The sequence below is a fragment of the Nelumbo nucifera genome, chromosome 1 (assembly GCF_055504915.1).
Source record: "Nelumbo nucifera cultivar China Antique chromosome 1, China Antique-T2T, whole genome shotgun sequence".
NCBI lineage: Eukaryota > Viridiplantae > Streptophyta > Magnoliopsida > Proteales > Nelumbonaceae > Nelumbo > Nelumbo nucifera.
Genome location: NC_142649.1, coordinates 182,549,341 through 182,604,392, shown reverse-complemented (window position 1 = coordinate 182,604,392; position 55,052 = coordinate 182,549,341). Strand labels below are relative to the sequence as shown.

Here is a 55,052-nt window from a genome sequence, read left to right as displayed (position 1 = left end):
TGGGTTGAATCCAACCCATTTAATTTTATACAATTGGGTCATTAATGGGTTGGTGGGTTAAATGGGTTGGGTTGAAGCTCAACCCAAACCAAACCCAACTCAACCACCCAATTGCCACCACTACATGGGAGTGCAAGTAGACTAAAAGCGTAAAATTTTGATTCAAATTTACTTTATACTTGATTTTGTCTCGTAGGAAGTAAATTAATGGGATTGCATATATTCTGAGCTAGTTGCGTTTGAGAGTGCTTCTCAAACGGGTATTCACTATTTTTGTACCATTTGCTTTGGAAAATCCAAAGGTGGGTTAAAACCATTGGGGTGAAAAGTAGGGGTGATCATGGGTCGGGCTGGGGCAGGCTTTGCACTTATGATAAGGGCTATAGCTTAGGGCCGAGGGTTCCGGACCTAAAGCATAAGCCCTAGCCTAGGTCTATACGGGCCCGGGTCGGGCCTGATTCTAGGCCAATGTCACTCATATATAAATGCATATAAACTTACTTTATACATTATATAATATAAAATATTACATATAATATAAATTATACATGTCATGTTATAATATTTATATATAAAATATATAATATAATATGAAATAAAATGTATACATATGTATACATTATACACAAAATGTGTAAGTTTAAATATATGTGGGTTGGGTCGGGCTTGAAGTATTAAGCCCAAGCCCGGCCCAAAAATTTACGGACCTGATGTGGGCCTGGGCTGAAATGATCACCCCTAGTGAAAAAGGGTTAAAATACAAAAACCTCTCCCCCAACAATCATAAAAACCTCCCTTATAGTTTTATTCCATCAAACCTCTCCTACATTTTTAAAGAAATTGACAAAAACATCCCTTCTCTCAATGACCAAGACGGAAAACATTAAATCCATGAATTACATTTTTAAAATACTTATTTTACCCATTTGCAAATTAATTTACATATATTTTTAATGATACTGCCACATTGCTCGCCCTACACCTGTACAACTTCCCTTAATCCCCTACCACACAAGTCCTCAGACACAAACTGATGTCTAGGACTCCTCCACTTGGCCCCACTGCCACGTGGCAACATCAAAAGCCTCTGCACTCCTCTTGAGCCATTCTTGCATCTTCGTGGAATACCCACCTATGACAAGGAACCTGCCAGCATGGAAGATCCCCTTGCACTCATCCTGTTGCTTGTCCATGTCACATAGTAGGGTCCACTCATCCTCCACCATGCCATACAACATTGTGGACTTAAGTGCATTCTTCTTCTTGTCACAGCAAAAAAACCATCAGATCAGAATCTGATGCACAAGCAAAGAACGATCGCGAGGCTCTCGACATGTCTACCCCATGATGCTATCCGTTGAACACGAAATCGAAAAACATAGCTTTTGACACCTCCCAAGTCGTCGAGTTCCACCCGCCAATCACAACTAACTTTTGGCCAACCCTGGCACATTGGCAGAACAACAACAACCTATCTTCCCCACCTTCCCTTCTGCTTGTTTAAAACCTTTTCGTCTTCATCTATGGATTTTAGATCCCTTCTCCTCTCTTAACAGTGAGAGGAAGATCTATCAGACAAGCGAGATGGCTGCTCTCGACCAAATAACATTTTCATCTCATTCTAGGTTCCTCAAGCCCCTTGCCTCCTCCTCTTCTCAACACCTTCGTCACTCATTCTCCTCATCAGCCGATGACACTTTTGTTATCACCGTCTATTGGAGGGAGATTCAAAATTTCAAGAATCTCTCTCCTCCCTCTCTTATTTTTAAGTTTTGTCTTTTCCTCTTCCCACTCTTGAGTGTATGGGAAGACTCCTTGTCCCACATTGCTTGGGAAAGGAGTAGATGTAGAGTATATGTATAGCTTTGCTCTCTCTATGGGTACGGACCCATAGGAGGAAAGCATTATAAATATCCCCGCATGTGGGGGGGGGGGGGGGTGTATGTGTACGCACGCGCCGAGATGGGCCGGGGCATGGGTGTGGGTGCGTGTATGTGTATGTGTGTGTGTACGCACGCGCTACATCGGACGTTTTTTTACTGATTTAATCGTTTGACTTTAAAATTCAAATTTATTTTTTTGAACGGTTTTCTTTTCCTATTCGTGTTTCTTCCTTTCTGTGTCTCTTCAATAGGTGTACTGTTCTGAAGAGGCACTTGTCTGAATGGACACCTCTATGTCCATTTGGGTCTGAGAACACTCTATAAGGAGTGTTGGTCAACCCAGTCTACACACCGACATTTTCAACAATCTTCTCTTCTTTGTTTTCTCCGTCAATCTAAGCATCACTTCACTGTGGTTCGTAGAGGTCTGGTAAGCGAGTGCACGCCTACCAGTGGCTTGTGGGTTGTTTTATCTTGGCGACCAATTTGCGATCACCTGGCTGCACCATAGGGGGCAAATGTGGTTTTAAGGAGAGTGACTAAATGGCACGACTTTTCCCTACTTCTCTCTGTAATTTCTCAGTTTTCGCAATTTTGCGTCACACTCCTGCAAGTTCTAGTTTGGAAAGCGATTACCGATAAGTTCCATTCTGCCATTATTTTCCAACAATCTTAAAACCACATTTATGGAACCTATCTCTGTTAACCCTTTCATGAGAAACCGGATACTATCAATAGTTCCCGATTTCTCTAAGATTGAACCTTTCAATGGAGCCAACTACAAGCATTGGAGACAACGTTGTTTGCCTTAGAGCAGTTAAGGATAGCCTTTGCTTTGACTGAATCGAACCCATTAAACATGGAGGAACCAACACTGTTCTGTTGTTGCAGAACACTAGACTACGACCGGCCACCTCTACACCAACCATATCCTCAACTGTCTATCCAATGAACTGTACAGTGTCTAATCTTCCTATAAATTTTCCTATGAAATTTGTAATACATTGGACAATAAGTATGCTTTGGAAAATGTTGGAAATAAAAAATATGTAATTGCCAACTTCTTGCATTTCACCATGAAAGAAGACATGGACATGTCTGCCCAAACAGATGAGTTTTAAGTGCTTGTGGGGGAACTAGAAAAAGAAGGCATGATACTACCAGATGAATTCATTGCTAGTTCTCTCATAGAGAAATTGCCATATACATTGAATGATTTCAAGACTAGTATGAAGCATAAAAGGAAGGACACTACGTTGGACCAAGTAGTGGTTTGAATTAAAATAGAAGAAAAGAACAGAAAGACAGATGATGACTAGTTTTCTGAAACCAATCTGGTTGAGGAAAAGACTACAAAATTCAAAAGGAATTTGAATGTGAAAAATGATCTGAAATTTAAGAAGCAACAAAAGAAAGGAAATTGCTATGTATGTGGCAAACCTAGACATTACAAGAAGGATTGTCGATACCGAAAGAAGAAGGACTCCAGGAAACCAAAAGTCAATTTGATTGAGGGTGTTATCGCAGCCATGGTAATTGAGGCAAACTTAGTGGATAAGTCGAAGGAGTGAGTACTAGACATTGGTGCTACCAAGCACTTATGTGGGGACCACAACTCCTTTGAGTATACAACTCAATCTGAGGGAGAGCAAGTCTTCATGGGAAAATCACAAACTTCGAAGGTCATTGGCAAAGGAAATGTGCTCTTAAAACTGACTTCAGGAAAAATTCTAATGCTGAATGATATGCTGCATGTGACAGAGATCCGACAAAACTTGGTATTGGGAGCACTCCTTAACAAAGTAGGATAAAAGCTCACATTTAAAGCAGACAAGTCTGTTTTAACTAAAAACATTGTTTTTATTGGAAAATGGTATAATGCTAGTGGACTGTTTGTACTGAATATTTCTTATATTGTTATGAATAAAAGTGCTTCTTCTTCTGCTTATATTGTTAAATCTTTTGATATTTGGCATGCTAGACTAGGGCATCGTAGTGCTTCTTATTTAAAACGGTTATGTAAATTAGGAATTTGAATGTTTTTATTAATTTTACAAATGAAAAATGCCAAGTATGTGTAGAAGCAAAATTAACTAAAAAACTTCATAAAAGTATACAACGAGAAACTAAATTATTACAACTTATACATAGTGATCTAGGATGCCTTAAATATAATGAAATTAGAGGAGGGAAAATATACTACATAACATTTACAGGCGACTTGTCTAGATATGCAAAAGTAGTTCTACTTAGATCAAAAGATGAGGCTGATTAAGCTTTTATAAACTATAAAACTTAAGTGGAAAATCAGTTAGGAAAGAAAATAAAAGGACTTAGAACAAATAAAGAGACTGAATATGATGGAAAAATCATTAGAAAATTCTTTGAAGAAAATGGAATCATACATGAAACCATAACCCCTTATCAACCTGAATCTAATGGAGTTGCAAAAAGACTTAACATAACACTAAAATAAATAATGAATGCAATGCTAATTAGTTGATGTGCACTTTTAAACTTGTGGGGGAAAGCAATCGTAACGACTTGTCACTTATATATTAGAATACCACTCAAGAAGAAAGGACAAATGCCTTTTGAATTGTGGCATAACAGAAAACCTAGTTTGAACTACTTAAAAGTTTGGGGCTGCCTAGCAAAAGGTTAGAATACCTGAACCTGAAATAAAGAAATTAGGACTGAAAACCTATGGCTATGTGTTCATTAGATATGCATAAAACAGTGCAACTTATCGGTTCATTGTAATTAAAACAATTAATAATGTTGTAGAAAGCAACACAATAATAGAGTCCCGAGATGCAGAATTCTTTGAGCACATTTTTCCATGGAGAAAAGAAACAATAAATAGGGAACCCTCCCAAATCCAAAATAGAAAACAAGAACAATTGACTGCCCAAGGAATTAGTACTTCTCTTAGTCAAGACAACACCGATTCTAGGAATTAAGAACCAGACTTAAGGAAAAGTAAAAGACAAAGGAAAGAAACAAACTTGGGTGACGAAATGTTCATATTTCTGGTGGACAAGGACCCAATAATCTATCAAGAAGCTATAACCTCACCTGATGCAGTATTTTGGAAAGAAGCCATAAAAAGTGAAATAGACTCCCTGGTCAGTAATCACACTTGGGAACTTGTAGATCTTCCTCTTGGAATTAAGGCTTTGGATTGTAAGTGGATTTTTAAGAAAAAATTAAATCCAGATGGTGCAATAGATAAATTCAAGGCCAAATTAGTTGCTAAAGAGTTCAAACAAAAGAAATATGTAGAGTTCTTTGACACCTACTCCCTAGTTGCAAAGTTAATTACAATTAGAGTCTTGTTTGCCATAGCATCCAATTATAAACTAGTAGTTCATCAAATGGATGTAAAAATAACTTTCTTAATTGGGGAATTAGGGGAAGAAATATATATATTAAGCATCTTGAAAGCTTCGTAATTCCAAGACAAGAAAATTAAGTATATAAATTAATTAAGTCTCTTTATAGCTTAAAATAAGCTCCCAAACAATGGCATGAAAAATTTGATAATGTGTTAGTAACTAATGGATATAACAAAAATGGTTCTGATAGATGCATATATAGAAAATTTGTAGATGATAAAGGAGTCATTATTTGTTTATATGTTGATGATATGCTAATAATGGGAACAAGTCTAGAGGTAGTAAAAGAAATAAAACAATTTCTAATGTCCAAATTTGATACCAAGGACTTAGGTGAGGCTAATGTAATATTGGGGATTAAAATTTATAAACAATAAGGAAACTTTATTCTCTCCCAACCTCACTATGTAGAAGGTATTCTTAGAAAATTTGAACACTGACTGTAAACCTATTAAAACACCTTTTGACTATAATATTCACTTAAGGAGACATGTAGGAAAACGTGTTTTACAAAAGGACTATGCAAGTATAATTGGATCAGTGTTTAATGAACTGCATAAGACTAGACATAGATATAGCTGTGGGAAAATTAAGTCAGCATACCCATAATCTCGAAAATGAACATTGGGAAGCTCTAAAAGATTATTAAAATATTTAAAAGGAACTATGATTGTTGGTTTACATTACTCAGGTTTCCTCCTGTGTTAGAAGGCTTTATTGATGCGAATTGTACTATAGATTCAAATGATAATACTTTTATCAATGGATATGTATTTATCCTAGGCGAAGGAGCAATATCGTGGAAATTGGTAAAGTAGTCATGTAATATAAATTCAATAATGGAGGCTGAATTTATTGCACTAGAATTGGCGGGGTCCGAGGTAGAGTGGCTAAGGAACTTATTGTCAGATATACCACTTTGGCCATGACTGGTTCCATCAATATCTCTCCATTGGCTAAGGAACCAAACTTACAATGGTAAAAGAAGGCACATCTGCTTAAGGCATAATCTAGTAAGACAACACCTTAGCAAAGGTATGATCCCTTTGGATTTTGTAAGGTCTGAAAAGAAACTTACAGATTCGTTAACCAAACCACATACTTCTAAGGTGGTTTATATGAGACATCGGTAGGAATGGGGTTGAGGCTTATTACATAAGTCATTAGTGATGGACACCCAACCTATGAAAGGAGATCCCTAGAATTAGCTCGAATGGGTAAAAACAAGTCACTAGATGACTTGGAAAAGCACTATCATTTTGTGTCCTATTTCAGATGCTGATTTAAGATAGTGAAGTGTGGCCGCTTATAAGAGAATAGGTGCACAGTTCTGAATGGTTTAACCGTTTGACTTTAAAATTCAAATTTATCTTTTTGAACGGTTTTCTTTTTCTGTTCGTGTCTCTTCCTTTCTGTGTCTTTTCGAATAGGTGTAGTGTTCTGAAGAGGCATTTGTCTGAACGGACACCTCTGTGTCCATTCGGTTCTGAGAACACTCTTAAAAAGAGTGTTGGTCGACCTAGTCTACACACCAACATTTTCAACAGTCTTCTCTTCTTTGTCTTCTCCGTTAATTTGAGCATCACTTATATGTGGTTCATGGAGGTCTGGTAAGCGAGTGCACGCCTACCAGTGGCCTATGGGTTGCTTTATCTTGGTGACCGATTTGCGTTCACCTAACTGCACCATATGGGGGAAATACGATTTTAAGGAGAGTGACCAAGTGGCACGACTCAGCCCTCCTTCTCTTTGCAATTTCTTAGTTTCACAATTCTGCAACGTCACACTCCTGCAAGTTCTGGTTTGGAAAGTGATTATTGATAAGTTCCATTCTGCCTTATTCATTATTTTCCAACACCGTCAAAACCAATGTCCCCTTCACCGGCCACCCACCCTCTTGCACCTTCAAAACCACCCCAAAGGAACTCGGTTTTTTTTCAAAGACATGGTCGTCATGCGTCGTATTGAGATTGCTACGGACTTGCTCTACAAGGCTAAGCTCATCCGCGATTTCTGTCATTTCTACAATGGCCAAGAAACCATCTCCGTGGGCATGGAATTGTTGGTGCACAGGTGCCACTCGGCTGTGGTCTTGCATTCGTGCAGAAGTACTACAAAGGTAATACTGTCACATTCACTATGTATGGTAAAATAGGTATTTTGTTAAAGGGTAAAATAGGAATTTTGAAACTTTGATTTATCAGTTTAACATTTTCCGTCTTTGTTATTGACGGAAGGGAGGTTTTTGTTGAATTCTTTAAAAATCTAGGAGAGGTTTTTGCTAAAGTGAAACTTCATGGGAGATTTTTATGATTGTCAAAAACTTCAAGGGAGGTTTTTGTGCAAATTAGGCTTTCAAAAAACCCATTTGAAAAAGCATTAAAAAAACTCAATTTCAGTGTTTTTGAACCTTTGTTGACTCGGATAGCTAGATCGCTCAGACCAAGAACCATCCAAAAAACCGATTCCATTTTACTCTAAGCCCGGTCCTTGGCCAAAACTGTTGAATTGGTCAGTGACCCACTAACCCGAGTAGCCAATTTGTTCAGCCCGTTCAATGGTTTTGGCCGTTTTTATTTTAACTATTTTTTATTTTTTTTTTAAATTGGAACGGGCCATCCATTTGAACTGGATGGTCAAACCATTGACTTGGAAACCGATGGCCAGAACGATTCCGGTTCCGAGTCGGTTTTAAAACCTTGCTCCATTTAGCATTTTGCATTTACAATAAATTATTTTCAATAAAAAATGGTAATTAGGTAGACAAACACTGAAAAAGTTTTTCTTTTCTCTAAAAAAAGCCCATTTCAAAAGTAGCTTTTTCAAAAGCCCATTTACAACAAAAAAACACTCCCCAAAATGGTGTTATTTACACATTTGACTTTAGCGATGGGATACTCTACAAACAAAAACTCTGCACACATCATGGAAGCATTGGAATCCTGCGGTACACTAGGAACATCTCTCCATGAATTAAACGCAAATGTATTAGAATTTAGAAATACTTTCAATATGTGGCTGGTATGTGAGCAGAATTATGACTTGTCCTCTCTTTCTTATCGGGAATAGTCGAACTTGTTTAGCATTGCTCTAATTTCAAATACCACCTACAAGTTACAAGGCTACAACCTACAACTATACCTTTGCCTCTAGATTACGGTGAACACCCCTACGTTATTTGAAGTTCCACTTTGACTAACCTGTGCCATTTTGTTATGGTGCAAATTTCATTTTATAAGAATGCAAGTCCTAATTTCACATTTGTTTCGGGTTTTAATTTTTTATGTTTATCTGGGAGGAGTAAATTTTGAAATAAAATGACATTACAAAAAATGAAAGTATAAAGACGGTTATCTATTTGAGTGTAATATGGGAAGTGATGTGATTTCCACTTAACTTTGGAGGAAGGTGTTTTAAGTACAAATGAGACAAAGCATTAATTGGATTCAATGCAAACGAAAACACATATACAAATCTAAAATGAAAAGTTGTATTTGATTTGTATTGCAATGCAAAAAGATGAGCCTTTTGGGAATCTGTTAGGAAGAGGTCACATGGCCCTTTGATGTTTTTTCACATGCCTCGTGGTACTTTGTTATCAGTTCTGCTAGTAATTAAACTTTTGTATGCCTTTATTTGGTTTGATTAAAATACTATTAAGTTCGATTCAGTTTGGTTTAAAATCATGAAAATGAATGCATTTTTATATTTATTATGTATGTATATATTAATCTAGCTATGTTTGTGAACTTTGAGTCTAATCGATCTTGAATTTGAATAACTAATCAAGCTTACATCAAGATTTGAGCTCGAACCGAGCCTAATCAAATTTTAGCTAGAAGTACTATTCCATTAGAACTCGATTTGATTGCAGCCCTACCAGTAGATTTGGAGCATCTCAAAGGGATTTTTATGTATTGGTCTTGGTGGCCTCTATTCACAAGACAAATATAAGCCCCAAAGAACTTGTCAAATGCACGTACCCATAATAAACCCTTCTTTTTGGGCGACATTTATATATAAACTAAAAACTTAAAATAAGATGAACTGAAATCAACAATACTAGGTTTGTTTTAAAGTAGTTGTTTTCAGTTAGTACATGATTGAATCAGGTCAATCAAGAGGGTTCCACATTTGGTATTGTTTGGATCTGCCATATCATAATACCAAATGATTGAAAACAAAGTTGGTCATATAAGGAAGCTATTTACTTGACCCCGATTATGCTTTTCTATCTTCTTTAATCTAATTCACATCAATCTACATTATGGGTGTTTATGGTCTGCTTTGGTTTGGTCTGAAGTAAATACAAGACTAGACCATTTTAGCACAAATATCAAACAAGATTAAATATGTGTTTGGTGGAGCTTCCATTTATTAATTAAACATTTGTATTTGATTTGTTTTTAAAACTGACAGAAGTAATAATGTCAACCGTTTATGACAAGTGGGCGCCACTAGGTGCCGTTAGGTGCCACATCAGCATAATAGTGAATAAACATATAAACGTTGGGGGAAGCATTAAAATGAAACTTCTCCCAACAGTAGGTGTACACATAAATCAAGGTCAGCTTTTGTGAGTATCTATGCGTAATGATCACTATGATGTGCTAAAATACTGATTTAGCGATGACATGGCACCATTTTGATGAAATACAGGTTAAACCATTTTATCTCAGTTTGGTCCGCTTTCTAATATATTTTGGGTATCAAACCAAAGTGGAAGTTTACAATTTGATCAGTTTTTTTAGAAACCAAACCATAAATTGAATTTTAATTTTTTTCCCAAACTGAATCAAGTTGTTGTCAAGTCCATACCAGGACAAACCACCAATTTCAACTTGGTTTAATCTAGTTTAGGAAGCTAAACCATATAGCGTCTGTTTGGCATTGTTGTTGTTGCTCCAGAAAACGGTGCCACATCTGCACCATGTTGGAAAAAATGGTGCTCCAGGAAATAGGCATTTGTTTGGAACTGTTTTTTTTTTTTTCATAAAAAAACGGTGCTCCAAGCCACACCTTGGAAATTGGGAAGGCATGGCTTGGAGCAACGTCGAATTTGGCATTTCCTGGAGCTGCGGCTCGTTGCTACCAACATGGACGTGAGGTGGTAGTGACGTGGCACTAGATAATGGGTACCAATGTTGAAAACGTTTCCTTGAACATTGGTACCAAATAGAAAACATTGTTGTTGCTCCAAGAAACATCCTACCCGGCAGCAACATTACCAAAAAGAAAAGGCTCTTTCTCATTATATCACCTATTGGGGTTATTTTTAATGTCATATCACCTATTAGAGTTACTCTTAGGGCCTTTTCGTTTTTTGAATTTTGAGAGAAGGAAAACTTGGTCAATGGGATTGTGGTTATCATTGACCAAAATACCAATGCTCTTTTTTAAGATTATGTGTAATTTACAAAAAAATTATTTTAACATTTGGATGCAACAAAATTCTCTCTTTTAATAATAAATTTTAATGACTAAAACGATTATTATCTTATTTACATGAAAATAAAAGAACACGAATAAATGAACTTATCCAGATATGTGCTTCATAGAAAATATTTACCTTTCTTTAAAGAAGAACGGTCCCTTGCTTTCCTATGAATAACTTCATACCTAATACTACTTACTTTTTCTACTAGCCCATTTTTATCACCTATAATGAATACCCTATCTATAAACACCCTTTAATAACAAATCAAACATAATTTAATTGATCACCATAATTATCATTAGCTTTTGTCTCAAATATATATGGATCGGATAGAAGAAAATGTTTCGTCATTTCTTTCAAACCAATTATAATTTAGGTCTGTAACTCAAATAAAAGAAAAACACCCGATTATACTAGTATTGGTCTCATTGTCTCAATGTCTCATTTTTCTATATTAGGCGAATTATTTAATTACAAAATAGACCTAATCTGGTTTTATAAATCAAATAAAACAAACCCAGCTGAAATGGTTCGAACTTCAAAGCTTACCACTTCAATAGTTGGCTTGGAATAAAATAAGTATTCATGTAGTAGATATGGGCCATTAGCTAATTTATTATTGAAATCTTCACAACTACAAACCTTCCTTTTTTTTCATGATAAATTTACAAACTAATTTCATCAACTGAAATACTTAAAACTGATTCATATAAAAATTAAAATTGAGAGAAAATATTGTATAATGAAATTGCATTATACGTTGCAGCCTAAGGACATGGAGATAAAATAGTATCTTTGTCTTCTGTTAAAAAGGGAAAGAGTAGAGAAGATTAATGAATAAATAAATACAAATAAAAAAAAAGCAGAAAGCGGAAAGCTGACAAAGATTAATCGGACGATCTGGATTTACTCTATCAGCGCCCACGTGGTGGAAACCCTACAGTAATACCATGATAGTTGGGGTTGGGGCCTTTTGGGTTGGAGTTCGCCCCACGGCACCTCTCACCATTGTATTGGGAACATCTCGCCCCGACAAGTACGAGAGATGCTCCCAAGTCCCAGTGCACGCTGAGATGTGCATTGGGGCTCTTGTGGGGTGCTAATCTGATATCTTTGGGTCATTAGTCCAAAAAGACCAAAAATTCCAACTCCACATCCATTAGAAGGGGTTCGCATCTGCCCCCCAAATACGTCCCACACAATCGGAACACGACGCGTGTCATGAAACACGTGCACTAGGTGAGACGTGTGCGGAGTCAAGTTGACGCCGTTTCCAGCATCCCCGTTAATGAAACATGCGCCTAAAAGGTTTCTTCTCCCTTTCTTCTCCATTCACTTCGAACCGAAACCCTGAAACCCTTGGCGCCCCCATTCTTCTCCATCCACCCACCCACCGGTCGAGTTCTGCCGGCCGCCGACCATACCGGCAGGAGGTAAGTAGTCTGTAATGTAAGTTTTTCTCATTCCTTTTTTTTTTGTTTTTTTTCTCATTCGTTTTCTAATATTCACAGATCTGAACCTACCGGAGTGGGAGCCCCCTGACGCCGCTTTACACCCCCTTCGGTGACCCACCGGTCGACGCCGACGATCATACCGGCAGGAGGTAAGTTTTCTCATTTCTTATCTTTTTTTTTTTTCTTAGATCTGAAATCCGAGACTGTATAACATTCTCAGTTTGATATTAATGTGATTTTTGAATTGAATATGACGATCTAAACGAAGCATGTGGTTTTTGTTTCATTTTCTAACATTCTCAATTTGTATTAATGTGATTTTTGAATTGAATATGACGATTTAAACGAAGCATGTGGTTTGATTATGGAAAAGAGCCAGAGCATATTCACGCCACCCATTTTCTAACATTCTCATTTCCATTGGACGCATTTTCTAACATATTTTTTTGTTTCATTTTCTAACAATATCTAGCATTCTCAGTTTGAACCAGAAGGCAGATGGCAGAAAGAGATTAGATTTCAAACCAAGAAATTCTTATTCAAAGAGATGAAGATAAAAGGGCAAGAAGCTGTTAAAGTAAGGGAAGAGAAGACGGTGATGATTTACCTAGTGGGAGAAGTGACAACATGGTTCAAAGGATTTCTAGACGTGGCGACAGATCAGTGAAGACCAGACTTACAGCATAGGGTTGATCGTAGTGTGTATCACCATAAGCACTCTAATGACCCTGATATAATACATATTGGCCGATATGCCTTTTTTATGATTATTTATTTTGCTGTATATTCATTGCATCAATTTTGCTTGCACTATAAAGTCCATGGATAATAAACCATCATCAAAGTTCCAAAATATAATTCTCAAATCAGATGGACGAAAATTATCTTAAGTCTTAACCTTTTGATTTTCTTAGCATCTCAGTTTCAGAGATGGAGCACTTTTGACCCTTTAACAATAGAATAGCTCCATGGCTATGTCGCATCATGTAAGCCCAGTTTGATGTGCCAGATTCATGGTTCTCAATTACCCATATTCAATTCCTATGCAACTTACAAACACCAAATGATTTTGATCAATGCTTTTATCAAAATAAATGATCGTATGATTTAGGTGGTGTGTATCACCATGTACCCAATTCATAATAAATCAACAGAATTTGCGGTCACCATATACCCAACTAATCTAGAACGAAAAGTAACATGGTCTAATGGTGAGGCTCATTCTCTATATCTTTATGGAGATTGGTGCTATGCTAGTTCAACATGATCATTCTGAAAATACAGCCTTGGTTTTCTCACAGCCTTAGTCGATGATCAAAGTTTCATTCATGCATAGTATATTGGTTTAGGAATCTTCATTATGAACTTGTAAGGTGCACCGAACCCATGATACCAAAAGTGGTAGGTACCCAGTTGGCACTTTGATCATTCAATCTGCAACATATTCAATCTTACCCCTACAGAGGAATATTACACAGTTCAAAATACTAAGTACACCTAAATACTAGTTCTTATACATGTACAAGACAAATATAAACACAATTGCAAAACTTATTGTCAAAATCCTTCGGTAAATAAGTGCTGAGAAGCCTTGAAAGCATCCAACCTTCAACAACTAATTTCTCTAGCTTTTCAATACGACTTTCCAGATGCACTACATTGTTCTTGTTGAGGTGGCTTCATCTAAAGTATTTATAGGAACTGCCCATTCAAAAAAATTGCAAGACTTCATATTGGAGTTCCGAGTTTCCTCATTGGTATCATTTACCTACATACATTTAGACACAAGTCAATACATCTAAAATAACTAGACCCGTCATCTTTCACGCAATGAAATCAAAATACTACTTACCATTTTTCTAGGGCAAGTGTAAAACAATCTTTGAGGATTAGCAGGTGTATCTGACACTCGAATTATGCATTTTCTTCCACACTTGCAGTATCTGGCATTATATTTCAGGTACTTATAAAACCTAATTTCGGATGTGGATTGAGAATTCATTCCTACATTTATATACACCAGAGTCAAATTTTAAAATAAAATTCACTTTTAAAAATATAAATTCTCAAAATATTCCAAAACATTTAGCATGCATGTGGATTGAGAACTCTCTCTTTGCACCTGCTTCAAACATTTGGCATGCATGTGGAGTAGAGTCTGGCAGAGAAGCGCCATTAACTCAGAGATGATCTCTTTGCTAAACAGGTGGCAACTGAATCTTGATCTTCTCTATAGAAGCAGAGAGGATCAAGATCTTACAGTTTGACGGATCTCATTAGGGAAATACCAATTCCAAAAATACTTTCTAAGGAAATGCCAGTTGAACCTTTATTCAGACTCAAGAGGGTTCAGACATCAGAGTTCAACCATCTAAATGCATGTGTTTGTACTTGCCAGCCAAATTAGCTAGTGGTAAGACCATGGTGGTCTAGGCTACCTCACAGGACAATTAACCCTAGACCCAAGTTCATGCTGCAACCAATTGGTAGAATTGTGCAGACCTGTTACTGTTAGTGTTCTCTCAGGCCAGGCGCAAAGGAGCAGCAAGGGGCTTGAGCCTTGAGGGAAGAAAGGAGGAACCTTTTGTAGATATTGAAACTTGTGCATTTTAAGAATAAACAAGTAAATAAAGAAACAGTTTTAGAGGAATGGGTCTTCATGGGTGGCATGAATATGCTCTGGCTCTTTTCCATAATCAAACCAGATGCTTCGTTTAAATCGTCATATTCATTTCAAAAATCACATTAATATCAAACTGAGAATGTTAGAAAATGAAACAAAAACCACATGCTTCGTTTAAATCGTCATATTGAATTCAAAAATCACAATAATATCAAACTGAGAATGTTATACAGTCTCGGATTTCACATCTGAGAAAAAAAAGATAAGAAATGAGAAAACTTACCACCTGCCGGTATGGTCATCGGCGTCGACCGGTGGGTCACCGAAGGGGGTGTAAAGCGGCATCAGGGGGGGCTCCCACTCCGGTAGGTTCAGATCTGTGAATATTAGAAAACGAATGAGAAAAAAACAAAAAAAAAGAAATGAGAAAAACTTACATTACAGACTACTTACCTCCTGCCGGTATGGTCGTCGGCCGGCGGAACTCGACCGGTGGGTGATAGAGAAGAATGGGGGCGCCAAGGGTTTCAGGGTTTCGGTTCGAAGTGAATGGAGAAGAAACCCTTTAGGCGCATGTTTCATTAACGGGGATGCTGGAAACGGCGTCAACTTGACTTCGCACGCGTCTCACCTAGTGTGCGTGTTTCATGACACGCGTCGTGTTCCGATTGTGTGGGGCGTATTTTGGGGGCAAATATGTGGGGGCAGATGCGAACCCATTAGAAGATAGTAGATGGCTATTATAGTCTATTTCCCTATTCGTTTGTATCATCGATTCATCGTTTAGACTTTTGAATTCCAAAGATATTATTTGTGTAATTGTGTTCCTCTCTGTCGTTTTTCACCTTTCTTTTTTTTTATTTTTTGACATATTTTCAATTTTAAATAACGTAATACGTAAGGTTGCACCGAAAAGAAGGTAAATGGAAAAATAAAAAAGAATATAAACCATTTTTGGAAAAAAATATTCATATTTTATTTACGAGTTTCATACAATTCTACGTTTTTACTTTCTTTATTCATTAATATTTGTCTCACTGATGCGAAGGTGCAGAACGTCGTTTCCTCGTTTTGTTTCTGCAATCTCTGCGACGGGGGAAGGCCTTTTAGCAGTCTCTCTCTCTATTTCCCTCACCTTTATCCTGTTAGCGACCGATCGAAAGGTTTATATAAAAAGAAGATCGAAACCCTAGTTTCCACTTATCGGACACTTTTGAATGATTTGCTTTACGTATCTCTCTATCTTTTTATTTGATTCAGGTAGTTGGTGATCATCTCCTCCCTGATTTTTGATTAGATGTTCTTCCATGGTTTAAGGGTTTAAGGAATCAGAGCGGAAGCAATAGAAATTGTGCAATTTGATGCTTATTTTGGAGTGGCTTATATTGGGACTTCTTGCAATTTTATATGATATTCTGTCTTTCTGCGCGGTGGAGAATGTGAGATTCGCACTGGATTTCTCTTCTTTTGACGGTTGGTAACAAACCAGTGATTCTATATTTGCTTCCCAGCTTTGGATTTAGTTTTAAGGATCGGCTTCTGGGGAATTTGGTACGCGGTATATTGCTCGATTATGAGTTCTCCTTTAACCTTGTATCAACTGTAGATGCTTCTACAATAGTGGGAGAAACAGCTTCATATTAGTTTCTAAAGCCAAGGGCTTAGTTATTTCCCCTTCTAATATATTTTAGTGGCGGCTCTTATGTGGCGCATCTTGAGCGGGCCGGTGGTCAATGAAAAGATACCTAGATAGGCGCAGTATACTGGTAAACGCAAGCTAGCAATCCATTCCTCCAAATTGGGTACATTTAGCTGAGCATTTTGGTTAGGTTGCTGAGCCAGAGCCATTTAAGAGAGCACAATGGTTGAAGCTTTTCTGTATTTGGGCTAGAGGGTTTGAGTCTCTGACTATGCTGCGTTGGTTGAAATAATGAAGACATTCACAATTGAGTTTCAAGACATTGCTTAATGAACATGGGCTTGCATTACTGAAATTTTCCAAAGACAAATTCTGTTCTATTTTTGGAAACGTAGGCTGATATTTTTTCGTCTAAATAGGAAATCTGCAAGTTTTCTAGAATGAGCTCTGAGGGGGAACATCAATCCTTACCACCACAGCCAATTCAAATTGAAAAGAAATCTCAGTAAGTATAGGAAATTTCCTCCCGTCTTTTTCTTTTTTTTGTGACCCTTTTTTTCTTGCCTATCTTTTGGTTCATCCATGCATTAACTTGTTTCTTTTAATAATGGGGTTCAGGATGTCAAAAATTTCGTATACAAGAGATTTTTTGTTATCTTTAAGTGAGTTGGATATTTGCAAAAAGTTACCCAGTGGTTTTGACTCATCTATTTTAAGGTATGTGGTGCTATACTTCACCTCACACAAAATTGCTTCCCCCCCATGGTGAGTTTTTAAGCTCTTAAGCTCGAGTCTTATTTTCCAGTTCATGCTGTTCATACTTGGCATCGTTGTTCTTCAGTATTTTGGAATGTGTTGCTCTTAATCTGGTGTTTCTTCCGAAACAGCGAATTTGAGGATGCACCTCATAGTGTACTGGAGCGACAAAGAATTCCTGGAAGCTTTCCTTTGCAAAGTTTCAGGCGTGGTGAATATGGGTCCTCCCCACCTTCCAGAGGGGATTCTACTAGTTATTCTCGAGGAAGCCATGGAAGATGGGACACCCGTTCTTCAGGGTCAAATGATAAAGATGGTGATTCACAATCAGATAGGGATTCAGGTATTAGTTGCCTATTTGATTCTTTTCTCTACTTTATCATCTCTGGTCATTACTTGTCAGGGAAAAGGAAGTTGTATGGATATTTCTCTGGTGATATATGCATGATACCATGGATGCAGTTCTGTGTAAGAGAGGTGTCAATTAGATAACAGTTTTAACTATATCTACTCTAGATCTTGACATCTTTAACCTTGGACCAACTTACACAGTGTAGAAGCCATTTCTAAGACATAGTTGTTGAGTTTTTTTTTTTTTTTTTAATTTGTTGCGAATCATCTATAATGTAATTAATGTAGTACCATTGCAAGCATAGGAAATTGAGACTGAGACTCTTCACTGGTCACCAATGGCTTGCTGTCTGTTACTGTACTCGGTCTACCAAAACTAAAATGAAATAATACTTACAATCCGTAAACGTGCAAGTATCTTATTTTGCAAAGTGCATAGTGGTGGGACAGACTGAATATTGGTACAACTATGATGTTTATGCTGGAATGCCTATCCATAACAGTAAGTTATTAATATGGATGAATTCCAGGTGTCTGTGTTTCTTGTATATGATACTGATTTTTCAAATGTAAATTTGATAACCTGAGAGGTTTTTAGACATATTCACAAATCACATTACAAAGGATTTTTTTTTTTTTCTGATATCTTGTGAAGAGCTATACAACGGGGGTAGCCCGACCAGCAGGAGACCTTACCAAACAGCTGGTTGGCACCTTGCCATTACGAAGGAAATTCTTGACCTTAGGCTTCATTAAACTAGTCATGATGTTTATGGATTTAATATTTTTAGGTTCATGTTTGTTGAATTACTATTATATTTGTATATTTATTTTTGGATAGATGATGAGTTGTATTGCCAGCATAATTGAGATGAGGATGTCCAAGTCATTGAATGAGTGACACAATTGGAAAGGATATCTAAATTCTTTAATAGAAAAAATAATGTCTTGAGACAATTGGTTGCGTCTAGGTTTCTACATGACTAATTTTCCATTCCCTTCAATTGATTTAGATTTACTTTCATTGCTAAATCTGGTATTTAAAATTTTCTCCAAGTAAAATGGTACATTAAATACCATTGTCATATCAATTAATTATATCATAATTAATTCTTCTCTTTACCCTGAAGTAAATAGCACATTAATTTCTCTTATTTATTACATCTTTCCAAATCTCTGTAGAATTTGCACTCCTACCCTTGCTTCACATTCTGTTGGTGGTTAACTCTAATGTAGAAGACATTTTCAATGAAATATCTTTTTTTAGCAGAATTGAAAAAAAGGACAAAAGGAGAGCATAACTATGAATAAAATAGGTTATAAAGCACTCCACGAGCAAGCATGCAGAATTCACTAGTAAATAATTACAAATGATTTCATTGATAGGAAACTAGGTTGAAATCAATAGGTAGTGAGGTAAGGAAAGTTTACTAAAAATGATTATGTCGCATATTGAAGCATTATCAAAAAGCCAAGTCTTTAAGAGCTGAAATTCTTATACTTCTTCAAGAACAGGACAGATATCCCTATGATCCAGAAAATTCAAATGGCTGTCACAGGACATGTTAATCCGAGTGAAATGGGTGAGGACTGAGGAAGACTGCTAATAGCTTGGCAGATAGCTTAGCCAAGCAAGGGGTACATAAGAACACATATGTTTTGGGCTCAAATGTAGTACTGATTTGGGACAGCTTCTATTGCTGGTTCCTTTCACAACTTCTTGTTGTAATCATGTTTCTCTCATAATTAATGAAATTTTTTGTGTTGCTGATAAAAAAAAGATATCCCTATGATCCAAAAAAAGAAAGAAAAAAAGGTTAGATGGCTCTTGGGTACCCCACCATTTAATAAGGGGTAAAATATAAAAACCTCCCCTGAGGTTTCACTTTCACAAAAACCTCCCTTCTAGTATTAAAAAAACCTGCAGTTACCTCCCTTTTGTTATTGTCTTGGATGAAAAACATTGGCCTAATCCATTTTTTTTTCAAAAGTACCCTTTGTACTCTTATATCAATAAATTCAGATGGAAGTTTAAAATACCCCAAAAGAACTTTTCAATTTTAATTAAAAAAAATTCCCCAAGTCAGATTGATAAGAATAAAGTAATTTCACTCTATAAAAATGTTAGGTCTAGTGAAGTCTAGAAGGGCAAATCTGGCATTTTGAATTATATTGGAAGACGCCCTAATAAGTTGTAAGGGTTAACTTTGAAGTCTCCATTACTCGGACAAAGATGAAAGGAAGGTAACTGCAGGTTTTTGCGAAACTATAGCGGAGGTTTTTCATTTTTTGTTAAAGTGAAACCTCAGGAGAGGTTATTATGATTGTCAGAAAGGGGAGGTTTTTAATTTTTTATATTTACCCTTTAATAAGAGAAGCTTAAATTTTAGTGTCCATGCTGAACTGCCCATTCAAATGGATATCCGGAACCACTGATGTGGTAGCGCACACACTTGCAAGGGATGAAGGGAGAATCTACTATTGGGGGGGGGGACCAGGTCTGGGAATCAATATGCTCTGAAATGAGGGTGAATTCTAATGATGCTTGCCCTTGGGCTGATTGTATGTGTTCCTTCTATCCCATTAGGATAAAGGGGGTTTCTTCCTTTCTTGAGTTTTTGATGCAGGAGCTGAAGAGTCAAAATGGGAATTTTCTGAAAATTTATATAGTTCTTTATTTTTGGATATTAGGGGTATTTTTGTCATTTTATCTCTATTGGAGGGGGGGATAATGATAAGGTCTTACTTGTCTAGTTATAGTTTGTTTATCTATAACTAGAATCAACAACCATCATTTTTTTAATCAAAAGACTGGAATTGAACTAGTCCTATGCCAATTTGGTATCAAAGCTAATGGTTATTTACAATGTTCTCACAAAGTGATAGATTCTATAGGCCTAGGGTATATTCTAACCAACCTTACTGGTATAGAATCAATGATACTTGGGTTTTTGAACTATATGAAGGGTCTTTGGTCAACTTATTTGAGAAGATGGTGGAAGAAAACAGATCTAATAATGTTGACTACAGTGAGTAAGGTTTTCAAGAATGTTAGAAGAGAAAGGGAAATATCAGTTTTCAAAGGAGATGATGATCTACAAGTATTCTTTGATTGGGTTGCTGAACTAGAAGAATAGTTTGATTGGCATAATATGTCTGACAAAATGGATTAGATTTACACACATGATGTTCATGGTCATACTAATGTATGGTGGAAAACTCTTGAGCAATGACTAGAAAACAGAGGTGATGATTTTGTTGCTACATGGGAAGAGATGAAAAGGTGTTTGCAAGAAAAAAGTACATTCCACTAGAGTACTAGATTTCCTTGATGATCTATATATTATGGAGTTAACTATTCTCTAGTAAGGTATGCTCTCTGTAGATCAATGTATGCATAAATTTGATGAGTTATCTACTAGATTTGACACTACTAGGATTGCAACTTGGATGGGCCCAACCTGAGCCATGATTGGCCTAGCCCTCAATTTTACATGGGTTGGGCTTGGGCCTCGCCCTTAGGTAGCCTGAACTTGACTCGAACCTAGTCTGACCTTAGCCCAATCTGAGCCTGACTTGAATGTATATATGCATATACATGCATACATGCATATATGTATATTTTTTTGGTAAACCATACATATATGCATACATGGATGCATATACACAATATACATTTATATCATTTTTTTTTTGATCCATCATTTATATCATTTTTTAGTATATGAGCCTATTGACCATCCCGAGCCTAGCTTGAACCCAACCCGACTAAATCAAATTTCAGTATACATGGGGCTTGGGTTGGACAGTTTGGGCTTGGTTCGAGCTTGGCCTTAGGCCTAATTCTTAGGGTTGGGCCTGGGTTGAGCTTAAACCCAGCCCAGCCTGCCTAATTTGCACCCCTAGATACTATAGAAAATGAAAGGCACACCAGTGATTTAAAAGGCGTGCCTGGTATGCATCTTGCCTAGGTCCTAGGCGCACCCCTTTCAAAAGGCGTACGCCTGGTGTGTGCGCATTGTGCCTCAGCCTAGGCGTGTGCCTTTATAAAATTTTGTGCTTTTTGCGCCCCCGACCCTTGACCACACCCCTCGAGGCAAGCCCGAACAAGTCTATGTTAGGGTCTGAAATTCTTATTTTTCACATAAAAAATAATGATTTTATAACTTTCATTGCCTTTTAAGAAGATATTTTATTGCAATGAGTGAATGAACAACATTAGCAAATAAGGGGTTCTCAGAGCTTCGGTGAGCGAGCGAGTCGTAGTAGAACCCCCCTGTTTTCTAATGTTGTTCAGTTGCAATTAAATATCTTCTTAAAGGTAATGAAAGTTATAAAATCATTATTTTTTATGTGAGAAATAATAATTTCAGACCCTAACATAAACTTGTTTGGGCTTGCCTCGAGGGGCGTGGTACAAAGGTGACTCATAGAATCAAGAATGCAATATGTTTTACATCACATTAGCTACTTGAAGCAATGTAATTAAGGGAAAAAAAGAGATTGCGGGTTTTACATGCTTGAAAATGCTTTATATGTTTGCTTTTGTTTTTAAATTTTCATTTGAATACGCTTTACATGTTATGTTTATGCATTTTAATTTTAGATAATAGGTTTTTTAAAGCATTTATTTTAAAATTTAAGTTTATATTTTTTATTAACATTATGTTTAATAATTTTTTATTTTTTTGCGTTTTTTATTTTTTTTGAATTTTCTGGATTTTTTATTTTTTGAATTTGCACCTTGCTTAAAAAGGCACACGCCTTGCCTTGTGCCTCGCGCCTCAGGCGCAAATTGGCCCTTGCGCTTTTAAAACACTGAGGCACACATTAGCTTGTTTTAAGAATGGACTAAGGGCTGATATTAAGAAGGGAAGTGTCTACAATTCAAATTTATTAATTAGATCATGCTTTTGAATCAATTCTCAACTAAGAATTTGAGGCCAATGGGAAGAAGATTGAAAGTTGAAGATAAAGCAGATGATCTTGCATTTTGATGCCTATCATAGCGCTAAAGTTGAGAATGAAGCTAAAGAACTAGAACTTCAACCTATAGAAGTTGTAGACATTGAAGATCAAGAGGATGCGGGTCAAGAGAATATAGTTGTAGGAGTTCCCAACACTCGTAATCAGCTTGTGAGGTTAATGATCAAGAAGAGATGGAGGTGGAACAAATTGAAATTCAGGTGCAAGATACAAATGTGTTGGTTGCGGTAGATCTTTGGAAGTATTAACTATTAACTTTACCTTACAAGTTCAACTGGAATGAATTCAAGAATTAGAAACTGACATATCACGTTCCACTAACATCAATAATGGAATAAGCCCTGGAGTTTGCCGAAGAACCAAGGGTAGCTGAGCATATAGAGATGCTGGTTCCTAACTAGAGATTGAAGGAAAAATTCCAAATGTTGCATTTGAGATTTTGGATTTGAAAGTTTGTAGTGATAAACAAGGAGAAGATTCACCACAAGATAGGCAGATTAATGATTTAAGTGTTCAAGAGGCTAATATTATTGATGATTTAAAGGAGTAGATTATGGAGGCAGTGTTTCAGATATAAATTGCTTTGAAGATCCATTTCTAGTTGAAGTAGCTATGGGAGCTCCTACTCTTTCTGTCATAGGGGCATATCAACTTTTCATCCTCAAGTTCTTCAAAACTTGAGGATGAGGTTTTTTTTTTGAACCGGAGGAGAATAATGTAGGAGCTTAAGAGTCAAAATAGGTTTTTTTTTTCTGAAAATTTATGTATTTTTATATTTTTGGATAGTAGGGGTATTTTTGTCATTTTATAATTTTGCAGGGTCCAATGATAGGATCTGATTTGTCTAGTTATAGGTTGTTTATATTTAATGTTTAAGTCATTGAATAAATAGTATATGAGTTATTGAGTCTTCTTTGAATTGAAATAGGATAATGGCAATTCAGTTGACTGCTACTAGGATTCTTATGAGTCTTGAGTTTAAAATTATGTATGGATGTTTTACAAAAGTTCAATGAAGTTTATTTAGTTTTCTTGAGTTTATCCAAATTATGGTGAGTAATTCCCATACTCTAGACTAGAGTGATTCTAGCTTCCCTGTGAATGATTCCGGATATTCTCTTTCTTCTTTCTCTTTCTTATTTTCTTTCTTATTCCTTCAAGAAACCATTACAGTCATCAACAGCCATAATTTTTTTCCCAAAACACTGGAACTGAACTGGTCCTACATCAGTTTTAATACAATTATCCATGGTTAATGATAAAAAAGACAAGGATTTTGAATTGTAAGTGTTTAAAATAGAAATCTATTATATACATACCTTTCTGTCATGCCATGTGTTAGAATATCTTTGGAAATAGAGAAGAAGGCAATAAGGAGAGCCATGCAATTGGTAGGGAGGGGTCAGTTAAGGATTGAGGCTTTGACAGCAGGCGGGTAGGAAGAAAGGACTTTTGAAAGAAATTGACCAATTGCTTGATTGTGAATAGAGTAGAATTGTTTGAGAGTTAAAAATAGGGATTTTTGGGGTGAAAGGGGAGGGTTTAAATCTTATGGACTTACCTTAATAGTACATAGGGATGGAAAACTAGGTTTTTGGAGGGGATTTTGGGGTGCATATAGCAATTGCACTTTAGAGAAGAGGAGTGGGGGTGGTCAGCTATTGTCAAATGGAAGTAAATGTAGCCACAGGATGTTTGTGATATACTAGAAAATAAATACAATATGCAAAGGTAATAATCCAGAGTATAACCCAGATATAAAAGATCTAAGAACATGGCAGAAATGGATGCAAAATTTTGATAGTAGACATGGGTGAGAATATGTTTGAATCACTGGGCTGGGCCAATTCCACTGGTTTCAAATCTCACTAATTGGATCCAATTTTATAATAGAGCAGAATTTGGGGAAAAGGGATGTTAGACTCATGATTGATGGTCTTCTCTCCATATTGATGCACAAAGGCTCCTGGGTTGACATTTCCGTTCTTACATATATATCATGATTTTTGGGCATTTAGTCTTTCTATCATGGGCTTAGCTGATGGAATGTGTATTCTATCTACTGGTCCTGTTTCAAGATGTTATTAATTTAAATACATATCAATATCTTTTTTGATATTTGAAGACATGGGTCTATTAACTCTTTATGCTATTATGATTAATGATTTCATATCTATTTGTACTTGGATTATCTTGTGTAGTTAGTAGATGTATTGGATTCTGTGGCCTTCTGAACACTTCCATTTGCTGTGCAGATTCTGGAAGACGTTATGTGGCCCAGTCTCGACGTTCTTGGCAAAATAATGAGCATGATGGGCTTCTGGGGAGTGGTGCATTTCCAAGACCATCTGGATATACTTCTGGACCTTCAGGTCCAAAGGTTCGAGGAAATGCTCATTACCAACTTAACAAGAGTAGCGAACCATATCATCCCCCACGTCCTTATAAGGTTGTCACCTTATACATTTATTTATTTTATCTACTTGTGAATTTAAAGCAGCAACAGTTAGATGTCTTTTGAGTCCTCCTACATTTTGATCAATTCTTATCTATGCATTTAATGATTCAGAAAACATAATAATCATTTTCCTGTGTAAATGACTAAAATTGCTATTTACTAACCTTTATGCTATATTCTTTCCTATATTTCTCCTTCAGGCAGTTCCACATTCACGAAAGGACATAACTGACTCATTTAATGATGAAACATTTGGTTCTACTGAATGTTCAAGTCAGGATAGAGCAGAAGAAGAAAGGAGAAGAAGAGGTACTGTTTTTTACTGTCCCTGAATAAGTTTTTGTGCTGGTTGGCAAGTCTTCTTTCTTCTTGTTTGTGCTCCTAGTCTTAGAATTGACATGAATAGCATTTGATGATTCAGCTTCCTTTGAGTTGATGAGGAAGGAACAACAAAAAGCACTTCAAGAGAAGCAGAAACAGGTCACCGACAGGCATAAAGAAAATCTTGATCCTGATATTGCTGCACTCTTGGAGGATTCTGAAGATAATAAAGGGGTATGGAACAAAAAAAATGGATCAGAAGAGTTGGTTGTACTGCTAGCTTCTGAAAGTGATTCTGTCCGGTCTTCTTTTGCTACACAAACTCCAGCAAGCAGACCTCTTGTACCCCCAGGTTTTACGAGCACAATCCTTGAGAAGAATCTTGGAACAAAGTTGATCACTCCCCCTACACCAGAGGTAATTATCTGTGTATTTCTGGGATTTCCCTAGAAATCTTGATGGTCTGAAGTGCTTGCTTAGTGTAGCCTCTTTGTCTATTTGGTAGACAAATCCTTGGACCTGCATTGGAGGTTTGAATGGGTATGTACGGAAAAGCAGTTGCATACAGGTTTCTTGGCATCGCTCAGGTCTTACAAGTGCCATGCAATAAAAATACAAAGTGGACCTGAGGAATAAAATTTGGGCATCTGTTGATCCACATTGGCCACTATGATATTGGGTTTGCCTCTATATGTTCAATACCTAGACAAAAGCAACCTTCAAAAAATTACAACAGCACCTTATCCCTAGAAAGCAACCCACTTATCCCATCTATACTGAATGATCAGGATAAGGAATTGGTAGATCTAGGAACCCGAGAGTATGATATCTTGCTCCTTCTAGAAGTGACCATCCCACCCTATTACAATACTTGTTGCCTCTCACATTCACTTTGCTTTGAGTTAGATGGTTGAATGCCTTGACAAAAGGGTGGATTGGGGTTGTCTGGTTGGGTTTGAAAGGGGGGGGGGGCAAAAGTTTCGAAAATGATTGTATTCTTATGGGACCTTTCTCCATAGGGAAAAGTTGTTCAATAAGTACAGTAGATTGATTAATCAGTCATGATTAGTGTTTGATAAAATCATGCATATATGCCTGCTGTTTTAGCTAGTATTGAAATACCCCAAACAAAATGTCATTGAAGTTTCTATGTGAAGCTTCTTACATGTTCACTGCATCTTGCCCTTAATTTGTAGTTAATGTTTTGGACCATGAAGCAATTTTCTGTTTCTTTCCTTTTGTTTTCTGTTAAATATAGATATTTTTGAAAATTTACATGAAGACCGAAGATGGGGCCATGGAAGTTTGTATTTTTCATGATTTAGAATGCTGAAGTGTTGTCTCTGATTACTTGTTAATAATCTACTATTCTGTTACTTCTGCAGGTTGAGAATGTTGCATTTGAGGGTAACATTATTCACAGCAGTAATCTCCTGGCAAATGGGGATTCTGAAAAACTAAAGGAGAAAAAATCATTGAAGCATATGGATTCCAGTGAGCAGGAGCCTGAGAGTAAAACTATTCAAGTTCCTTTTATGGAGGAGAGTGAAGAAATTGTGATCCCTTTGTCATCTCAAGAAGTTTCTGGCAGTTCATTTGGAGCTACTAACCCATCATGTAAAACTTCTAATCTATCAGAAGTGTGTGAAAGGAAGATGGATGGTGAAGTTGCAGATGTTGATGCTGAGAAAGTTACGGGGCATGATGTTTCAGGCACAACTGGTCAAGATAATTCAACATCTATCCTAGATAAGCTGTTCGGCAGTGCTCTGACTGTAAATAGTGGTGTCTCCTCAAGCTTGATTGAGGTAATCATGATCATTTCGGGTTAACCTTATTTTTTGATTCATAACTGTGTATAACTCGTCATATTTTTATGAAAGAATGGAATAGACAGACTGATGTGCCAGGTGCCCCTGAAATTGACCTTGCCCCCACAAATGTTCAAATTTTTAACATTATACACCCTGTATCAGGCATAAGTATCGTATCAGTGAGTGCTCAAAACATCAAATACAGGCTTTTTGGTCTTTTGACCTATTTCAAGGGGTAGACAAGCCTAAGACCTACCCCCTGATCTATTTTTGAAAAAAAACTAAAAAAAGACATGCGTTAGCCGTTAGGTACAAAGTACCGATACACCCCTTCTAGCGTATTGGGGTGTATCAATACTTTGAACCTTGGCCCCCAGTTGCCTCACTACCCTTCTGGTTTCCATCACAAATGCTCCCTTGGGAAATCAAACCCCAGTACAACTGATTCCTAATTGCTCCTTGTCATGTTAGCCCACCAGCCTAATTGTTGGCAGACCTCCAATTATAGCTTCTTCTTAGATCCTTTTCCAGTTTAATCTCCCTTATGATGCATCTGCATGCTCAAGAGCCTGTATTACTCTTTTTTAACCATCCTACCACTGTTTGGTGTCTCCTTCCACCATCCAATCACTATAACTGTGTGACTTTAGCTAGTATTATTCCTTGCAACACTGCCAATAGTTCCGCTCATGTTGAGTACTTGAGTTACCATAGCCAATGGGTCCTGAAAATAAATCTAGTATGTCTCCACCACAACTTCTAAAAACCCCCTTTACGCTGAACAAACTTGAGATCCTTTCATGGCAACAGACATTTTTTCATGCCTTTTCTACCTGTCTATTTCTTTATATGTTTCTTATGATCTGTGACATTACAAATGAACTGTAGTCATAACATACATTCTTCTTGAATACTAAACAGTTTTTGTAGGATAAGCTTTTTCTCTTTCAATGTCCTCCTGTTGTAGGAAATATTGATGGAGTCCTCTCCGTATTTTAAAAGGTGTGTCTAGACACACAGGCAAGGTGCATTTTAAGCTATGCACCTTGCCTAAACCCAGGTCAAGCTCCTTTGAAAAGGTTTGAGCTTGGTACTCCTTGCACCTCAGCCTAGGCATGTGTTTTTTTTTTTTTTGCAAGTTTTTGTGTGTTTTACACTCTTGAAATGTCTTATCAATTTCTAAGTTACCTTTTTATTGATGTTTGTACACTAGTGATGCTCTAATAACTTTTATTATATACCTTAAGCATTAGTTCTTGCAATTAGAATCTCAAATAGCAAAATTTCTACTAAAAGAAGTAGCAGCAAGACAACTAATATCTGATCCCTAATCTTAACATAGAATGAAAGCCAACCTCTTCATATATTTGGGCAAGAGGTTGGCTTTCATTGATGTTTGTACACTCTTGAAATGTCTTATCAATTTCTAAGTTACCTTTTATTGATGTTTGTACACTAGTGATGCTCTAATAAATTTTATTATATACCTTAAGCATTAGTTCTTGCAATTAGAATCTCAAATAGCAAAATTTCCACTAAAAGACAACTAATATCTGATCCCTAATCTTAACATAGAATGAAAGCCAACCTCTTCATATATTTGGGTAAGAAATTTAGGTTGGGGGCCACACTACCGCAAGTCCCTACATGGACTTATTCAGGCTTTTGCCTCCAAGGGGCCTTTACAAAAGTGGATGATCAATCTCCTAGGATTAGGAATACAATATGTTTAACATCACACTAGCTACTTGAAGTAATGCAACTAAGAAATAAGCAAACATTTATTATTATTTTTTTTTCAGAATTTGTTTCTTTCTTTGAAAAGGCATGCACCTCGTCTTGGCGCTTTTAAAACACGGAGTCCTCTTCACAAGACTGAGATTTGAAGGTTTATAGTACTTTTTCTCTTAATTTTCTAATTGATGAATAAGGATTCATTTAAAAAAAATATTCTGATTTTTTTTAATGTTGAAAATTATTTGGTATTAGGGATGTCAATGAGTTGGGTTAAATGGTAATCCGGCTTGTCTTGACCCTCCAGGGTTTGATTTGGATTAGGGTAAGGTTTACCCCACCAGGTCATGCTACTCCTGCATATAGAGAGGGTATTCTTGCAATTTGGTACGACTTTTAACTCCTAGGATTTCTTTTCACGTTTGTTTTGGTTTTTCTTCTTTCACTATGCAGGAAGTGATGCCTTGGAACCCATAGACCAAATTCCAACTTAAATTAATTGCCCTTGGGTTTTCAAAATGTGTTATAAAAAATACAATAGAAATACTGTGCATTGGGTTGGGTCAGTATTGGGTTGAACCCTATAGGGTCGACTCGTGTTAGGAAACTGCATGTTCTTCTATCAGGTTGGGAGCATTGGATGGTCGGGTGCCCAGGTTAGTGTGAAGGCAATCACGTACTGAACCTGGCCTGTCTGATAGGTATCTAGGGTCCCCCCCAAGGTAAGGTATAATTTGTATTGTTATAAGAAGACATATCATACTTATATCTGTGGCTAATTATGAGGAGCTGTACATAAGTAACATAACTATAAAACTGAAATGTCAATAGTGGTCAGGATTAATTGTGGTCTCTGGAATGCAATATAGTGCTTCTTCAGTCTTTGCTATAATGCTGCCTTAATCACTCTTTTGTTCCTCTTTGGTAGTGCTATAATGCTCTGAATTAACATTTTGATTCCTATAATTTCTTTTGCTCCATCAGCAAAATGATATGAAAGCGGATGACACATGGAACCCAATATCCTTCCAATCTTCGAAATTTGCTCATTGGTTTCTTGAAGAAGGTAAGCTCAAGTCAATGTTTTTTGAACTGCTTCCTCTATACCTTGGACTGCTCTTCTGTTAACTTTCGATCTTTAAAATTTGTTGATTGCTGCTTCTATCTTACTGCAGAAAAGAAACCAGTAGATGATCTTTCATCTGGAAAACCTAGAGACCTACTTTCATTGATTGTTAACAGTGAGAAAGATGGACAAAAGCTGTCTGAAGTGTCTGATGAGAAAGCCACTGAACATGCCTTCCCACTCTTCCCTGTTGAAAGCAATGAACTGACCCATGGGTTTATTACATCTACTGCAACTTCTGCCACAGTTGGAACCTCTGAAGCATACCATTATAATAAACCAGCTGCCACACCAGGAGTACTTACATGTGAGGACCTTGAACAGTCTATCCTATCAGAGATTAATGAAACCAGTCCAAGTCTGCAGCATCCAGCTCAATCCTGGAATGTTTTGGATGAAAAAGCTGAACAGCCAAGAGCTGATGTGGATGACCGTGCATCTCAGCACCTTCTTTCTTTGTTACAAAAGGGAGCAAGTCAGAAAGATCCAGCACCATCCCCTAATCTAGATATAGGATTATTTGACAAACCCAGTGCATATGGAAGTGTAAACCCTCTAATTAACAGTTCAAGCGAGGACAATGTTGACAAAATGCAGAGCTCTGAAAAGACATTGACTCTTGAGACACTATTTGGCACTGCCTTCATGAAGGAGCTGCACTCAGTGGAAGCACCAGTCTCTGTGCAAAGAGGCTCACTTGGTGGAGCCACAAGAAGTGATTTTCAAGAATCTCAAGCACTGCCATTTCCAGTTACTGATGATGGTTTCTTTTCTTCCAAAGTTGATGAATATGGATCCAAGACTGCTTATGAAGGTAATGTTTTGGCATCAAACCATATACTGCCAACCAAGTCTGACAAGATTGGGGGGCATTGGTTACGCTCTGATGATCATCAAATGCAAGTGAGGTCAAAAATCAATGCAGTTGGTGGATTTGAAGATAAAGCTGATGGTGTGATGGATATTAAGTTGCCTGAAGAAGAGAGCTTGATTACAGTTGGTGATCCAATTAACCCCTCAAACTCCACTTTTATTCCTGCTTTCCAATCCACTAAACCTGAGTTGCTCTCATCCTCAAGTACGCCATTTGACATTGCTGAGAAACTTGCAGCTCTAAATACTGTTGCCAAAGATGAAAGGTCAATGGTTCCGGGTTTGGAAGGCCCATCTTTTCTCTGTGGTCCTTATGAACCGGTGGAATCTGATATTCCATATCCAAATTTGCATGGCCAGCCATCTTCTCCACAGTTTAATCCTCAGATGACTCATGGAAGACCTTTATTCCATTCATTAGAGTCTCATGGTCACATGAATCCTCAAGTCAAGTTCATGGGTCCAGAGAGCATCATTCATCACGAACCCCCATCTCATCATTTCCCCACAAATATATTTCATGCACCACCTTTTCAACATGCTCCTCCTGGGCCAACAAGGCTTGATCCTTCTACTCATCATGCAATGTTGCAACAGATGCACATGCCAGGAAATTTTCCACCCCCTCACCTATTGCATGGACTACCAAGAGGTGCACCAATGCCTCAACACATCAATCAAATGGCTGGTTACATGCCAGAGTTGAATCCAATGCAGGGTTTTCCATTGAGTCACCGGCAACACTATGGTGGCATTGGAATGCCAATTCCAGGTAAAGCAGCTCACTGCTATTTGGTATTTTCTCTTGTTTTCTCTGGGCAAAACATGAAGTGAAAACAACACTGTTTCCAACCTCTTTATCTGTGGAAGACAAAATCTACATTTCACCTTCTAAAAATAAAATAAAAGGAAAAGAAAAAAAAAAGAAAATGCCAAAAAAAGAAGGGAAAAACTTATAGAAGACCGAGCTAGTTTTCTGCACTGTTCTTAATCTTGGCGAAGTTTCATGGTAGAATTCCTTTTCTTCAAGAGACTTTTTAATGAAATGCGGTGCTTGATTGCCCTAGGGTTATTTAGCAATTAGCACCCCGGGGTTGGATTCTTGACATGCATGTGCTCATCAACCATGTGTGATAATGTTCACTGTATTTTTATTGCACATGGGACGTGAGTTGCTTCAAGGGGACAATAAACGCTACAAGATCAGTGTACTTGCCTTTGGTCTATTTGCAAGACCATTGGAAGGTAGGCAATCTGGGGCATGTGCAACAGAGGTAAGCTCCAATTGAGTGCTCCAGATCAATGTGCAAGGATGCTGATGTCCAGTTGAATGGTGATTTCATCAATGTAAAATGATGATTTCAGGAACGTTTATATCTTCCCTTAGATAAACGTCTACAGTTTTAGATCAATCCTCTCCCAAAAAGTGATAACATATTACATGGATCAGGACAAGTACCAAAAGTTTGGTTGACCTGTATTAAACTTTATAAATCAGGTTTGTATGTGCATAAACGGCCCAAGTTTTAGATTCCCAAAAAGTGAACATATTTACATGGATCAATACAAGTACCTAAAGTTTGGCTGACCTGTATTAAACTTTATAAATCAGGATTGTATGTGCATCTGAATCATGATATGGCAGATTGACTTTTATGGTTGCGTGGCAGAAGATAGAAGAATACACTAGAAGTGCCTTACCTTCCTGGCTTCCTTTGAATCTGGGGATGGTCCATTTTCTCCTGTTTTCTTCCTCCCCCTGACTCCTTACGGTGTGGGGTGGGACTTGAATATCTGACTTGGTGAAATTAATTTCTTTGTTTTTTGGTAAATAAATTAATTTCTTTGAGATCATAACTGTTTTAACAATCTCATGTATTTTTTGGTGATTTCAGCTTCTGGTGGAGTTGGTGAAGGAAATCATCCAGAGGCATTTGAAAGGTTGATTGAGATGGAATTGAGGGCAAACGCAAAACAGATGAATCCCATATCTACTGCAGGCCATAATCTGGGGATGTACAATCATGAGCTTGACATGGGCTTCCGTTTTCGGTAGTAGATCAAGATGGTGTAGTGCTTCTGATATATCCCATGTATGGACTTCATTTTATTGCAGTGACCGGGGTCATTATTTGCTTGTTGCTGGGAAAGGATTTTGTAAGGTGGTGTATTATAAGAATTTCATTTGTCATTGGCATGTGGTTGAGATTTTGGGTATGCTCTTAGTGTTGGATAAAAAAGCAACATACAAACACGCGCACAGACGCTTAGAGTAGAAATGATTGCTCGGACTGTTCACGGTTATATTGCACACCAGTATTTCTATGGATCGATTGGCCAAATTCTTTATCCAGTGCCACATTGTTGAACAAAGCTCGGGAGGTACTGGGGAGGCCAATCCAGGTGCCATTTTATTAGATGGCGGCATCATTGAATGGCCTAGTCCCATATTGGAAGTTTCAAAAGATGGATGATGAAAAAATTATGGCTGCATTTTAAAATAGACAGAAATGAGCAATTGAGGTGGTTTTGGGGATTATCCTTCCAAACCTGCAATTACAAAGTTTACGACATTCTTTTCTAGGGGCAGCCTACCCAAGTTCAAACTGTGTAAGCTGTTACAGGCAAGGTTCAAAATATCAATACGCCCGATATGCCGATAGGGGTGTATTGGGTGAATCAATACCTTTTATTTATTTATTTTTTTAAAGCAGTTCAGGGGGGCCGATTTAGAGTTTTTCCACCCCCTGAACCGGTCAGACCCCCCGATACACCTACTGTAGGGGTGTATCAGAGGGATCCTGGAACGATACGTTTTGGTCGATATGAGTCGATATGTGCCGATACTTTGAACCTTGATTTTAGGCGTGATGTGACCCCATAGATTATCCTTCCAAACAGCCAAAGTTTTTCTGGCCGCGATGGACCACGTGCAAGTGTGCAACTTGCTATAGGCTAAGTTTGGGAGTGCTATAAAGTGCTTTATCGTTTGCTGAAAAGTCACTTATTTCCAACCGGGCGGGCTAAGAAAGGCCAGAAAAGTAAGCACTTAAAAATAAAAATAAGTTCAATTCCTTATTCTTAGGAATAATCACTTATTGGTGTGGCTTAGGACAAAATAAGTGTTTATTTAAGTAAACACTTCTTTTTAAGCATTTCCAAACTTAGCTTTAATAGTATTTCTTATTTTTCTGATCAATTTTCCTACAGATCCAGGAAACAAAAACACGCTTTGCATAGATTTTTCTAATATTTGAATTTTAGCTCGATGTCTGATGGCTCAAAGTGGTCAGATTTGGGCACCAAGGTTGGTTCCTGGTGAGGATATGGGAAAAGTACAAATACAAATATGTATTGTGCACATCAATGGTTTAGAAATAACTTAAGATTTTACATCGAACATATTTATAAGTGCACTTTCCCAGGCTCAGTTTGGGAAGGGTGCAAATACAAGGTTTACAAGGGTTGGCATTGAATACATTTGTATTTGCATTCTTCCTAAGCTAAGTCAGGGATGCGGTCAGTTATGCTCAATTTGGAAGTGTAAATAGGAATATGTACAGTGCAAATAGAAGGTTTAGAAATTCCATATAAAAGGTTTTGCACTTGACATATTTATATTTGCATTTTTACCAAACTGAGCCTATTTTTTATGCTAATGATCAAGGTTCAAGTTTTGCAATTCACATTTTATGCACAATATATGTATACATCACAAATTATAAGATGAATTAATGGTAACAAGACAACATATAATTGAAAAGTCATGAATTTGATTCTTTTAATTGGCATTTTTAAGGTTTTCATAGATTTAGGAGGTGTTGGTTGTTAGACGGTTTATGCCCTTAGCTCTAATAAGAATGTACATAAACATTTATTTGTAATTGAATAAAGTACATTGTTGTTTCATGTTAATATTAGTATATTTCTGTGTATTACCCTTTAAATTAGACACTTAATAGACTCGTGTTAATTTAAAATGTTTTTTAGTCATTAGATAGATTTGGGGAGTTTATCTTGACAAGACCGACACTAATGTGATGCCAAGGAGTTGGAGCATCTTGTCTCAGCTGCTAAGGTTAGACCCCAAGCATAGCCAATGGGTGTTTATTAGAAGCATTGAACCATAACCAATTTCAAATTACACATCGGACCTTGGAGATAGATGGGCAAAACTGAAAAGTTACATACAACCCCAGACTTGATTATGGTAATACACTAAGTATTCGACTAGGCTATCTTTGATATACCAACTAGTGAGACCCATTAAGGGTCAAATACTTGGATATGTTGGGGCAATCTAAGAATTCACTTGGGTGGGTGATCATAGTAATATGATCGGCCCCTTTGTCAAACAAAGTGAATGTTAGGCTTTATACTCTCTATGATGGAAACCTAAACTGTCGACAGTGGATTTCACCTATGTTTAAAATCTGGTTTTGCAAAATGTATTTATATGTTATATACTACTATTTTATGAAAAATACTTGCAAAATGTTTTAATCTCAAGATCCATCTGAGTAGAGAGTGTGGCACTGCACCTTGCAGCCAGGGAGAGAGATCATTTCCTATCGAGTAGTGTTATGATCATTATGGGCCGAGAGCTTAAGTGTAAGAGATCATTACAGAGCTGATTACCTGATGGGCTTTGTCTTATATGAGTCCATTATCCTTGGGTCTTCATAGGATGGCTGAATCCAATGATCATTTAGGTGTAAATGTTGGGCCCAAATTGGACCAATGTTGATTGGGTCAGGGGCTCAGTGCCTTGAGTTGTGAATTTGGCCTAGCCTCTTTCAAATGTTGGGTCAAACCCATGTGGGTTTATGTGAGATCATTGTGGGGTCCCACACCATACATTATCGAGCCTAAAGTGGCTATGCAACACCTTGAGTCATGGGCCTTTGAAGTAGATGGGCCTAAAGCCCATAATTAAAGGCACCAACCCCACTACTTTAGTATATAAAGGCACCCCGGATATCCCGGAGCGCTTTCGTAAGCTCCACGACTACTTCAGTATATAAATGCACCAACCCCAATGGCTCAAGGTACGCGTGATTTTTCTACTCTCTAGCACTCTAAGCTTTCTAAGCTCTCAATTCAGCTCGCATCAGATTACTGACTTAAGCATTGGAGCGACCTCGCCGGAGTCAAAAGATACAGAATGGAGAACTCCAAGAAAGGAAATGTTCTTTTCAGGCACGGAGTCACTCTCTCCAAGAAGATGTCTCCTAAGACTTCTGAGGAGATTGAGGGCATGAAGGACGTTCCCTATGCCTCTGTCGTAGGGAGCATCATGTATGCCATGCTGTGCACTCGCCCTGACATTGCTCAGGCAGTGAGTGTGGTAAGCAAATTTCAGGCCAACCCAGGGTAGGAGCACTGGACTGCTGTGAAAAACATACTCAAGTACCATTGAAGGACAAAAGTGTTTTGTCTTGTATTCGATAGTAGCTCACTAAAGATCCAAGGGTATACTGATGTCGATTTTTAATCGGATCCAGATGATAGAAAGTCTACATTTGGATATGTTTTCACGATAGGATCGTGTGCTGTTTGCTGGAAAAGCATCAAACAGGGGTCCACCGTAGACTCCACAACCGAAGCCGAATACATTGCCGCAAGCGAGGCTGCCAAAGAAGCCGTGTGGATGAAGAAGTTCGTTCACGAGTTGGGAGTAGTTCCATCTGGCACATCACCCATCCCGTTGTTGTGTGACAACAATGGAGCAATTGCTCAGGCTAAGGAGCCACGAGCCCAATCAAAGTCAAAGCACATCAAGAGGAAATATCACGTACTGCGGGAGATTGTTGGTAGAGGGACGTCCTGATGCAGAAGGTAGCTTCAGCGGAAAAGCAGACCCATTGACAAAGCCACTACCACAGAAAGTGTTTGAGAAAAAACCCATTGCTAAGCTTCCTGGATGTCTACTCTGGTTACAACCAGATTAGGATGGACCCCGCTGATGAAGAAAAGACGACCTTTATAACTGAGCTCGGGTTGTATTGCTACAAGGTTATGCCCTTTGGATTAAAAAATGTCGGAGCAACCTTTCAAATACTTGTAAATAAAATTTTTGAGTCGTTAATCGACAATAAAGTTGAATGTTATGTAGATGACATGGTCATTAAGACCCAATTTTCAAAATTTTTGTTAGACAATTTGCAAAGTGTTTTCGAAATTTTACGAAAGTATAATATGAAATTGAATCCCAACAAGTGTGTCTTCGGGGTCACCTCGGGTAAATTTTTGGGCTACATAGTCAACCGACGTGGCATCGAAGCCAACCTGGATAAAATAAAGGCCATCTTAGATATGAGACCACCCCGCAAACTAAAAGAGGTTCAAAGGCTGAATGGCCAGATAGCCGCTCTGAGTCATTTTATGTCCAAATCGACAGACCGCTGCCTACCTTTCTTTAAAGCTATAAAAAAGAGTAAAGACTTTGAGTGGATTGCAGAGTGTCAGCTCGCCTTCGACGAGCTAAAAAGATACTTAGCTAGTACCCCGGTTCTGACCCGACCCGAGGAAGGGGATATTTTAAAGATGTACCTCTCCACGAGTGATGAGGTGGTCAGCTCGGTACTGATCAAATAGGTAAATCGGGTCCAACGACCCATCTACTATGTTAGTAAAGTTTTACAAGATGTTGAAACGAGATACCAGGAGATCGAGAAACTGGCGTATGCGCTAGTCATAGCAGCTCGCAAGCTTCGTTCGTACTTCCAAGCCCACACCATCATCATCCTCACCAACAAGCCTCTTAGACAGATCCTACTCAAGCCTGAGGTGTCTAGCAGATTGACGAAGTGGGCTATCGAACTCAGTGAGTACGACATCCGGTATGAACCTTAGACGGCAATTAAAGCCCAATCCTTGGCCGATTTTGTGGCAGAATGTACATTTAGTACCGCAACTCCCGAGCTGGTCGGGCTCGAGCACACGGTGGAAGCTTCATCCAGTGCGGCACCAATCCTGGTTAGAACTGGTCCGACCTGGGACGAGGAGCCCGGGATCCTCCACGTTGGCGGCTTGTCCAACCAACAAGGAAGCGGTGCGGGAATAATTCTGTACGGTTCAAGTGGGGTGAACCTGGAATATGCACTCCGGTTTGGGTTCCCAGCATCGAACAATGAAGCAGAGTACGAAGCATTGGTTGTTGGGCTCACTCTAGCAAAGGAAATGAAAGTTAAACACCTCGTCATATGCAGCGATTCTCAGCTCGTAGTCAACCAAGTCAGCGGCGAGAATGAAGCCCGCGACCCCACCATTGCTGCTTATTTGGCCAAAGTCATGGAGGTCCTGCGCGGCTTCATCTCTTACTTCATTAGACAAATCCCGAGATCCGTGAACGTTGAGGCTGACGCCTTGTCCCGATTATCCAGCACAAGCAGCAACACCATGTGGACCGTGTACATAGAGGACTTAACTCGGCCTAGCATTCTCGGGGAGAGGAGGGGCAAGAGAGGTCGCTCCTGTAGCACAAGCAGAGCCGAGCTGGATTAATCCATTCGTAAGTTATCTGCTTCACGGGACCCTCCCTGTAGAATGCAATGCGGCCCGAAGGGTAGAGCACCAGTCGGCTAAGTACGTCATTATAGACAGACAGTTGTACAGGAGATCCTTCACGCTCCCCTACTTGCACTGCTTGAGACCCTCAGAGGCCGAGTTCGTTTCTCCGCGACATCCATGAAGGCTTGCGGACACTTGGGGGGCAGGGCTATTACTAGTCCACGATGAAGGCAGACGCACTTGAGCTCGTCAAGAAGTGCGATAAGTGTTAGAGGCACGCTAGCATCCATCACCGACCTGCTACCAATCTGAAATACCTCATTAACCCATGACCCTTCGCATAGTGGGGAATCGACATACTTGGCCCATTCCCGCCAACAACAGGACAGAGGAAGTTTTTGGTCATGGCAGTAGACTATTTTACAAAGTGGGTGGAAGTCGAACCTCTAACAACAATCACAACCCACAACGTACAAAACTTCTTTTGAAAGAACATAGTGTGTCGCTTCGGGCTACCTCGGGTACTTACCTCCGACAACGGGAAGCAGTTCGAGGATATAAAATTTTAGAATTGGTGTGCTGAAATGGGAATTCAGCAAAATTTCACATCGGTGGCACACCCCTAGGCAAATGGGAAAGCGGAAGTCACCAACAGAGCCATACTCCGCGGACTGAAGGCTCGCTTAGCTCGAGCCAAAGGATTGTGGGTAGACGAACTGCCTAGTGTACTGTAGGCCTACCGGACCACCATCAAGACTACCACATGTGAGACTCCTTTTAACCTCACTTACAGCATGGAAGCGGTGATCCCGACAGATATCGAGGTGCCTACACTACACTTGGAGGCCTATGACGAAGAGACGAATGATGATGAGCTCCGTATTAACCTAGACCTGGTGGAAGAAGTACAAGACCTAGAATACATCCGGACTGCAGCTTACCAAAAGAGAGTAGCTCGGTACTATAACGCCCGGGTCAAGAAGCGACACTTCCGTGTCGGTGACCTGGTTCTTCGGAAGGTTATGGTACCTGAGCCCGGTGTCGGTAAGCTCGGACTGAATTGGGAAGGTCCGTACCGAGTAAGACAGGTATATGGGGAAGGTACGTATGAGCTCGAGACTCTGGAAGGGAAGCAAATACCTCGAGCGTGGAGCATCAGCAACCTAAGAAGATACTACTTGTGATCACCGAACTGGAGAGAGGACTGCGAGTCACTCCCAGAAGCCTAAGGGCCATGATGTCGAGCTGATATAAGACCTCGGCACTACGATAAGTCCCAGTCGCCTCTTCGGCATGGGCAGAGAAGTCCTAGTCGCCTCTTCGGCATGGGCGGATAAGTCCTAGTCGCCTCTTCGGCATAGGCAGACAAGTCCTAGTCACCTCTTCAGCATAGGCAGACAAGTCCTAGTCGCCTCTTCGGCATAGGCAAATCAGTTCTCATGCCTAAGGCATAGACAGTTCGGGTACAAACCCTACAACGTCTAGCCCACATTAGCACATAAATACAGGTTGATCCCATTTGAGGTCATGCCCGACGGCTTGACACTAAGGGATAACCGACACCTAAGCGAGTAGCCCGCGCGCAAACAAGTCAGGTATATACCCTACAATGTCCGCCCACCTCGGCGTACAATATGTGATGTTACCCCTACACGTAGTCCAGCTCTTTAGCTCGACAATTCGGGGTAACCTACACTTGGAGAAATTTTACTTCAGTTATCCCTACTCGTAGTCCAGCTCGCTAGCTTGACAGTTCGGGGTAATCTACACATTTTTACTCCTATTTGGTTTAGTTCGTCAGTTCGGGAGTTGTTTACACTTAGAAAGTTTTGCACAGAGAGTCAAAATGCTTATATTTCATTGATGTAAAGTTTGAGTACAAAAAAAAAAAAAAAGATAAACTTCCACTATAAACCGAGCCCGAAGGCTCAGGGTATACAGTATAAAGGATCAGGAGGCTTCTAGTTATCTCGGGGCTCCTCGCCCTTGTCTGAGGCTTCAGCAGGAGAGTCCATCTTCATGCAGCTCTCACCAGCACCGGTCTCCTCGACGTCATCGAGCAGATCATTTTCGCTTTCTGCTTCGGAGTTCGGATCTTCAGCAGCTTCGGCGGCCCTTTCCTTTGTGATCCTCGAGGTAGTTATGGCTCTAAGATTGACCTGAGGGAACTCACGCCGGGTCAGCCACCTACTAAGCTTGAAGCCCTTGCGGTAGCTCACCGTCCTCACCTCGACTATCTTCCTCCGGTACTCCGCCGAAGTCTTGTATTCCTTGATGGTCTTAACCTTGGCCTCCTCAACTACTTGAAGGAGTATCTCAGTCTGGTCCTTTACAAGAGCCTCGAGGTTCTCCACCTCCCTCTTCAGCACTGCCTCCCGCTTCGCGAGCTCCTTCTTCTCGAACATCAGCAGCGTGATCAACTCTTTCTTAGCCCGTGCATCCTTCTTCAGTTGGTTGTTTTCGCTACGAGCTAAGTTAAGCTCGGTGTGAGCCTCGCGGGAAGACTCCTTTCCTTGTTTGCGAGGGCCTGCTTCAAATTCACCTTGCACTGATAAGTCAAGGCGTGGATAGCGGAGTTCACCTGCCAAGAGAAGAGAACAAGTGTTAGTACATGAGAAGCTAAGTACAAGATCGAAGAAGATAATTCAAAAAACTTACCACCATGCAATGGGTAGCCGCTCGGGCTCCGAGCTGAGCAACCGGCAGTTCGGCACAACCAGCAACCTCCTCAGCATACACTGCGCTTTTGCTCTTGAGGCGGCCGTATTTCAGAGTCAGAATGCTCCGAGCTGCGTCATCGCTGCCAGAAGAAGCGGCAGCTGCAGGGCCTGGCTCCGAAGACATTGCCTCCTCGGGTACGCGGGGCGGGGAGAGCTTCCCAAGTTCCTCCTCGACCAAGTCAGAGGTTGCTCGGCGACAGATGGCTGCTCGGGCTCTGGAACGGCAGCCGGCTGAGACTCAATGCGAGCTCTTTTTGAAGCCCACTTCTTCTTCCCCTTCTTCATACTCCCAAAGAGTTCAGTCGTGGGGATGTCCATGATAGTTGCAACAAAAATGAACTGTCAGAAATAGTACCAAAATAAAACAAAGAAAATACAACAAATGGCGACCTACCAGGACTCAGACTGGCCTGCACGAGCTTCTCCTCGGTCACATAGTCCATGAACTTCAAGCCGAGCTTCGCCCAAGATCGGAGCGCTTCCCTTGTCTTCAGGTCCAACTTGACACCGGGGTCTTGGATGGCCGCCCTTCAATGGGTCGGGAAAGGCCACCCCTCAATGTTGCGGACCACAAAGTAACGCCTTTTTCAGGCCGGGACCTTGTTCGGGAACTCGTGCAAGAGTTTGTAGCCCAGACGTGGTGATAGGTAGTAAGTTCGCCTGTGTTCGGGCAGAACACAGGACGAGTTCTTTTTAATAGAAAGAATGGAGGAGAAGATGTTGAGGTCGAGAGGAAGGTTGTAGTTGTGGAAAAGGGAGATTGTTCCTACTACATTACAGATGGAGTTCGGGTGCAACTGGTCTATGGTTATGTTGAACAACTTGATGACTTCGACTATCAAGGGGTGAAGTGGAAGATGAAGACCAGCTACGAGCTGTTCCTCGAAGATCACGATCTCGTCGTGACCGTGCTCCCAAGGGAAGTTACCTAGGGGGATACTGTAAACTAAGTTGTTTGGAAGCTTATACCGGGCTACTAGGGACAAGAGCCCGTCCGCCATCATCGTCGATGGGACAAAGTTATATGGCACCCGACCTCGATGCGAGGTGAAAGCCAAGTCACCAGAGGCCTCTCGTTCCCCCCAGGGTGAGTCCACCTCGGGAGGACCGCGGACCGCATCCTGACCTGAAGTAACCTCCTCGACAGGGACGAAGATGGACTGTACCCACCTCGGCTCCATGGTACCTCGGCTCCAGCGGATTCACCGCTTCCATCTAAAAGGCTATCGAAACGAAAGCTAGACATGGAAAGACACGGAATCGAAAAGGAGAGCTAGGGAAGACTCACCAAAGAGAAACGGAACTGAAGAAGGGAAGACAACCTCGGGAAGACACCGAACTGAAAAGCTCGAGCGTGACCTCAGAATGCGAATTATCAGACTTGTGGCGAAGAAAATGAGTCCCTTGCCCCCTATTTATAGCCGTTGTGTCCTAGAATCAACGGTCGAGATCGTAGTGATCCAACGGCTCCTAGGAAAACCGGTTGCGCGACCCGAGGTTGAAAGCGGTTTAGCGTGTGTTTTGACGTCTGCAAAGTTTATAGATGGCGTGACGTCCGCACATAGACTAGACGCGACCTGGGTTATTCCTGGTTGAGCCGAGTGGCCGAATAGGTCCGACCAACGACTCGTCTGACAAGCCGCCTGTACCTCGTGCCAAATCCACCTGGACTCGTCATGAACTCCCCGCACCGGGTTGAGACCCCTGGCTCGGAGAGTGGAAGCAATTGATGAAGGGTGATTTGGCCCGACCTAGCGAAAAGGGGACACGTAGACACGACCTGACCAAGAGATGACAGCTCAGTCTGACATGCCTAGTTCGCAACAGTTGAGATCGAGTATTCAGTCACCTCGGTGCAGGGCCACCTCGACATAAGGCTCACCTCGGCATCGAAGCACTTCGACATTCAATCCAGTTCGGAACTAAGGAACCGAAGTACTAGTTCAGGACCAACAACTCGAATCGCCACGTAATTGGTTCCCGCGTAACCAACTCTAGAGGTCTCTCCAATGGAACCCGAATCCCTCGAGATCACGATGAGTTAACAAATCCCGACTTTTTCGAGATTACAATGAGGGCTCATCCCGACTCCACCGGAGTCGGAAGTGGAACGATAAGTCTTATCTACTACTCCTTCGGAAGCGGAACAAACTCTATCTCCACACCCTAGATATCCCAGAGCTCTTTCGTGAGCTCCACGACTACTTCAGTATATAAGGCACCAACCCCAAGGGCTCAAGGTACGCGTGATTTTTCTACTCTCTAGCTCTCTAAACTTTCTAAGCTCTCAATTCAGCTCGCATCAGATTACTAACTTAAGCATCGGAGCGACGTCGCCAGGTTAGCCACCCCGGGTTCTCTGATCCTGTCTTGTAGATTCACTTAGCTCACCGTCTGACTGGAAGCCAGATCATCCTCCAGCAGGAAGTAGTCAACTCGCGCAACATTAATAATAATGAAATAATTATTTTAGTAATTAAAATTTATGAATTTTCATATGATATGCATGAAAGGGATGGTAGAATCCATCGTATGGAAACAGATGCGGAATGGGTGGGAAAATTTCAAAAATTTTCTACCTACCTTTCAATTGGGAATCGCATTCCCTAATTTTAGAATCAAGATTCAATGATCCTACTTGAACCAGAACCGAACCAGATATGAACCAAAAAGAAAATGGAGTAATTATACCTGATCCAGAGAAATAATATCTCCCAAAGTTGGTGTTCACACCCAAAGAAGGCACCAAGATCTGCTCCTGCTGAAGATGACACAGCAACTGTGGAACAGAACCAACAGGGTGCGTCCTACACACTGAATCCTTCACAAACATGTACTTCATTTATTTACATTAAATATCAAAAGTACATCAAAACTGATTGAAGCTAAGGGCATACAAAAACTGTCCAACAGCTCCCACTTGCATTTAGGTCCAATTTGGTACAAGCCGGAGTCCCATACTTTTCACGTGTTTCTCAAACACCTTCTGTAAGAGTGGCTTAGTTAATGGGTCTGCCACATTATCCGCTGATGCTACCTTCTGAATCAGGACGTCCCCTCTACCAACGATCTCCCGTAGTACATGGTACTTCCTCTCGATGTGCTTTGACTTCGAGTGGGCCCGAGGCTCCTTAGCCTGTGTGATCGCTCCATTGTTGTCACACAACAACGGGATGGGTGATGTGCTGGACGGAACTACTCTTAATTCATGGACGAACTTCTTCATCCACACAGCTTCCTTGGCAGCTTCACTTGCGGCAATGTACTCGGCTTCGGTTGTGGAGCTATCGTGGACCCCTGTTTGCTGCTTTTCCAGCAAACAACACACAATCCTATTGTGAAAAGATACCTAGATGTAGACTTTCTATCATTTGGATCCGACTGGAAATCGGCATCAGTATACCCCCAGAATTTGCAGAGAACTACCATCAAATACCAGACAAAACTCTTTTGTCTTTCGAAGGTATTTAAGTATGTTCTTCACAGTTGTCCAATTCTCCTGCCCTGGGTTGGCTTGGAACCTACTTACAACACTCACCGCCTGAGCAATGTCAAGGCGAGTGCACAGCATGGCGTACATGATGCTCCCTACGGCTAAGGCATAGGGAACGTCTTTCATGCCCTCAATCTCCTCAGAAGTCTTGGGAGGCATCTTCTTGGAGAGAGTGACTCCGTGCCTGAAAGGAACGTTTCCTTTCTTGGAGTTCTCCATGCTGTACCTTTTGACAATTTTTTCAATATAAGTAACCTGGGATAATCCAATTATCCGCTGCGAAAGCCATACCTTGACCGAAGTCAACATTCCTACATCATTCCCAATGAGTAGGATATCATCCACATATAACACCAAAAAGGTGACCTTATCCCCACTGGACTTCCTGTAAACACAGGGCTCATCCGGATTCTGCTCAAAGTCAAACGATTTGACGGCAGAGTCAAAACAGATGTTCAAACTCCTAGAAGCCTGCTTAAGTTCATATATGGATCTATTAATTTTACATACCATGTGTTCCTGACCAACAGCAATGAAGCCTTGCGGCTGCTGCATGCAGATATCTTAACTAAGATCTCCATTCAGGAACGTAGTTTTGACATCCATTTGCCAAATCTCGTAGTCATGGTATACTACTACAGCTAGTAGGATCCTAATGGATTTAAGCATGGCCACGGGTGAAAAGGTTTCCTCATAGTCGATACCTTCTTTCTGAGTGTACCCTTTCGCTACCAAACGAGCTTTGTAGGTCTCAATCCTGCCATCGGGGCCCTTCTTCCTCTTATAGATCCATTTGCAACCAATTGCTTTTACCCCAGAGGGCGGATCTACTAGAGTCCAGACTCCATTGGCCTCCATCGAGTCCATCTCAGCTCTCATGGCCTCCACCCACTTCTGGGAATCTATGTCCAACATAACTTCCGCGTAAGTCACGGGATCCTCCTCACTAGTCAAGGCTTCCACCAGGTAACTATCCTGGTCATAACCATAATGGACTGGTGGCCTAGATACCTGGGTGGATCTTCTAGGTTCCCAGAACCTGCGGGACATCTCTCACTGATCCTGAGCTCTCATCATCAAGAATTATTTCCTGACGATGAGTGTCCAAGATATAATCCGTCTCTAAGAACATGGCATTTCGACTGCAGAACACTTTCTGCTCACTTGGGTCATAGAAAAGATAACCCACTGAATCCTTTGGGTAGCCTACAAACAGGCAACGACTGGTCTTGGATTCCAATTTGTCTGCACTCGTTATTTTAACGTGCGCAAGACAACCCCAAATCTTCAAGTGTCTGACACTTGGCTTCTTTCCGGTCCATAGTTCGTATGGTGTTTTCGGAACCAATTTGGTTGGAACCCTATTCAGCACGTAAATTGCGGTCTCCAACGCATATTTCCAAAAGGATGTGGGCAATTCTAAGCGTGTGAGAAGTGACCGAACCATGTCTAGCAATGTCCTATTCCTCCTCTCTGAAACACCGTTAAGATGGGGTGTTGCAGGAGGAGCCAACTGTGAGATAATCCCATTGGCCTTCAAGTAGTCCCCGAATTCGTCAAAGAGATACTCGCCACCTCGATCTGATCGAAGGGCCTTAATTTCTCTCCCTAACTATTTCTCGACCTCTTGTCTGAACTCTTTGAACTTTTCAAATGATTCAAATTTATGTCTCATTAGGTACACATAACCATATCGTGAAAAATCATCAGTAAAGGTGATGAAATAGATGTGTTGATTGTATGTCCTAACACTCAGGGGACTACATACATTACTATGTATAAGGTCAAGTGTGCCTGTACATCTTTCAGGCTTTCCGTTAAATGGCCGCTTTGTCATCTTACCTCTAAGGCAAGGCTCACAAGTGGGAAGGTTTTCTACGGTTAGAAAATCCAAAGGACCATCTTTTACCAATCTTGTGATTCGATCAATATCGATGTGGCCAAGTCGGTAATGCCACAGGCACGTGGGACTAACCATGTCACGAGTCCTTTTCTTGGAGATTTCGACCGATGTAGTTTTAGTTAGATTAGTTTATAGAGAATGATGTAGAACATAGAGACCGTTCTCCAGTTCCCCGCAAGCGATGAATTTGTTGTTCATTTTGATAGTAATCATATTACTAAAAGAGGTAGTATATCCATCCACACATAGTTTAGAAACAAAAATCAAATTTCTTCTTAGATTTTGTACATAAAGACACTCTTTTAGTACAAGATTCCCTTCTCTAAAATTCAATTCTACGGTTCTTATCGTCGTAGCTGCAACACTTGCAGAAGTCCCCAAGTAAAGTGTCACCTCTCCTTCACTCAGCCTTCTACTTACTTTGAACCCCTGCAGTGAGTTACACGCATGAGTTGAAGCCCCGGAGTTAACACACCAAGACACAGAAGTTACTAATAAATTCGTTTCCATGACACAAGTTTCGAAAGTACCTTTCTTAGATTCCAGGTAGGCGGGACAAATCCTCTTCCAGTGGCCGGCCTGTTTGCAGAAGTGACAGGTCGGATGCCTTGTCTTTCTTTTGCTTCTTAGATTTGGTGGTTTTCTTCTAAGGCTTTCTCTTTGCCTTCCTCTTCTTACCAGATTTGCCAGCTTCAACAAGCATGGCTATCGGCTCATCCTTCCTTATTAATTTCTCAGCTCTTTGCAACATATTATTGAGCACTTGGACGCTAACATTCAGCTTGTTCATATTATAATTCATAATGGACGGGTTGAAGGACGGAGGCAGAGAGTTGAGAATAGCATCGATCTGTGTGACCAGATCTAGTCCGGAACCAAGGGCCTCCAGCTCATTTATGTAGCCCATCATCCGAAGACAATGATCATGCACTTGCTGCCCCTTAGTCATCTGTGCGGTCATGAACTGTTTCAGGACCTTTTGTCGAGTAAAACGATTCTGCTCTTCGTATATAGTCTTCAGACTATCCAATATGTCTTTGGCGAGTTCGATCTGATCGAACTGCCTCTATATCGGATTGTCCAAAGAGGCTATGATATAGCAGCGGGTCAGGGAGTTTTTATCCTCCCATTCTTGGTATTCTCTCCTTTGGGCCTCAAAAGCCCTATCCCCCGGACGATCCGGAGCAGGATTTTTAGCCACCTTATCCAATTTTTCTGAAGCTATGACCAGCATAAGGTTTTTGTACCAGTCGGCATAATTGGGTCCCTTAAGCTTGTTGTCGTCAAGCAACTTAGCAAATTGTCTGTTTGCCATTTTCTAGTAAAACAGCAAAACGTTAGTCCACAACCTTTAGTTTGATTCATGTTACCTACATAGATATGGCTTTTAATCTATGTTCCATTTCCATTTGTTCATCTCTGAGATTTCCCTCCTATCTCAGTGACGGAGACGATGAGATGTCTCTGGAAATGTGGGAAATCACATAGCGTGCATGGAACCAACTGTTTCAGCTCCATAACCCCACCACCTTTCTGTGGCGGATCACATCCACTCATCGTATGAGTTTCCCTTTGGCCTCTGTCAGACAAGGTTCAGAGTCGTTTTCAGGTATACCTTTCTGTCTAGTGAGTGTTCACCCATCATATTCAGGTTACGCCAAGGTACCGTGAGAGAGTTCCCATTTTCTGGTGAATCCCCTCCCACATCGGTCTATGACGCCCCTATCATAGATAGCCCAATTTTATGGTGTGTTTCCTCATTACTGAAGGACCCATCATCGTGCTAATGATGGAAGGCCTTTAGAGAGTCCATCATATGGATCTCCCTATCACATGCACTCATATTACTGGAGGGAACAAAAATTACACCCTAGTTCTAATTTAGGTCAAACCAAAGTGGTTCCCACTAACTTTCATAAAGTCAGATTTGTGGTGGGCCTAAATCGGCTAGGGTTTCCGCATGCTTCCCTTTTCAGGGTTGTGGGGCCCACCAAGCAAAGAGGGGTCATCCAATGACCTTATGGGACACCATGGCAATGATGTGCATTCAGCCATGGTGTGCGCAAGAGCCACTAACGAGTCATCATGGGCCAAGTGCTTATGGCCCATGGTCGCAGCACATCAAACATCCACACATCACATGATATGGAAGATTTTGATCTAATCAATCACTAGTTGTAAAGCCCATTAATCAGCCCAACGAAAACACAATATTAACAATTAATATCATCTAGGTATATGGGCTGAATAGAAGTTAGTAGTTCGGCCCATATAGCTTTTCTCACAAAAGTGGGCTTTTTGCAGTTTTAACCCTTTAAAATTGGGCTTTACAGGTTGGGCCGAATTAATCCCTGCAATTGGACACCAAATTTGGGCCTGATAGTGTGAGAAAATTGGACTGAAAGCAATCCCCTTTCGAACCCTAGATTCAGTCCAAATAAATTTGGTCCAATTTGGTCCGAGATGGTTCGAAATTGATTTTCAATTCAAGAATTAATTAATCTGATTTTTCGACAAACATAAATCAGATATGGACTGTTAGCACCACCTGCAAAACAGAGGTTAGTCACTAGGGTTGCAGTTTCATAAACTGCAAAACGCAGAATGCAATCCCTCCATCTGCGAATTTCCAGCGCCGCCGTCTTCTTCAATCAAGAAAATAAAATAAAATAGAAATCCCATTTCTATTAATTAATTACATCCTTGATTGAATCCTATACATTCAGTCTAGAAAAATAAAAATAATTATTTTACAGACCAAATTGAATAGAAATTACAAAAGGAATGCGCAGACAATCTGCGCCAACTCTACACTTCGATCTCCAGGTGCAAACAGTCCATTAAATCAAGAAATAAATCAAGAACCATTCTAAATAAATTTCAGATTTAAACAAAATTAATTTCAAATCAATCACCCTCAACAAGAAACAGTTTCTTGAAATAAAACAGCAAACTACGCAACACCCGGATAGAACAGCTTCTACCGAATTGCGCAGGTTCATATTTGAATTCTTGGTTCAAGATTCGAACCTGTGGCTCTAATACCACTGAAAGGGATGGTAGAATCCATCGTATGGATGCCAAAACAGATGCGAAATGGGTGGGCGAATTTCAAAAATTTTCTACCTACCTTTCAACTGGGAATCACATTCCCTAATTTTAGAATCAAGATTCAAGGATCCTACTTGAACTAGAACTGAACCAGATATGAACCAAAAAGAAAAGTGAGTAATTATACCTGATCCAGAGAAATAATATATCCTAAAGTTGGTGTTCACGCCCAAAGAATGCACCAAGATCTGCTCCTGCTGAAGATGACACAGCAACTGTGGAATAGAACCAACAGGGTGCGTCCTACACACTGAATCCTTCACAAGATTCCTTTGGATGACAATGAGCACCAAACCGAATCATCCTTTCAACCAAGACTGATATCAAGAACTTTTCTTGATCTTTCTCTGACAGAGAAAACGAATTGTGACAGATGGTGGCGGCTTCAACAGGAGGGAAAAACTAGAGAACAAGGTGGCGAACTGCTTTTCTTCTCTAGGGTTTCTGAGATCCTATCTCACAAAATTGCAGGGTGTGTGTTTTGTGTCCCCAGGGTTCGAATTCTTGTAATTCGATTAGGGTTTCCTCCAGTTGCTTAATGATTAAGAAAGGATTTTCTGATCATATCAGGAGTTGCCCCTTATCCAAATCTGTATTTGGATTAGGACTCTTCTTAATCCTATCTGCAGATTAGATAAGCTTTTGCGCTCATCCTAATCTCAGATCCGCCCCTTAATAATGACTGATCAAATCAGCCCAGTTCGAAATGGACTTTAGGCCCAATAAGGTTATGTGCTCAAAAGTCTTCCAAACTGCTGCCCAGTTGGGCTTCTTTGTATGGCGTGGGACCCAAGCATTGATCTACGCACCAGCCACATGTGTTTAGCCCAGCCTTTGTTACAAAGCCTGACCGAATTCACTGGAAAGCCCAGTGAACCCCTTGAGCCCATCACATGGATCCTATGGGCCCAACACTTACACTAAGTGGTCCCTGGGCCAAGCCATCTTATAAAAGTCCAGGGACTGTGGGCAGGTGCAAGATTAGCCCATCAGGTGTTATCCCAAATGGCCTTATACTTAACCTCTCAGCCCATAATGATCAAGCACTGCCCGACAAGAGATGACCTCTCCCTCGGCTGCAAGGAATAGTGTTGCACTCTCTACTTACATGGATCCTGGGAATTAAAACAATTTGCAAACATTTTGAAACCATACTTATATATATATATATATATATATATATATATATATATATATATATATTATATAAATTTTGCAAAACAAAATTCCGATTGAAATCAACTACCGGCAGTTTGGTTTCCATCAGAGAGAGTGCATCCCCGATCATTACCTTTGTTTGACAAAGGGGTTGATCACGTCACTATGATCACCCACTCAGATGAATTCACAGACAGACCCAACATACCCAGGTTTTGACCCCTACTAAGGATCTCACTGATTGGCATATCAAAGACAGTCCAATCCGACACCTAGTGTAGTACCATAATCGGGTCTAAGGGTCAGGTGTAACTTTCCAGTTTTGCCCATCAATCTCCAAGGTCCATGACAATATTGGAAATCTGGTCCGGTTCAAGGGTTCAATTAATCCTACACTGCATGTGCCTTGGGTCTCACCTGACGGCTGAGACAAGTCACCCCAACAGTTGGCAGTACACCAGTGTCAGCCTTGGCAGGATAAATCTCCCCAAACTTATCCAACGGCTGTAAACATTTAAAACCAACACAAGTCTCATGAAGTGTCCAGTTTTAGGGTCTGACACACAGAAGTATACCACACAACATGAATCAAACAAGTACTTCATTTATTTACATTAAATATCAAAAGTACATCAAAACTGATTGAAGCTAAGGGCATACAAAAACTGTCCAACAATGCATCTTCAAAATTTTAATAGAATTGATAATAAGATTATATATTTTTATAAATTATTAATTGATATTTTCATTTACATTTTCTATAAACATATTTATTGTTTACAAAAATGAAAGTATTATTTATTGAACATTTGCAAATTAATTTTTAGTTTATTTTTTTGTTGGTGTTAAAAATTGAAAATAGTAAAATAAAAATAATTGATATAATAATTCAAATATAATGGTTGCATAAGTTTTGTGTCTTGGTTTTAATAAAAATAAAAATTGATGCATTATCAATAAAATTGTATAATACATGTGCACCCCATTTTATCAATATTAATATATTTCTTCAGATATACCATTAAAATATACAATTCCTATGTATTTACACATTATTTATATTTGTTTTGACATTAAACTTGAAGTTATGATATAATTTTTGAAATTATGTGTATTTCCTTAGTGTATCCAAGCATTTCCGTATTTGTTATCGTATCCATGCATTTCCCAAGCGTATCTGTATATGCATTTGTATCCAAGTTGTCTGATACGATACCCGATACCGATACTTTAATCCTTGGCTTCAAATTCCCACTTTGTAGAAAATGTGATTTGAACTACTATTCACCTCAATCAATTTACTCTCATTAAGCATTGTATTCAATGTATCAATTCTCATTAAATCTACATTTAATATGTTTTTGACCAATAAATTCTATTGATTATATCTATATCCAATATTTTTAACAACATAAAATTCATGTTAGAAAACTAACCCAAAATGAAATTATTCATTTGTCATGTAAGCAATTAAACCATTTATTACATGGATCAACTTATGATGTTATAGTTAAACAATAAATGTTTTAAAACAAGAATAAGCCCATTAAAAAATTAGAAGTACTTGTAAAAAATTTTTGGGCACACTATTAATCATATTAAAGAAAAATAAATGTAATAAACAAATATTGATTTATTGATGATGGGAGATACAAAATTTAAAGCCAACCAAAAAAAATGAAATTACATTACTGTTTGATGAAGAGCCAAAAAGTTCAACCATTTGGGTTATATGTGTTAACCCTTAATGTTATAATTAAATAATAGTAGTTATTATTATTATTATTAATATTATTGCTAGAAAAATTACAACACAAATATATGAAAAACTACTGAAATTTTGTAAAAAAACGTTTGAATACATATTTAATATCATATATTCATCATATTAAAAATATGATTGGGAACATCTCCCATACTTGCCACTGTGGGATATTCCCCATACATGGTCGGGATGTGCTGTGGGGCGCAGATGAGAATTCTAATATATCTATTTTCTGTTTTTTTAATAATTTTTCTAAGAAAAATTACACATGAATTTACATAATAAGTTTTAAGAGCGTTGAGTAATTTATAGGCCAGCATTATAAAGCTACTGTAAGCAAATCTCATCACATAAAAGAGAATCACTTCGTTTTCAGATTTTGGCGTTTCTTATGAATTAGTAATTGAAGTAATTTCTACACCTTCAGTGATTTCCGGCTGTTCAACGGTGATTTCTTTACTCCAAAATTGGAGTAATTTCAGGCTGTTTCAAAGAATACAATCTGCACAGAGAAAAAAGAAAGAAATAGAAAACATGCTAAAAGAAATAGAAAGAGTCAGAGAACCCTCTCCTCGTTGTATCCATGCTTTTCAAAACCAGACCAGACGGTTGGACTGAAAAAACGGGAACCAGTTCCATTTTACCCCAAAACCATTTTTTGGACAAAAACCATTAATTTGGTAAAAAAACTGCTGTCCCAGCAGACCCAGCAGTCCCATTTCACCCTAAAACTGCTTTTCGAACAAAAACCATTGATTTGGTCAGAAACCGCTGACCCAGTGGTCTCATTTCACCCTAAACCTGCTTTTTGGACAAAATCCATTGATTTGGTAAGAAACCACTGAACCAAGTGGTCAAACCATTGAACCGTCAACCCGAATAACTTTTTTTTGTTATTATTATTTATTTTTGTCTTTTATTTTTAAGTCAGAATGAGCCATCTATTCAAACCAGACGGACCATTTGACCCGGGAACCAGTCCCCAAAACACATTTAAAAACCTTGATTGTACCAGGGGTGCAACTTGGGTGAGCCCAAATCGGCCCAGCCTGAAATTTTACATGGGCTGGGCTTGGATTTTTGGTCCTTAAGCTAGACTCAGGCCCAAGATGTCAGGCTTTTTATTTTTCAGGTAGGGCTCAGGCGTAGCCCTTAGGTAGCTCAAGCCCGGCCCAACTATACATATTCATACAAACATGTGTATATATACATGTGTACATATTTTGCATATATACATAAATATATGTATAAATATTTGCATTAATACATATTATATGTATAATTTTAAAATGGGTTCATTGACCAACCCGAACCTGACCAGGGCCCGAGCCCAATCCAAGTGCATCAAATTGGGTTGGGAATATCGGGCCTGACCTCAGGCTCAGTCCAGGCTTGGGCCTTAAGCCCAAGTTTTAGAGTCAGGCCCAGGTTGACCATAAACCCGACCCAACCAACCCAATTTTCACCCCTACTCCCGAGCCCACGTCCAAATGAACATATTGCCAATACGTATCATAGAAACAGAACATTACACCAAATGAATTTTACTGTACAGCTCTAGTAGAAGATATCAATTTAGCGGATAAGGGCAGTTCTCTAAACTGTACATACAGAATCCGTCCCAGGCGTTTCAGTTGACATGTTCAAGTAAATGTTTCTAAACCATTGTTTCGTAAGTTCAACTTCCACACATTTTACAATTGCACAAATTACTTTTAACATGCAAAAACTGTACAAGTTAGGCTACAGGTACCTACAAGATGAATGAAGAGCTCTGCTGCAAGATTTCTGAATGGCAACCATAACCATTTTGACCACGTACATTACACATGAAAATGCTGCTTACCATTGACAATTTGTGCAGATAACCAACTCTCACCTTCAAAGATGGATGCATTTAAATACAGTGGAAAATCTTCGTTTTATTGAAAATAAGTTGCAATAGGAACTCACTGATCATTTTCCCTTTGTCCTGTCATTTTATCAACTTGACGTCAGCAAAGGGTTGTACACAGTTGAAATAAAGGTGGAAGGGCAATTATATCATGCAGATTACTAAATGTATTTGCTTTCCCTAATGTTTCTCTTCCTACCTTAATGGGGAAGTATTCTCTGGCTCATCACCTGGGAGGGTGTTATTTGTACTACCAGATTTAGCTTTATCAGACTCGACATCATAGGATGATAGCAACCTTCTCTGCATCAATTTCAAATATTAGTTTCAAGCCTAGGATATATATATATATATAGACCTAATTGCTGTGTTGTAAACAATAAACCCAAAGCTCATCTCAGTTTACAGAAAATAAAATTCAATTCACCATATTTCATTTGTAGCATCTAGTAGTTTGTCTAAAAAAACATCTTACTAATAATTTACAAGTGCACATCAAATGCAGGTGTTGACAATAAAACCAAAGGTCATATCAGTTTACCCAAAATAAAAATCAATTCACCATATTTCATCTGTAGCATCTAGTTTGTGTCTAAAAAAACATCTTACTACGTATAATTTACAGGAACACATAAAATGCAGG

The 55,052-nt window shown here is 39.4% G+C and overlaps 2 protein-coding genes and 2 long non-coding RNA genes across 10 annotated transcripts in view; 2 read left to right on the top strand and 2 right to left on the bottom strand.

Annotated features, from left to right (window-relative positions):
* The first annotated feature begins 11,691 nt into the window (after positions 1 to 11,691).
* Positions 11,692 to 12,956, top strand: LOC104600205 (uncharacterized). Its single transcript, XR_735639.2, has 3 exons — positions 11,692 to 12,151; positions 12,230 to 12,321; positions 12,654 to 12,956. It is a non-coding gene; the product is annotated as an uncharacterized LOC104600205 (long non-coding RNA).
* A 545-nt stretch (positions 12,957 to 13,501) lies between these two features.
* Positions 13,502 to 15,402, bottom strand: LOC104600206 (uncharacterized). The gene is made up of 4 exons (XR_735640.3): positions 15,249 to 15,402; positions 15,079 to 15,172; positions 14,025 to 14,176; positions 13,502 to 13,940 (listed from the first exon to the last, which is right to left on the bottom strand). It is a non-coding gene; the product is annotated as an uncharacterized LOC104600206 (long non-coding RNA).
* A 168-nt stretch (positions 15,403 to 15,570) lies between these two features.
* LOC104600207 (chorismate synthase) lies at positions 15,571 to 33,070 on the top strand. 5 transcript variants are annotated; one of them, XM_088895517.1, is made up of 12 exons: positions 15,571 to 15,714; positions 15,850 to 15,958; positions 16,056 to 16,939; positions 17,053 to 17,151; positions 17,322 to 17,533; positions 24,783 to 24,976; positions 25,186 to 25,294; positions 25,407 to 25,723; positions 26,692 to 27,114; positions 29,839 to 29,920; positions 30,030 to 31,625; positions 32,749 to 33,070. In XM_088895517.1, exons 3-12 carry the CDS (start codon positions 16,875 to 16,877, stop codon positions 32,907 to 32,909), a joined length of 3,258 nt encoding a protein of 1,085 aa, XP_088751643.1. In that variant the 5' UTR covers positions 15,571 to 15,714; positions 15,850 to 15,958; positions 16,056 to 16,874; the 3' UTR covers positions 32,910 to 33,070. The 5 variants fall into 5 exon arrangements, with proteins under 5 accessions (XP_088751643.1, XP_088751642.1, XP_088751641.1 ...); XM_088895516.1 differs by having other exon boundaries at positions 15,577 to 15,714; positions 17,053 to 17,199; XM_010263041.3 differs by having other exon boundaries at positions 15,594 to 15,714; positions 15,844 to 15,958.
* Positions 33,071 to 54,057: 20,987 nt separating this feature from the next.
* The window catches only part of LOC104600209 (protein REVEILLE 6), a 15,742-nt gene continuing 14,747 nt past the window's right edge, over positions 54,058 to 55,052 (bottom strand). For 2 of the 3 annotated variants that reach the window (XM_010263042.3, XM_010263043.3), the window contains exons 8-9: positions 54,609 to 54,712; positions 54,058 to 54,487 (exon numbers count right to left, since the gene is read on the bottom strand). In XM_010263042.3, the coding sequence (XP_010261344.1) occupies positions 54,472 to 54,487; positions 54,609 to 54,712 (120 nt within the window). In that variant the 3' untranslated portion in view covers positions 54,058 to 54,471. The remainder of the gene's footprint in view (positions 54,488 to 54,608; positions 54,713 to 55,052) is intronic. The other variant, XR_016080739.1, reaches the window with a different exon arrangement.

What these genes read in the sequence shown, in the direction of transcription:
- LOC104600207 (XM_088895516.1), top strand. Translation starts at nt 16,875, where the DNA reads ATGAGCTCTGAGGGGGAACATCAATCCTTACCACCACAGCCAATTCAA. An exon ending in AAAATTGCTTCCCCCCCATG is followed by an intron (nt 17,200 to 17,321) that starts GTGAGTTTTTAA and finishes CTTCCGAAACAG; the next exon opens with CGAATTTGAGGATGCACCTC. An exon ending in TCACTCCCCCTACACCAGAG is followed by an intron (nt 25,724 to 26,691) that starts GTAATTATCTGT and finishes TTACTTCTGCAG; the next exon opens with GTTGAGAATGTTGCATTTGA.